The following is a 71934-nucleotide window of genomic DNA, read 5'->3' on the forward strand; positions in this document are numbered from 1 at the left end:
TCAACAAATATGGGCTCATTTTACGCAGAATGTCACGCTGAATCCAAAAACATGAGAATTTTCAATTTTTGTCAACAAGTAACCGAGTTATGGCCGTTTGAAATTTTGGGTTGTCGCCAGAGGGCCAAATTTTTGAAGGTTCAAATCAATTCGTGGTCGATATCTCGAAAACTATTTCAGATATTGGAATGCGGTTTGTGCCATCGTTTTTCTCGCGATTTTTTACATAAGAAAAAGTTCTTTGATTTTTCTACAGTCAAAATTTGCAAATTTTCGCAAAAATTTACGAGCAAAACTATGCCAAATTTCTGATATCGATATCTCGCTAATTTTTTAAAATAAACTTAAGTTATTACAGTTATTAAGTTATGTATTAAGTTTCGGAAAGTTGATTTTCATTTTTCCTCATTTTTCGAAATTTTTAAAGTTAAATATCTCGGAAACTAAATCAATTATTACGCATAAAATGTAAAAATTTGCTTTTAATTTGTGTATTTTTTGTATTTTAAAAATTCACAAATCCAGCTGTCACTTTGAACACCGGCTTATTCCACCTCTGAACCTGGCTTAGATTAACACCATGCTAAGTATTTGAACATCAAAAATGTTTGTGCAACGCAAAAATCATTTAAGCCTGGGTTAAATCAGATTTAAACCGTGTTTCTGCAACCGGCCCTAAGACTTCTAGATAGTTAAATGAATGAAAACGACAGAAATTTATATCTAGTGTCGGAAATTTTACCATAAAATCTTTATTTTTCAAGAACGGTTTTACCGATTTTCATAACATTTTGCAAACACTATCTTGAAATGATTTTAGATGCTTTTGCACTCAAATTAGCAGTATTTTTATATCTCAAAAACTAGACATCCTGGAAAAATTTCAAGGCCACTAATTTACTATTACACTCATTTTTATCAAGACGACATGTTTTAACTTAATTTAACGTAATTTGATGAATTTCTTTTTTTAGTTCGTAATTACCATGGCGTGTCTTTTTTTCACATGGTTGCACCTCCTGGCGCAAAGCTTGCCGTGACGTCAGGAGACGTGGACCAATCACGCCTCGCCAACGAAAAGCCCACAACATCCCCCGATTTGTGCAACAAATTTAATGTGCTGTCAACGTGTAAAATAAAGTAATTTATAACAAATATTTTTGATAAGAACTTGAGTGAATCGTCGCTTAAACTTTACACAAAACCTCAGGTAAAGTCTCTCTATCAAATCGCCAAATATTCAATTCATTTTTTTTTCTTTTTAACCGGTGAGTCGATATAACCTCACTTTTTTTCCAGCTGAACGAAATGGAATTCCAGCTAGTTTTCTCGGTGCTCTTCTTCACAATCGTCAGTGTTAGCGGTCTAAAACAGGGCGAATGCGAAGTCTGTATAAAAGTCTTAGATAAATTCGCGTCTTCGTTGTCGGACGCCACGAAAAAAGACCCCAAACTCATAGAAACCGAATTTAAAAAGTTCTGCAAGAGTACGAGGAACAAAGAGAATCGATTTGTAAGTATTCCGGTGAGCCCCCACGTATTCAGATGAGTTTTTCAGTGCTACTATCTCGGGGGGCTGGAGGAGAGCGCCACGGGGATCCTCGTCGAGATGTCCAAGCCTGTGTCGTGGTCGATGCCTTCCGACAAAATCTGTGAGAAACTAAAGAAGAAAGATGCTCAAATTTGTGAATTGAGATACGACGTGGAGATTGATTTGAAAACGGTGGATTTAAAGAAACTCAAAGTTAGGGATTTGAAGAAGATTATTAATGACTGGGGTGAGGATTGCCAAGGGTGTATTGAAAAAAGTGAATACATACAAAGAATAGAAGAGTTGAAGCCAAGACACACTGAACTATAAAGTGTGTGTTTAGATACTTATTGGACTGATTTATTTATTTTTCGAACCGTAAACGCACTGCTGACAGGAGTTTTATCCCAGTTTTCGTTTGCATGATTTGTAACAGTTCTTTGTTTCTACTTGTTATAAGTTAGAAATGTATTTATATTTATAATAAATATTAATTAACATGTACAATTATTACTAGTGGCGTCTTTCATTGTCTTCTTCCATTATGTAATCACGTCAACTAGAAAATAAGGAAAGAGTTCAAAGGGTGGACCAAAAATGTACAATTTAACCGGCGCATCCACCATCATAATTAAATTAGTCTGTAATTGTTCACTATTTTTTTGTTTTTTTTACTTTCTTATAATTTAAACTGAAAAACGGTGAGTTTTTGAGTCTGTAGGGGAAGAGCACCGAATATCGGATACTTTTTAAAAAAACATTAAAAATAGTTGTAAATAAAATCAATTTATATTGAGTTTTAAATATTTACTTTACGATCTATACGTTTAAATTACAAATAATACACGATTTTTATTGTATCGGCAAATCTGTATTTTGTCATAAGTTTGATGCTCTTAAAAACGTTTTCTAATACTGGATATCCAATAATGGGTATCAAAGACCCGAATATGAGATATTTAATAATAGGAGCCAAAAATAAAAATACTGTTTTTATTTATTTATTTCTAAGGTTTAATTGTATTCTAATGAACAAGTAATTGAAAATTAGTCGAATTAATTAATTAATACAAATCTAGTCAACGACGTTCTTCAATACATATAACATTTAATTAGTTAATTACATGGTTACTTAATATTGGTTATCTGATATTGAGGGCACCAAAGTATCCCATCTTAGGGATTTAGCATAGTTTGTTTTGGAAAGAAAAATTCGGTATTCATTATGCTAGATTAGGGGAAGAGCACCGAATATTGGATACTTAAAAAATATATATAAAAAATACTTGCTTTTAAATTGAATCAATTAAGTTATTTATATTGAGTTTAAAATGTTTACTTTACGATCTATACGTTTAAATTACAAAAAAATACACGATTTTTATTTTATCGGCAAATACGTATTTTGTCATAAATTTGATACCCTAAAAAAAGGTTTCCTAATACTGGATATTAGTTTCAGTTACGGTTTTGTGTTCAAATTTTTGATTTTCTGGTTTCAAACCACAACTAAAACAGTTTTCTTCTCAAAACTTACTTTGTTCTACGATTGAGGTTAACTACAAACGTCAGTTGAAACATCTAAACCCACATTTATAATGATCGGCAAATTTCTTTGGCATTTTACAGCCATCCTTGATGCTAGAAACATTTATAAACACCTTGTATAACATTTAATTACATGATTACTTAATATTGGATATCTAATATTGATACTAAAGTATCCCATATTAGGAATTTAGCATAGTTTATTTTGGAGAGAAAAATTCGGTATTCATTTTGCCAGATTATTAATTTTTATTGATTTTTCCTATAAAACAAACATTAAATATGATTTACTTACCCAATAACTCCAATTTTATAACAAATAAACGTATCTAACCCGCGCTAACAAAATATTCAATATTTAAATCCAATATTCAAAGTGTTTTTAGTAACTTTTACTTATAAAATTTGAACTAATTGCGTGAAAACGAGTTAAATCGACCGGAAATTGCAGTTTGCATGGCTGCCAACGGTAAAAGTATTTTTTCTTGGCTCGAATTAGTTCTAGGGCTTGATTTGTCGAATTTGTGTTTGAATTTCCCGCGCCGCGTAGGTGTCGCCCTCTGGAGTGTGCGCGTTGGTCCGCGTTGAAGGGAGGGGAGGCAGTCAATGAAAACCCAGCCGTCCATGACGACATAATTTAGTGCATCGCTATGAAAATCGAGTGTTTATTATAAAAAAAAGTTGGGTCGTGTGTGTGTCCCGTGCGCGTTGAACTTTCCAGCCGCCCACGAACAGTACCATGATGTTACATTTGAGCATCGGCGCCCTGCTCCTGGCAGCTTTGGTGTCTACGGAACCTTTCGAGTACACAGGTGAGAACCATGTCGCCGCCACCGACGCCCACGACGCGTCCCATGAAAGCCCCATGCACCGAAACGCAGTTCCGCCACTGCACCGCCCCACGGCGATGCAGGTGCGAGACGACAAAATGGCGAAAGGGAACAAACGAGTTTCACCTGTCGTCGCCGCCTTGACACGGGCGAGGTTGGCGTCTTAACCCTTCAGACGGTCGATTTGATTTATCGATTGGGGGGTTTACGGGACGATCGAATTTCGGGGGGGTTGTAAACATGGCGGGGGAGGTGAAGGCGACGCCGATTTTTGATGGGGCGAAAAAGCGACTTTCAGGGGCTGTTTTCGGGTAATTGCTAATCAATTGGAAGAAGGGGTGACTGAAAAGGGGTAATCGATGCGCTCTGGAGGAATTCATGGGGATTTCACGATAGAGTTGTTTATTTTGTTGGGGTCACGTGGCCCAAGGTGGGGGCGGACAGTCCGGATACATTTTTTTACCTGAGACGATCGAGTAGACTGCGATTGTAAACAAATAAAGATCTCTTATGATGTCACTTTCAGACAAATGACTTCATTTCAGAACTCTCCAAAAATTGCGAAACAGTTGTTTGTTCCACTAATGCAAAAACATTTGTTTTCGGCACGAGTAAAATTTCCCATAAATCACATATTTATACGGCTGAGCGGACCATTTTTTATACGAGAATTTCATTCATGATATATCGACCAATAACAGAATTCTGTTTCACCCAAATATCAGATTACAGGGTTCCATCGACAAGGGCGAATAAATGCGCCGAGAAAACCCCTGAAAACAAGTCATATTTTATGCTCACAAACTGTTACAAAGTGGACTATCCGAGTGAAGTCAGACCTGTCAAATTGACGTTTATTCTCTTGAATTCTTCTTTGTCGTTCGATTTCCGATTTATAACTTACTTAAATGATCGTTCTGTACGTTTTTGTACAGTTGGCAATCATTACAAACGAAAAATTACTACAATTCATGTAATTGCCAGTTATGTGTGACAATTACGTCAAAATAATGACAACTTTAGTGAAATTACAGAAGTTGTTTACAACAGGTGTTCAAATGATACCTTATGCAAGCGGCACAGGGAAAAGTTTTACAACACATGTCAATTATTACATCTTTTTGTATAATAAGTTGAGTTTTGTTGGTAGTCCTGTCTCTCCTGACAGTTTTGAGGCTAGATTATTCAGTTGTCAATCCGCCATTTTGCAGTCACTAAGTATATTTCTAGGTGTAACCACAATCGACCGGTTGATTTTTCTCTCTTTCAATTGTCAAACGCGTTGTCAAGAACAGGACTAAAAAACTGAGCGACTTTACCATAGCAACGATTATACTACCTTCAAAATGGCGGACGTTTTATATCTCGGATGCTCATTTCTAAACCGTTTTTTTATTTGAATTATGTTGGTAGTCCTGCCCACTCTTTTTGCTGACAGTTTGAGGTTATACTCATTGATAAACAGTTGTAGTGTCACTTTCCATCTGCCATTTTGCAGTCTCTGGTATATTTGTAAAGATAACTACAATCGACCAGTTTATTTTTTATGTTTTTCAACTGCCAACGGGATTCACGAACAGGACTAAAGAACTGTACGACTGCTAATTACCATGGCAACGGTTATACTGTCTTCAAAATGGCGAACATTTCATATCTCGACTGCTCATTCTTTCTTCCCACAGTTTGAGGGTATACTCAATAATCAACATTTGCAGTGTCAGTTTCCATCCGCTATTTTGCAGTCACTGGTATAATTTTTAAGATTACTACAGTCGACAAGTTTATTTTTCATCTTTTTCAACTGCTAACGAGATATCACGAATATCTATTATGAATGAGCTGAACAAATGTTAATCTAATTACCATGGCAACGGTTACACTGCCTTCAAAATGGCGGACGTTTCATATTTCGGATGCTCATTCTTAAACAGTTTATTATTTGAATTATGTTGGTAGCCTTGCCCACTCTTTCTGCTGACAGTTTGAGGTTATACTCATTGATAAACAGTTGTAGTGTCACTTTCCATCTGCCATTTTGCGGTCACTGGTATAATTGTAAACACAACTACAGTCGACCAGTTTATTTTTCATCTTCTTCAACTCCCAACGAGATATTACGAACGAGCTGAACGACTGGTGATCTTAGCGCAGTTACCATGGCAACGGTGACACTGCCTTCAAAATGGCGGACATTTGCATGAAAATAGTTAATTAGCCGACAAAAACTATCAACAAAACGCGTATTTGTCCCAAAACAGCATTAATCCGATTGGTTGTAAAAATCCCATCATTCAAAATTGATGAAATCTCGTTCGTTGACAGTGCAATTTTGTGATTAGTTATAACTGAATTAAATTCAAACCAGAAAGTATTAATTCGGATTTTGATGTATGCAAACAGCCAATCGTGTTATAATAAATCAAAATATCGTGTGATTAAATTTTCATTCTAGGCAGGCCATGCATTTTAAACGTGTGTCGTCTTCTTACTCGAAAACTGTCACATAAGTAAAATATGAGGTTTTTATTGGACGAGACTGGTGTGGTGGTATTAGCTACGACATGAATTTTTTTTCAAAGCCTACTGTGGATTACACGATATAAAACTTATCAAACTAAATCAGTGCCGCCAATACTCAGACGAAAAAGAACTGTTTGTTATTTTGTTAGAAATGTATACAGACGAAGTTTTAAAGTGGTGTTTTCAGTTTCTTTATATACTTCAAATGAGTTTATTTGGGAATATAAAGAAAGTTTGTAATCCCCATGTAGCCGTAAACACTTGCAAATTTTCACCAAGTTGAGTTGTCCGTGTTTTGGAATTATAATTTACGAGAAGTATAAAACCTAACTACTTTCTTTGATGAACGAAACCGAGGCCGCAATCCCGAAAGTTTTACCGTGAATTTAAATTAATTCGCGAGTTTTGACAGATGCCGTAACCGTTTGTTTACGACTCAAAGTTTACCGCTCGCTATTGTAGTAGCACTGATAAGAAAATTTGTGATCGGAGTGAGCACTGGACCCATGTCATGTGTCAAAAGAGTAAGGTTATGTCATCTTTATTGTCAGATTCCAACACCCACTCGATGTTCGGAGATATTTCATAGCCTCCTCGATGACAAATTCCGTTTAACCCCGATGATTATGAGAATTTCTTACCAATTTATTGGATCATAAATCAGAGAAATTCGCCGACTTCCTCTCGCTTTCGTTCCAAACAGTTGGCTTACACCGATAATCAATCCAGATGGCTCTGTAATCGTTTAATTAAGGTCACTAGATTTGCTATTGGTGACGATCACACTTTTCACAGTGACGCCCCTAAAATTTTGTGCGATGTTATCGAAATTGCGTCTTCTCTGACAAATCTCAGGAGCTTGGACAAACTTCAACTCAATCAAATGGATATAAAGATCGAATTTCTCGTGTGTAAAGATTGACATTTTCGACGTAGATGCAAATGTGTAATTATATATTCGTGTTCTAATAAGAATGTAAAACCGGTTTCTCCGGCTTCCTCCTTTGAGAAAAACCTAATACAGTGTGACCTAAATTCGATGCACACGCTCAAAGAATTGAAATAAGGGCATTCGGTGCAATATTTCACCAGGCTTATCTGTATCGATTTGATATTTCTTGACTGTTTTGGGGTTATGCAATTGGCCTACTTTGTTTATTACTTGCTTGCATCTTGTTTACCAAAAAAGGATAAGCTTGCTAAGACAGAAGAGATTAATTGTAACACCTTTGTTCAACCGTTCTTGGTTATATGAGCGGATGATGGTGACAGATTTTTTTAACGAATGATTGATGAATTTGGTTTTTGGCTTGTTAAAAAATGTAGGTGAAATGTTGACATTATATACAGGATGATCTGTAATTTAATCAGAGGTTGCTCCAATTCTGTAGATGAAGTTGGTATAGCCGTTCAAATGTTTTTGTTATTGTACGGTATTTGGGCCAAGGGGAGATTATAGGGACTTTGAGGCTCTAAGGGAACGTTGGCAGACTTGATAACTGGGGAATTTAAGAGAAATCTAGGTTAATCTATGGAATTTTTCAAATCCTCTGGAGTCAGGAATTTGGATAGAGATTGTACGAAATTTGGAAGAATTTACAGAATCTGTGTGCATAAAAGGGATTTTAAGCAATTATTAGGAGTCCTACTAATTCTAAGAATTGTAAGGATTTTGGAAACATAGGCAAATCTTGAAAATTTAAAAGAATTTCGGAAATAAAGAGGAACGTAGGATATTATTACCAATTTAAGGAAGCTATAAGAATCTAAAAAATATATAAAATTTCTGGAATCTAGGAAACTTTGGAAGTAACGTGGTACTCTCCTGAGAAGCTCAGAAAGACAGGGAATCTAGTTATTTTGGGGAATTTAGTGAATTCAAGGAAATACTGCGAATCATTAGAGTTCTGCTAAGTTTTTAAGTACAAAATCTAGGACTATTCGAGAATACATATGAGAAAAATTCGAGGATTCTGGAGATTTTATCATATCTGGAAATAAACTCTATGACTTTATGACCAATTTTCCAGAATTTAATAGTAGGTATAATAAAATTTAGAAAAATCTGGAGAACCTCGGAAATTCAGGAGAATGTTGAAGAAAGAAAATCGTAAAAAAAGCTGGATTTTGGACAACCTCAAAAAAAATTAATAGAATCTAAGGAATTTTGTTAATTTCTGAAATTTTGTCAAAAACCTCTGAAATTCTTAGAAGTAGTAGGGTAATATGGATAGAGAATCCAGAGAATATCTGGAATCTGAACAAACTTAGAAATTTTTCTAGGAGAAGTGAGAGAATCTAGGGAATATCGTTAATTTCTGGAATTAGTGAATTTAGGAAAAGGTCAGGAATACTGCGAATCTTGGGATTCTATGAGTTTACAGGTACAAAATCTATGACTATTCAAGTCAAGTTCTGGATTATAGCGAACACTTTCGAGAATGCTGAGAATTTAAGGGATTTATAGAATCTAAGGAATCTCGGAGATCTTGAGAATTTAGGAGAATTTAGGAAATTAAGAGGAATCTTGGAGAAATTTAAAGATTCTAGAACCTAAGAAATGTATAAAAATCCTGGAATCTACGGAACTTTGGAGGTAATCTCTGGAGAACATCAGGAATACGGGGTTTCTGTAAAAAGTACAGGAATCTAGGAGGATCTAGGGAATTTGATTATTTTCGAAAATTTAGTTAATTCAGAGAAATACCGCGAATCTCTCGGGAATTTTGTTGAGTTTTTAGGTACAAAATCTAGGATTATTGAAGTTTAGTTTAATTTATTGGGAAGAATTATTAGAAGAATCCAGGAAATTTTAAGAAATGAAAAATATCTATTAAATCTAGAAATAACTTTATGATCAATTACCTCAAATTTAAAAATTTAGGAAGGCTGGCAAATAAAATCTAGAAAAATCTACAGAAAAGTCTGAAGACCTCTTGCAGAAAAAATCCTGGGAATATCTGGAAGTTTGACATTCTCAGAAATTTACCGAATTTATGAGAAGAATCTACGAGTATCTAGGGAATTTCAAAATTTAGTAAATTCAGGTAAATATCAGGAATACAGTAAATTTTGGGATTCTATAGATACAAAATTTGAAAATTCCTGAAGAATTCGGTTTTTGATTTTTTTTTGGATTCTTCTAAATTTGTTTTTTTCTGTTTAAATTATTTCTTTAATATATTTTCGATCTTTTTGATTCACTCTATTCTTGGGTTGTTTCATTGTATTCTTCTAGGAAATTTTATTAATTCTAGAAGCCGGTAGATACAAAATCTAGAAAATCTAAAAAGTTTTGTATCCAATTTGGATATTTAGTAAAATGCAGAATATCTATCACATTTTAAAAAATTAGTAATTACGTTTTTTAGTGAACTTTAGGGCCAAATTCCTGGAATTTAAAAATTTAGGAATTCAGGCATATTTAATAAAATCTAGAAAAATCCTACAGAAATTCGGAGAATCTACCGAGAATAGACGGAATCTAGAGACTGAATCTCTAGAATATCTGGAATCTTGACAATTTTAGAAATTACTCTAGGAGAAGTAAGAAAAAATAGGAAATATCGTTTCGGAATCTTGGGATTCTAGGAGTCTCCAGGTACAAAATCTAGAAAATCTACCAAGTTTTGTAGGGAATTTGGAGATTCTAGAAAATGTTGAGAGATCTATAGAATCCAGGGAATATCAAAAATCCTCTGGGAACTTTTTAGATAATTTATGGGGACAGTCTCGATCACTACAGAAATTCACCGATTTGTGGAAAAAGGGGAATAGTCAGGAGAATAGTGAATCCTGGAAAATGTCAGGAATACTGAGTATCTTGGGATTCTAGAAGTTTATAGGGATGAAATCAAGGAAATTTATAAGATTTTGTAGGGGAATTTGGAGATTCTAGAATTTATAGAATTTGGTTGGTAACAATCGTTCTATAGAATCTAGGAAATTCTGAATGATAATAAATGTAGAGCATCTATGAAACCTAGAAGAATCTATAGAATCTAGAACTCTAGGGACAATCTACTGGAGTTGAAGTGACTTAATTTAATGACTCTGGATAATTAACAAAATCTAGAAAATTTTGTTCTGGGAGTCCTGGGAATCTGGATCTACGGTGTTCTAGATATAAATTTACGTGTCCTAGAATCACCGAACCACAAAACCTGTACTAAATCTCCGCAATAACATGCAGAGTTCCACAAAAACTTTAATTAAAACCTTAATTTACCCTAATAGCGAGGGCCCAGACCAATTTACAAATTGTCAATGCACTAGTAGCATTCAATTAAAAATAAACGTTCCCAAATTACTCTAAAATTAAACTCCTTATAATTCCCAAGCTTGGATTTCGCCCAAGTTGATTTAGACGATTTCAATTAATTTTTTCCTGCGAATAAGTATAAAAACCCATTTTTTGTTTTCTGAAACTGAATATTTCTTTTATATCTAATTGTAAAGTCTAAATTGATTCAGACGACGGCGAGCAAGGTCTGGAATTTTTACGCGTCTTTATGCAAATAAGTGCAGATAGTAGTCAGACGGATTAATATAGAAATTCTCGGTGTTTGGACTGTCAATTAGACGTGTCCACGGTCATGCAAGTATCTGAGAAAAAGACCAACAAACCATAAATCCAGTTACCTTTTTACGCAACGCTTTATCGTGCAATAAAATCGAAATATGTTGTTTTCTTCGAAGACTTGACTCAGCGATACTGTTCCATAGAAATTGATACAGAAATGCATTCTATTTCAGCGTAAACATTTCCAAGGTTTTCAGTTATCGATTTCCGTTCATCAATGTTTCATATGTAAATTGTTTCGGTTGACCTTTTTTTATCACTGAAAAATTAACGTCCATCGATTGATGAGGTGTGAGTGGCCCGCCGACAGAACTCATTTATCTCCTGAGAGAAGTTATTAGGTTACGTTTAGACGAAGCGAGTATGTAAATATTTCCAGAAGTTCGGAGACACGTTTATGTCTCTTTGATGGATCGTAGGACTTCGATGTGGGTTCGTCTGGACTCAAGAGACTTGTCAGAAGAGATAAAATAGTTGGGTGGTGGGAGAGGACGTAGCAACTCAAACATACATAAAGAAGGATCAGTTTTAAAGTAAACGGTGCAAAATCGCGGGATTCTAATTGCAGAGGGTTAGAGAGGAATTTCCGGGATTTATGGAAGATGCGGAGAATTTGCATTTTTACAATTACGCTCTTCATGATTCGGGGCAAAAGTTCGTGGATTGTATTTGCACGGGCGGTGGCTAATTAGTTCATTTGCGCGGGTTCGGTCACAGCTAAATCTAAATAGTAATTATACACCAAAAGAGAAAAGACACTTTTCTATATTTTAACCTAATATAGGCAACCCAAATCACGCTTTTCTATCCTCTTGTAGGAGGAGAAATTTAATTTCTCAGTTTGTGCTCAAGCTATTATGAAAAGACTCATTTAGCCAGGAAGGAATAACATAAAAATTAACATTAGATTTCCCTATCGGTGCGATCTGAAGCAGTAAACGACGAAGTAAGAAAATTTACTGTTGCGTTTACGTGCAAACTTACTATCCAAATAATTGAGAAATTGTGGCGACAGTTCTGTTTATTCGATAATTTCCTTTGTCGTGCGGTGGCAAGTCAACTATTTTTGAACGCCCTGTAGGTTCAAGATTGCCTGGTTCTTGTAAAGGTGCGTTTACACATTCAGTTCATTTGAATAGAAAATTTAAAGAAATCTTGGAAATCGAGAGAAATCTAGGAAGAATTGCCATCAATTTAAGGAATCTAGAAGAATTTACAAAATTGTACAAAATTCCTGGAATCTAGGAAATTGGAAGTAACGTGGGACTCTCTTGAGAAGCTCAGAAAGACGGGGAATCTGTAAGAAATACAGGAATCTAGGAGAATTTAGGGAATCTGGTTATTTTGAGGAATTTAGTGAATTCAGGGAAATACCGCAATCTCTAGGGTTCTGTTGAGTTTTTAAGTACAAAGTCTAGGACTATCACATTTGAAAATAACTTTATGGCCAATTTTCCAGAGTTTGATATAGTATAATAAAATTAAGAAAAATCTGGAGAACCTCGGAAATTTAGGAAAATCTTGGGAAAATTTGGAATCTGGACAATCTCAAAAAAATTATTCCAATTTAGGAAATTTCGTTAATTTCTTTGTGAAAACTTTCGAAATTCTTGTGGAGGAATTAAGGGTAATGTGGACAAAAAAATCCAGAGAATATCTGGAATCTGGACAAACTTAGAAATTACTCTAAGAGATGTGGGAGAATCTAGGGAATATCGTTAATTTCTGGAATTTGTGAATCCAGGAAAATGTCAGGAATACAGGGAATCTTGAGATTGTAGCAGTTTATAGGTACAAAATCTATAACTGTTTAAGTCAAATTCTGGATTATAGGGAATACTTTCGAGAATCATGAAAATTTAAGGGATTTCTAGAATCTAAGGAATCTCGAAAATCCTGGAGAATTTTTAAAATGTCTCACTTCTATTAAATTTAAAAGAATGTGGAAATATGTTTTTAGAGAATTTTATAACTTATATCCTGGAATTTAAAAATTTTGGAATTTAATAAAATATTAAAAAGACTATTTTCAATTTATGAAGTGTCTGGAGAGCTTCGGGAAGGTAGGAGAATTTTCGGGATAGAAAATCCTGGAAATTCTGGAAGCTTGGCATTCTCAGAAATTCACCGGATCTAGGAGAAGTGGGGAAACATCTAGGGAATCTCGTTAATTTCTGAAATTTAGTAAATCCAGGTAAAAGGAAAATGTAAGGAATACGGAGAATACGGAATTTAGAAGAATTTAGGAAAGCGAAATGAATCTTGGAGATTTTATAGATTCTATAGAATCTAGGAATCTCAGAAATTCTGGAAAATTTACAACATGCAGAATACCTACCAAATTTTAAAAAATCTAGAATTTACGTTTTTTAGGGTTAATTTCCTGGAATTTAAAAATTTAGGGATTCTGTCAAATTTTATAATATCTAGAACCTACAGAATTTGGGTGAATCTAAAAGACTTCCAAAGTTCCCAGAATCGAGGTGATTTCAAGGGTAATTTGGTGATAATAGAATCCCTAGAATATCTGGAAACTTGACAATCTCAAAAATTAGTCTAGGAATCGTGGGAGAATTTTAATTTTGAGTTTCTAGGAGTCTCTAGGGAGAAAATCTAGGAAATCTACCAAGATTTGTATGCAATTTGGGGATTTTAGGGAATGTTTTTAGCATCTAGGTATAGAATCTAGGCCAATTTAGGGAATGTCAGAAATTCTTTTAAATTCTTTCTTTCAAGGACAAGTTTTTGAGCGTTTTTTGTATAAAAATTGTGTACTGATAAACTATAATGCCACTAATCAATCACGAATTATCATAATTATCAGTAATGGGCGGATTTCTTACTGTAATTGCGCGCTAGTTGCCGGTAATAAACAATCTGATTGGCTATTAATTTATCTTATCTTATCTTATCTTATCTTATCGTATATCTTACACATTCCCGAAACTTTTGATTGGGACGTGCTAATTCTTTTTATAAATTTTTAGATTTTTTGGATTTAAGAATTTTTGAAGAAGGTTATGGCTTTTTAATTCTACAACATTTTATGACTCTTTTTTAGGACTCCGAGATTTTCTTGAATTCTCTAAATTGTTCAATATTTTTGGATTTTTTTGGATTTTCCTAAATTTCGTCTTTTCTGTTTTGGTTCTTTCATTGGAGTGTCTGATATTTTTTTGATTCGTTGTATTTTTTTTGACAGCTTTTAAGGTTCTTATTTATTTTTCCGATTCTTGCTTTGGTTTCTTTCATTATTTCTTTGTTTTTTATTTTAAATCTCTCAAGATTTGTCTTTTAAATGTTTTTTTATTCTAAAATATGCTTCTCTAGTTTTTCTATTTTTTTTTCTTTTATTTCTTTTTTAGTTTTCCTTTTTTAGTCTATAGTACGTCAAAAACAGTGCTGATATTACCATAAAAGTAAAAAAAACATCGAATCAGAGTTGCCAACTGTAAAATTAGCAAACTCATGGTGAAACGATAAATTTGCTTTGAAAACATTCGTGGTGTACTTTTAACGTAATCATTGTTTTCCAATACAAACAACAAATTTCCCAGTATTGATTAGTTACAATAATACCCGTACAACAATGATCATAAACGAAAAAATTGCTAAATTACACACCTGATTTTTTCACCCCTAAACTACCCCATTAATCGTATCGTTTTCATCAATCCCTTGTTTACTACCACTTATTCGCCTCTCATTTCCTCTCTTTATAGACTTTTGTTAATATCGACTCGCAACTCCCCTTCGAATCTCCACTAAACCATTTCAGTGTGAGAATTACCCTCAACATCTTTATTCTTTCTAGTCAATAACAAACCCTCTCAAAATATCGAGCTTTATTTGCCCGGGTGTAACTTAAAACCTGTTTTATGTTATTGACAGATTAAATAAAAAAGTCCGGAAATAACAGAATTATATACAAAAAACAAATTACGAATAACTGGGAAAGTTTCCCTCGATTTTCTAGATAAGTTTAGTATTGGCTTCTGAACAATGAGAAAAGTATGAATTAATAATGTGTAGCGAGTTATGCTAAGGAAGTGGAAAAAGCGACCGATTTAATTAAAGAATAAAAGAAAGATAACAAAGGAACGGTTTAAGGCGGACAAAGAAAAGACGGAAACCGAAACTCGCGCTGGAAATCCGAATCGTTACAAAGCGGGAAAATGAAGAAAAAATCAATGAGGAATTTTGACCGGGGGAAAATGGGATTTCGGCCCATTTCCGAATGTTAATTATTGAATATCGAATTTGAAAGGAAATGGGTTTATCGAGTTGCTTTGATGCCCTCCAGGAGATGGAACTCTGTTTATCTGACAGGTCTTGAAGAATGAAGGAGATAGCGGGGCATAAATATCGCAGATAAACGGCTACTATGTCGGAATCGAAGTGTGCGAGGCTCGCTGCGCTCGCGCCGCCATGAAACACGCTATAATGCGACAAATACGCGCTCATTATTAGTTTGGCGGCGTTTGCTGGAGAGCGTTTGCCCGTTTTCTCTAATCAATCTTTGACAATTAGTCTTGGGTACCACATAGGGGCTATTCCATACCAAATCGACCACTTTTAACCCCGACTTTTTTTGATTTAGCTAAAAGTTTTTTATTTTTTTCTACTCTATAAAAAAGATTCCCAGAATTTTTTCAAATTTTTGTTTCTAACCCAAAAAAAGTTATGAATTTTCCAAAAAATGGCTTTTATATTTTTAAATAGCTATAACTTTTTCAAAAATTTACTTATTGGGACGTTTTTTTTTTCGAAATTTTTGTTTTAAAATGTACTTTTCAGCCGAAAATACAAAAAAAATTAAGATGATAAATTTAATAGGAGTAATGTTTTCGTTTTTTTTTGAGAAAAAAACGTCATTTTCTCGAAGTTCTCCATTTATTATTTTTATTTTATTTTCTCAAAAAAAACTTCAATTAATTCTGCGATCATTTCCGCATATCCCAGAATGGGCCGATTTTTTGTCTATTTTTTTTATTTAATTGAAAAAAATATTTTTGAAATTTGTATTTATTTTTTTACGTTATATAATAAAATTATTGCAATTAAACGATTTTACAGATTTGTTAATTTATAATTTCATTCTACAACTATAACAACTAGGATTCAAATTAAATATATTAATTAGATCGATAAGGCTAGGGCATGACAAAATATGTAAAATATTTAAACGCCAGAAAAAAAAATGATTTGGTGCATTAATTTTAAAATTATTGAAATGTTAATTAGTAATTACATATATCCAACATAAATTGTAGTCATTATATTTGTATATTGAAACTATAAATTAAAAAATTAATGTAAAATCGTTTGATTGCATTTATTTTATAGTATAAACAAATTTTTTACAAAAAAATTAGAATTAAAAAACAAAATTATAATTTTTTTCTCAATTAATTAAAAAAATTAGAAAAAAAATCGGCCCATTCTCGGATATGCGGGAATAATCGCAGAATTATTTGAAGTTTTTCTTGATAAAGTAAAATAAAAAATAGAAAATGGCGAACTTTAAGAAAAAGAGAAAATTTCATTGAAATTATCATTTTTTTTTTAAATTTTATTCTGAAAAGTACATTTCAAATCAAAAATGTTGAAGTCTAAATAAGTCAACTTTTTTTGGGTTCAGAATAAAAATTTGAAAAAATTTCTGCGACTTGTTTTTTATAGGGTAGAAAAAGGTGAAATTTTTTCAGCCAAATCGAAAGTAGTCGGGGTCAAAAGTGGTCGATTTGGTATGGAATATCCCATAGATACTGAAAATAGAAGTCCTGCGCGCTCCCGCTATCTATTTTCCCGTTTTATGGCGCAAAACCGCACGGCAAATCTCGCCTTTTATCCACTACAGAATTATTGTCACGCCTGGAAAACGTATGTAACCTACATCTTGAAAATCCGCCACTCTACAAAGCGTTTATTATTAAGCCGCGCGTTATTGTGTGCGAATGCAGCGCCGTATCAGCGTTTCAAAAACACAATGAACTGTCTCTCTATTCAGACCTAACAATAATGAAAAAAGAAAACATGTCCGCAGCACTTTATCAATAAATCCCCGAAAATCGATTGCAGAGGTCATGTGGAACGTCCCTTATTCCTTGTTAAGCTCCGCTCCAGAGGGACCGCTGCACGAAAAGACAGAAGACGAGGGTCCTCGTGTCTACAATATAACTTTGACAAAAAAAAACGTTATCTTGGAATAACGTGAGGTCTCAAGTGCTTAAATGCTTAAAAATGCTGCAATTCTGCGATATCAAAAGCTGGAGATCGCTTTGTTCGGGGTTATGGATTTTTCGCGAGGGATTCGGTGACTGATGATAATTAAGATGAGAGGTAGAGAAGGGTTGTTGGAGGGTATTGTTTTATGGCATGAAGAGTCAAAGTAAGGTGGTAATACAGAGCGATCAAATTGGAGTGAAGGGAATCAACCGCAAGGCTTTGTTTAGGAGTGCCAATTTCAATTTTTTAGTTTGCGAGGGCTAAAGTTGCACGGGGACCACTCCATCTCGGAACCGCGGAGCGGGGAAAATGTGGGGCTTTTGAAGCTAAACTCGTAAGAAAAAAATAGCGAAAATTTTGAACGTTTTTAGAAATTTTCATTTTGGAAACGACGCAAAAATTTTCTACATCTTGAAATTTAGAGAAGTTACTATCTTTGAATCGTGTATTGGGTCTAACAAATTTCAAAATTGTAGAGCAAAGAACACAAGTTTTAGAAAACTAAAATTTTTCGATATCCTTAATTAAAATACGTAATTTTGGTAATTTTAGTGCTAACGCCATGAATTTTGGAGAACTTATTATTTTTCAGTCGGATATTAACTTTACCAAATTTTAAATTGTGGAGCAAAGGACGCGACTTTTAGAAATTTTCGTTTTGAAAACCAACCAAACATTTCCGATATTTTTTACTAGAATTCATAATTTTTGTAATTTTAATGCTAAAGTTATGAGATTTTGAGAATTTACTATTTTTGGGTCGTATATTAACTCTACAGAATTTCAAAATTGTAGAGCAAAGGACACGAGTTTTAGAAATTTTTATTTTGAAAAAGAACCAAACATTTCATATATTCTTCACTAAAATTCGTAATTTCTATAATTTTGGTGCTAGAGGTATGAAGTTTGGAAAAGTTACTATTTGCGAGTGGTGTAATAACTCCACCAAATTGCAAAATTGTAGAGCGAAAGATACAGATTTTAGAAATTTTCGCTTTGAAGAGGAAGCAAAAATTTTCGACTTTCTTCATTATAATTCGTAATTTTTGTAATTTTAGTACTACATAGAGCTATGAAATTTATAGAAGTTACTACTGCTTACTCGTGTAAAGACTCCACTAAATTGCAAAATTGTGGAGTGAAGGATACACATTTTTGAAATTTTTGCTTTAAAGAGGAATCAAAAATTGACAACTTTCTCCATTAAAATTCGTAATTTTTCTAATTTTTGTACTAGAGCTATGAAATTTGGAAAAGTTACTATTTGTGAGTCGTGTAATAACTCCACCAAATTACAAAATTGTGGAGCGAAAGATACATTTTTTAGAAATTTTCGCTTTGAAGAGGAAGCAAAAGTTTTCGACTTTCTTCATTAAAATTCGTAATTTTTGTAATTTTAGTACTAGAGCTATGAAATTTGAAGAAGTTACTACTGCTAAGCCGTGTAATAACTTCGCCGAATTGCAAAATTGTGGAGGGAAGGATAAAATTTTAAAAAATTTCGCTTTGAAGAGGAAGCAAAAATTGTCGATTTTCTTCAATAAAATTTGTAATTTTTGTACCAGAGCTATGAAATTTGGAGAAGTTACTACTGCTTAGTCGTGTAAAAACTCCACTAAATTGCAAAATTGTGGAGCGAAGGATACAAATTTTTGAAATTTTCGCTTTGAAGAGGAAGCAAAAATTGCCGACTTTCTCCATTAAAATTCGTAATTTTTCTAATTTTTGTAGTAGAGCTATGAAATTTGGAGAAGTTACTATTTGCGAGTCGTGTAATAACTCCACCAAGTTGCAAGTTTGTGGAGCGAAAGATACAAATTTTAGTAATTTTCGTTTTGAAGATGAAAAATTTCCAAATAAAATTCTTTACAAAATTTTCTAACATTGCCCTGGGACCGAAGCTATTAAGGTATCCGATGCGGAAATAGTCTATTAACAAACGATTTATTAGTCACAAAACACAAATCGAAAAAATCTACTGTAAAATAGAAAAATATCTAACAATCTAAATTGAAGGATTATAAAGAACAAAAAATCGAAAGAATGGAAAGAATATGTAGATAACAGAAATTTTGAAGAAAAAGCGAAAAGACTGGAAATTAGCAAAGCTCGGCCTATTGGAAGTTGAAGGGTGTCATTCAATGCAGTAGTGCATATTAATGCAGCGACGTCATAGCGACAAATCAGTTTATTGACTTATCCGTAGCAGCCAACAAACTAATTCGTCGATATGACGTCGCTGCGTTCGTATCCACAACTGCACTGTCTGACCCCACAAGTTCCAAACGCTCCGTGCGTTAATTATTATTATGCACGGATTTCAAGGTCCACTTGAGTTGGTGTAACTGTCTTGTAATTATAACTTATTCACAGTAAAAATATCCTGAATATTTGAAAAAGAAAAGTAATGGTGGTGTAGTTTTAAAAATGCATACTTTTCTGCATGGCAAAACTTGTGTTCATATCCTCCAACCCGCGTCTTGGAATTTAGTGGATTTATTTATTTTTTAACACCACTTTGGCGTACCCTCGAAATTGTGATGTTCGTTCTTTAAAAATTCAACATATGATAAATCATAATCTTGAACACACCGATGTGGCCCAGCAACCTCTTTTATTGTCTAAACAGATGATTTATTACCCTCCGGTTATATCATTTTAATTATTTTTTGTGGTCATAACTGCACAGTTTATGGTGATGAAATAACGGAAACCCCATTATCTCTCCGTTTTTATTCCCCGTGTCTAATTTCCCTTTTTTCCAGCTCCTCGCTTGGACGTCGACAACCTAGAGAACGGCTACCACGGCTTGGTGAAAGAAAACGAGACCTTGGTGGAAGTAACGCCGGCGATACGTGCAATCGGCGAGCAAGTTTGTAGTTTTCGCATCGTCAACAAGCACCATGGCGAAGCCCCTTTTGAGATCGTCTCCAAAGAGGACGGCTACGCCGAGTTGAGAGCGCGACGAGTGCTCAATTGCGAGAAGAGGAGGAACTACAAGTTCGACATTGCTGCCGTAGGGTGCAACGGCAAGCAGAGTGTCAGGTGAGACAAAAGAATAAGAGGACAAACGGTTAATTGTGTGACTCAATCCCGAGTTTATTTATAGACGGCCTTGCAATCCTTAGAGAGTGTGGTAATGAAAAAATTTGTAATTGAATCGGGGAAGTGTTAGATACGGCGACGGGAACGGTAACGCTATGATTCAATTAAAACCTACCACTATACAGGGTGAGTCAAGCTTGCGTAGTCCTTCTGTGACGCTTTTATAAATAACTATTTTATATTTTTCAAAAGATGAATGTAGGTGTATGTCTGAATAAAATGCATATCTTAATAGTAAATTAAAACACCGAGTTTCATAAGGCTAATTTTAAGGCACTAATCTAAGTTTATAATGGATGAGTGCTTTAATGGCCTTATGAACGAGGTTTTTATACTATTTGTTCTTGTAACAGAGCTATTTTCGCTATTTCCACATTCGTTTTCAGTGCTATAATATCCCATTTCGACACGCGATGCTATGATAGCTTTGTTTTCATAGCAACATGGGAATCTTTAAAATACAAATTAGGAAATAGTATATTAAAGCATCGAGTTTCATAAGGCAAATTTTAAGGCACGAATCTAAGTTCATAATGGATGAGTGCCTTAATGGCTTTATGAACGAGGGTTTTATACTATTTTTTCTAATTTGTTCTTGTAACAGAGCTATTTTCACTATTTCCTCATTCGTTTTCAGTGCTTTAATATCCCATTTTGATACGCGATGCTATAATAGCTTTGTTTCCATAGCAACATGGGAATCTTTAAAATACAAATTAGGAAAAATTAATTTCAGTTGTCAGAAGTCCACCATTTTTGCAGGGCCGCATTCAATTTTATTTAATGCAATTTACCACTTTTAGTGGAGGATTTAAATGAGTTATTTAGTAAGCTATTCGAAACTATTACGTTTTAAATTTTTGGTCGTGGCGTTGTCAAGTTATGATTTTTTTTTCGAAAATTTTTGGAGTTGCAGTGTTTGACTTAAAAATTGAAAAAATCGCCTATTTTAGCCATGCAGAGATTAAGTCAAAAAATGATGAGAATATAAAACTGAATTCATTACACTAAAAATTTACAGGGGGTTCCATTTAAAAAATCAAGTTTTAGCCATTTGTAAATCCTGAAAATTGAAATCGTCTATTTTTTACATTTAAGCATAAAATTAATTTCTGGTCAAAACAAGAGAAAAAGCTTACTTTAGTTATTAAACGTGTCAAGTTTTATCTTCATATCTAGAAAGGCAATGGTGCTGTCAGTTTTTAAAACAGACACTGCAACTTCAAGAATTTTCGGAAAAAAAATCATAACTTGACAACGTCACGTCCAAAAATTAAAAAGTTGATAGTTTTGAATAGTTTAATAAATAACTCATCAAATTCCTTCCCTGAAAGTGGTAGGCTGCATTTAAAGAAAAAAAGTTGAATGCGGCCCTGCAAAAATGGTGCACTTTTGACAACTGAAATTAATTATAAGATATGCATTTTATTCAAACATATACATTCACTCACCCCCTGTATAGTTTTATAAAGGAAGAAGATGTAATTGGATCGTGAAATTACAAAGTTTCATTTAGATTAATCAAACATCAACACAACCGAACATAATAAACAAACTAAAACGCATTGAAAATATTTATTTAATTTAACGAGAAAATATTTCGCTGTCAAACAAACACAACTGTGCATCAAATGAGCCGCTTTACCGGCATCCTAAGCGTTAATATCTCACTCATACGAATCATCCAATAACCACTTAAAGAGCTGAGCCGCTAAAAACTCGACGCTCTGCGTGTAAAACGAAAGGTTGGCTCGAATTCTGGGGCATTTCCAAACTTTTTGTGTCGGGTAAATTCCCCGAAATGCAATTAGCTGCGTCAACAGTGCATTGAAAAAACAGGCAAATGCAATTTAACTTCATAGGGAACTTTTTACACAATTACCGTGTGACGGTATTATAAAGTACAATTAAAAATAACGAAAATACGATGTTAAATAATTGGGGGATGTCGCCGGGGGTTTACCCTATTTGAAAGTTTTTAGTTTAGAGTAGGCTTAATTAAATGTCAAGTTGTAATTCAACATGGAAGAAAGCGCAAAATTTCGCGTTTTATAAATGTTACGCGCCACCGCAAGCCAACTTGCAACAGTGAGAAAAGCAAAGGTCCTATTATTGTTCCTTGGGGCGCACCTCCTCCATATCGTGGATGATATACGCAGCCCCATTGTTTTCAAGCTCCTGTTATCTCTTTGAAAGACAAGTTTTAAATTAGAGATTTGTATCACTTCATACTTTTCGAAAGTCAGACAACTTGCCCTCCTCGATCCTGAATTGTAGATCGTAGATAGAAAATAAGGGTCTGAATTCGAGTAGTTCTAATGCTACAGTGAAGCCAAGATGACCAATTACAAACTGAGTCCAACCCCTTGGTCGTAGTAAAATGGAGAATGTAATTGCAAATCGGTTAAAACGTAAAAAAGGACTCATTCTATTGGTCTTTATTAAAGTAGGAGTAGTTTTTATGGCAAAAAACGCATCGAGCAATCATATCGATCGTAACTTGTCTTTGTCATTGGCTAAATGTCCAAACTTGTTCTTTATTGGATGCATTTCCTAGCTAATGATGTCATGCACTAAAAGAATCAGGTCATTGAGTGACAAAAAACAGACGAAACAAAAGATTTTATAATTGTTTCGATTCTTCGGATATTTGCGATGCTTTTAATTGTTTTCGTCCTGTTTCCTTAAATTTTTTCACTTCAATGGATTCCTTCTAGTTGGCAACTGGCTATTATCATCTCAACAATTCTTCTTCAATCAATAATTCAATGAACAATTATCAACAATACTTTTTCTCTTATTTTTATTGCTACATATCCCGGATTCAAAAATTCAATTTTTTCGAAAATTTTCGACTCAGACGGTGTAACTTTATTTCGGTCGATATCTTACTTATTTGTGGAGTAAACTTAAATTATTGGTGATCATTTTACGCAGAATTTCTCGTAGAATTCAAAACTGTTTTTATTTTTGAAATCCATTAACAAATTAGTGAACTAGAAGCAATTGGGAGTCTCGGATGCCGAATTTGAAGTTCCATTTCCAAAATTTTCTATAGTTTTATAGCTTCGTCAGAGTAAGACGAACAAATTTTGCACAAACGGTGCGCAATTACAAGATTTTTGAAAAAGAACGAAGGAATTTTTGAATTTTTCTTTAAGTCGGATTAAAAATCAACTCGATAATTAATCATAACTCAAAAATTATGCAATTTAGGTATTTTTTTATTTTACAATAGAGTTGCTTTTAAATTGTTCCAAATTTCAAAATTTTAGACCAAGAAAGACCGATTTTAGAAATTTTTATTTTGGGACGAACCAAAAATTAACAAATTTCATAGTTTCATACCTTGAGACTTCAGTATTTTTGACATTCCTGTAAACTGCGCTATTACAAGATTTTTAAAAGAGATCAAAGAAATTTTTGAATTTTTCGTTTTTAAATCGGACCAAGAATTCCCAACTGTCTAATCAACTCGATAATTTACTTTCTCATAACTCAAAAATTATGTAATTTGGGTGCTTTTCTGCTACAAAGTCGCTCTTAAATTGTGCCAAATTTCAAAATTTTAGATCAAAATAGACCGATTTTAGAACTTTTTATTTTGGAGGCAGACCAAAAATTTCTCAAATTTATTAAGTTCTATAGCTCCGGAACAACGAGATTTTTTTACCGCCACTCGTAAACCATTTGACCTACCGATCTGAGATTTGGCCAGTTGATAGATCTCGAGCTGCTCTTTTGAAAAATTTATAATTCAAGCTTATTAAACGTCATTTTCGCCCCGAAGAAATTCGTTAAAAATTATATGAAAAAGAGTCAATGAAAACCTATTTCGGTCAATATCTCGGTTACTTCTGAGACAAATTAAAGTTATTGGTGCTCAATTAACGCAGAATTTCAGGCAGAATCCAAAACTGTGTTAATTTTTTAGGTATCAAAAAATAACCGAACTTGAAGCGATTGAAGTTTTTCTTGCGCTTTTGTTCCTTAGAATCCACTCCAATTTTGTTAAAAATTACCCCGAAAAGACCCTCTGAAATCCTAATTCTGTCAATATCTCGTTTATTTGTTGCGCAAACTCAAAGTATTGGGGCTCATTTAACGCAGAATTTCACGCAGAATCCAAAACTGTGTTATTTTTTTACGTGCTTCAACAAATAACCGAACTACAATCGATTGAAGTTTCGAGTTGTCGCTAGAGGGCAAACATTTTGAATATTCCCCATATCTCCGGATAGAAAGATGCGGTTTTGACCACCGTTTTCTTCGCATTTTTATACTATTATTTTCTTATCCACCCTCTCTACTCTGAAAACTCATTCATTTTTAATTTTAGACATTGAGTAAACGGCATATTCAGGTTTCAATTACCGCCCGTAATATGGATTCTCTCCAATTCATGTAACCTGAGAATCTAAAGACTCCATTTATATAACTCTTGGAATCGGATGGTTTTCACCCCTTTGAACCTAATTTGTTCGGAATTCGACTTTTCAAGACGTCAATTATTTTCGGAACATGTTGTACCTACCACTTATTAATCACCTGGTTGAGTCACCACAACTTGTTATTGGCTTTCCTCTCCATCTACAGTACGGTTCTTGAAAGAAGAATCTCTTACCAATAATTAACAATTTAATAATTTTTTTATTATTAACTTGGCAGCAATGCGAGAAACTCCCTATACAGCGCCGCATTTTAATTTAAACCGTTGGTAATAAATTAAAGTATCCCGACAGCTAAATCCCTACAAAATGATGAACCACGTCACGTCATGTTCCCTTTTCAGTAGTGCCAATCCTCCGCTTGAAAAAGCCCGAATAATCCCAACCGCAAACTGCAAGTTCATCCACCATCAAAAAACGATAACACCAAACGTTTCTACGTCATATCCTCTCGGCCAGGTGCGGTTTACGGAAGGTCTTAAAGAAAATCACCGGTGACAGATGGAGATGGCCTCGCGCGGTTTAGTATGCTCAGACGGTCTAATCGTTGTCTTCTAGAAGTATCATTTAAGGTTGATCTGCTAAAATTATAACAGTAAATTTTAGTTTCCAAGCAACTATGCATCGGTCTTGCTTGTCTCACTTCTGGGTAGGTAAAGATCATAAAATAGTAAATAAACCATAAATATAACAGAGAAGAAATACTGCACCAGTGTGAAAGTTTTTTGCACAAATATTCCACAAACAAAAAGAGGAACATATTTTTGAAAACAAATGATGTCTTTTTTTATAAAAGTTTTGCCTACATAATAAAGAAAATGAGTTTCAGGTGTGTGATCAAAAAGAATTTGAATTAGTAATGAAAGTGATAAAAAACAAATAATATACTGTGCCAGAAAATTAACATATTTAATTCCCAAAATTCGTAACTTTGGTAATTGTAGTGCTACAACTATGAAATTTGGGGAAGTTACTAATTTAGAGTCGTGTATTGACTCTACCGAATTATAAAATTGTGGAGCAAGAGACACAAAAGTTAGAAATTTTTATTTTTGAGACCAAACAAAAAGTTCCCACAACCTCCAAAGAAATTCGTAATTTTGGTAATTGTAGTATTACAGCTATGATGCTATGAAAGTTACAAAAGTTACTAGTTTTATATTGTGTTTTGACTCTGTCAAATTGCAAAATTAAAGAGCAAAAGACAAAGATTTTAGGAATTTTTGTTTTGAGACCAAGCAAAAAGTTCCTAGATCCTTAGTAAAGTTTGTAATTTTGGTAATTTTAGGACTACTGGTATGACATTTGGGGAAATTACTAATTTAGAGTTGTATATTGACTCTATTAATTTACAAAATTGTGGAGCGAAAGGCACAAAAGTTAAAAAAAAATATTTTTGAGACCAAACAAAAAGTTCCCACAACCTCTAAAAAAATTCGTAATTTTTGTAATTTTAGTATTACAGCTATGATACTATGAAATTTAGAGAAGTTACTAGTTTTAAGTTGTGTTTCGACTGTCAAATTGCAAAATTGTAGAGCAAAAGACACAGATTTTAGGAATTTTTGTTTTGAGACCAAGCAAAAAGTTCCTAGATCCTTACTAAAATTCGTAATTTTGGTAATTTAAGGCTACTGGTATAAAATTTGAGGAAATTACTAATTTAGAGTTGTATATAAACTATATTAAATTACAAAAATGTGGAGCGAAAGACACAGAATTTAAGAATTTTTATTTTTGGGACCAAGCAAAAAGTTCCCGCATCCTCCAAAAAAAATTCGTAACTTTGTTAATTTTAGTACTACAACTATGAAATTTGGGGAAGTTACTAATTTAGAGTTGTATATTAACTCCACCAAATTGAAAAATTTTAGAACAAAAGACACGGATTTTAGGAATTTTTAGTTTTGAGACCAAGCAAAAAATTCTCAGATAGTTCACTAAAATTCTTAATTTTGGTAATTTTGGTGCTACGACTATCAAATTTGGGCAAGATACTATTTTTGAGTCGTGTGTTGACTCTACTAAATTACAAAATTGTAGAGCGAAAGAAACAAAAGTTAAAAAAAAATATTTTTGAGACCAAACAAAAAGTTCCCACAACCTCTAAAAAAATTCGTAATTTTTGTAATTTTAGTATTACAGCTATGATACTATGAAATTTAGAGAAGTTACTAGTTTTAGGTTGTGTTTGACTGTCAAATTGCAAAATTGTAGAGCAAAAGACGCAGATTTTATGAATTTTTGTTTTGAGACCAAGCAAAAAGTTCCTAGATCCTTACTAAAATTCGTAATTTTGGTAATTTTAGTTCTACTGGTATGAAATTTGAGGAAATTACTAATTTAGAGTTGTATATTAACTCTATTAAATTACAAAAATGTGGAGCGAAAGACACAGAATTTAAGAATTTTTATTTTTGGGACCAAGCAAAAAGTTCCCACATTCTTCGCTAAAATTCGTAACTTTGTTAATTTTCGTGCTACAATTATGAAATTTGGGGAAGTTACTAATTTAGAGTTGTATATTAACTCCACCAAATTGAAAAATTTTAGAACAAAAGACTTTTAGGAATTTTTAGTTTTGAGACCAAGCAAAAAATTCCCAGATAGTTCACTAAAATTCTTAATTTTGGTAATTTTGGTGCTACGACTATCAAATTTGGGCAAGTTACTATTTCTGAGTCGTGTATTGACTCTACTAAATTACAAAATTGTGGAGCAAAAGACACAAAAGTTAGAAATTTTTATTTTTGAGACTAAACAAAAAGTTCCCACAACCTCCAAAAAAATTCGTAGTTTTGGTAATTTTAGTGCCACAACTATGAAATTTGGGGAAGTTACTAATTTTGAGTTGTACATTAACTCCACCAAATTGCAAAATTTTAGAATAAAAGACACAGATTTTAGGAATTTTTAGTTTTGAGACCAAGCATAAAGTTCCCAGATCCTTCACTAAAATTCTTAATTTTAGTAATTTTGGTGCTACGGCTATCAAATTTGGGCAAGTTACTATTTCTGAGTCGTGTATTGACTCTACCAAATTACAAAATTGTGGAGCAAAAGACGCAGATTTTAAGAATTTTTAGTTTTAAGACCAAGCAAAAAGTTCCCAGATCCTTCACTAAAATTCTTAGTTTTAGTAATTTTGGTGCTACTGCTATCAAATTTGGGCAAGTTACTATTTTTGAGTTGTGTATTGACTCTACCAAATTACAAAATTGTGGAGCAAAAGACACAAAAGTTAGAAATTTTTATTTTTGAAACTAAACAAAAAGTTCCCACAACCTCCAAAAAAATTCGTAGTTTTGGTAATTTTAGTGCTACAACTATGAAATTTGGGGAAGTTACTAACTTAGAGTTGTATATTAACTCCACTAAATTGCAAAATTTTAGAATAAAAGACACAGATTTTAGGAATTTTTGGTTTTGAGAGAAAGCAAAAAGTTCCCAGATCCTTCACTAAAATTCTTAGTTTTAGTAATTTTGGTGCTACGGCTATCAAATTTGGGCAAGTTACTATTTTTGAGTCGTGTATTGACTCTACCAAATTACAAAATTGTGGAGCAAAAGACGCAGATTTTAAGAATTTTTAGTTTTAAGACCAAGCAAAAAGTTCCCACAACCTCCAAAAAAATTCGTAGTTTTGGTAATTTTAGTGCCACAACTATGAAATTTGGGGAAGTTACTAATTTTGAGTTGTACATTAACTCCACCAAATTGCAAAATTTTAGAATAAAAGACACAGATTTTAGGAATTTTTAGTTTTGAGACCAAGCATAAAGTTCCCAGATCCTTCACTAAAATTCTTAATTTTAGTAATTTTGGTGCTACGGCTATCAAATTTGGGCAAGTTACTATTTCTGAGTCGTGTATTGACTCTACCAAATTACAAAATTGTGGAGCAAAAGACGCAGATTTTAAGAATTTTTAGTTTTAAGACCAAGCAAAAAGTTCCCAGATCCTTCACTAAAATTCTTAGTTTTAGTAATTTTGGTGCTACTGCTATCAAATTTGGGCAAGTTACTATTTTTGAGTTGTGTATTGACTCTACCAAATTACAAAATTGTGGAGCAAAAGACACAAAAGTTAGAAATTTTTATTTTTGAAACTAAACAAAAAGTTCCCACAACCTCCAAAAAAATTCGTAGTTTTGGTAATTTTAGTGCTACAACTATGAAATTTGGGGAAGTTACTAACTTAGAGTTGTATATTAACTCCACTAAATTGCAAAATTTTAGAATAAAAGACACAGATTTTAGGAATTTTTGGTTTTGAGAGAAAGCAAAAAGTTCCCAGATCCTTCACTAAAATTCTTAGTTTTAGTAATTTTGGTGCTACGGCTATCAAATTTGGGCAAGTTACTATTTTTGAGTCGTGTATTGACTCTACCAAATTACAAAATTGTGGAGCAAAAGACGCAGATTTTAAGAATTTTTAGTTTTAAGACCAAGCAAAAAGTTCCCACAACCTCCAAAAAAATTCGTAGTTTTGGTAATTTTAGTGCCACAACTATGAAATTTGGGGAAGTTACTAATTTTGAGTTGTACATTAACTCCACCAAATTGCAAAATTTTAGAATAAAAGACACAGATTTTAGGAATTTTTAGTTTTGAGACCAAGCATAAAGTTCCCAGATCCTTCACTAAAATTCTTAATTTTAGTAATTTTGGTGCTACGGCTATCAAATTTGGGCAAGTTACTATTTCTGAGTCGTGTATTGACTCTACCAAATTACAAAATTGTGGAGCAAAAGACGCAGATTTTAAGAATTTTTAGTTTTAAGACCAAGCAAAAAGTTCCCAGATCCTTCACTAAAATTCTTAGTTTTAGTAATTTTGGTGCTACTGCTATCAAATTTGGGCAAGTTACTATTTTTGAGTTGTGTATTGACTCTACCAAATTACAAAATTGTGGAGCAAAAGACACAAAAGTTAGAAATTTTTATTTTTGAAACTAAACAAAAAGTTCCCACAACCTCCAAAAAAATTCGTAGTTTTGGTAATTTTAGTGCTACAACTATGAAATTTGGGGAAGTTACTAACTTAGAGTTGTATATTAACTCCACTAAATTGCAAAATTTTAGAATAAAAGACACAGATTTTAGGAATTTTTGGTTTTGAGAGAAAGCAAAAAGTTCCCAGATCCTTCACTAAAATTCTTAGTTTTAGTAATTTTGGTGCTACGGCTATCAAATTTGGGCAAGTTACTATTTTTGAGTCGTGTATTGACTCTACCAAATTACAAAATTGTGGAGCAAAAGACGCAGATTTTAAGAATTTTTAGTTTTAAGACCAAGCAAAAAGTTCCCACAACCTCCAAAAAAATTCGTAGTTTTGGTAATTTTAGTGCCACAACTATGAAATTTGGGGAAGTTACTAATTTTGAGTTGTACATTAACTCCACCAAATTGCAAAATTTTAGAATAAAAGACACAGATTTTAGGAATTTTTAGTTTTGAGACCAAGCATAAAGTTCCCAGATCCTTCACTAAAATTCTTAATTTTAGTAATTTTGGTGCTACGGCTATCAAATTTGGGCAAGTTACTATTTCTGAGTCGTGTATTGACTCTACCAAATTACAAAATTGTGGAGCAAAAGACGCAGATTTTAAGAATTTTTAGTTTTAAGACCAAGCAAAAAGTTCCCAGATCCTTCACTAAAATTCTTAGTTTTAGTAATTTTGGTGCTACTGCTATCAAATTTGGGCAAGTTACTATTTTTGAGTTGTGTATTGACTCTACCAAATTACAAAATTGTGGAGCAAAAGACACAAAAGTTAGAAATTTTTATTTTTGAAACTAAACAAAAAGTTCCCACAACCTCCAAAAAAATTCGTAGTTTTGGTAATTTTAGTGCTACAACTATGAAATTTGGGGAAGTTACTAACTTAGAGTTGTATATTAACTCCACTAAATTGCAAAATTTTAGAATAAAAGACACAGATTTTAGGAATTTTTGGTTTTGAGAGAAAGCAAAAAGTTCCCAGATCCTTCACTAAAATTCTTAGTTTTAGTAATTTTGGTGCTACGGCTATCAAATTTGGGCAAGTTACTATTTTTGAGTCGTGTATTGACTCTACCAAATTACAAAATTGTGGAGCAAAAGACGCAGATTTTAAGAATTTTTAGTTTTAAGACCAAGCAAAAAGTTCCCACAACCTCCAAAAAAATTCGTAGTTTTGGTAATTTTAGTGCCACAACTATGAAATTTGGGGAAGTTACTAATTTTGAGTTGTACATTAACTCCACCAAATTGCAAAATTTTAGAATAAAAGACACAGATTTTAGGAATTTTTAGTTTTGAGACCAAGCAAAAAGTTCCCAGATCCTCCTCTAAAATTCGTAATTTTGTTAATTTTAGTGCTGCAACTATGAAATTTCTAAAATGAGTAAGTCAATTTTGTACTGATTTTGGAAAGAATAGAATATCGAAAAAAAAATGTAAGAAAAATAAAGATATACAAAACAAAAAATACAGAGAAAAAAGATAAAATGTATACTAAAACAAAAACCAAAAAATCTCACTAAAGCCATTTCTTCACCAATTTGGGTAACATAAATGGCATATGTCTTTCAGTTGTATTAATATCGCATCAAAATTCTTCATCTTTGAAAAAAACTAGTTACTAGTTTTGAGTCGTGTATTAACTCTGCCAAATTGCAAAATTTTAGAGTAGAAGACACAGATTTTAGAATTTTTTTTTGGGACCAAGCAAAAAGTTCCCAAAAATATTTATAAAACCAAGATAATATATCTCTTTTCGTTTTCGTGCTATTTTGAACGAACTTTTACATTGAAACGCTTTATCTTCAAATACGGATAGTTCAACCAGAGTTATTCTAATTTTGTGTCTTCATTTTCCTTCTAATATTAATTCGTCGCAGACGCTGAAACGACTGAACTTTTGCCGGTGGTTATGTTCAAGGCCCAACTTAACTATAAGCAGTATTTTACGATTATCGTCTAAAAATTAGCACGCACGCACAAAGTTTTTTTTTTTTTGTTTTGAATTTTTCTTATCTCCGGAGTTCGTGTCCACCAACGAACATCATTAATTATTTCACAATGTTTCAGGGTCGGCATCTGAAAAATCCATAACGATGGAACAAAGCGACATTCTTTTAATCATTAATTATGACGAAACGGAATGGTGTAAATGCGAGTTTTATAGCGCGATAACTTTATCGATTTTCGCGCTAATGACAAGGGAGAAATTTTAATGGGTGTTTTGGTGACAAGTGGGACGGTTTAGGTTTATTATGTTGGTAGTGTGGCTTAATGGGGTGAGATTTGGGGAATTGATTGCGTCACGACACGGACGATTGCGATATTATAATCGAATTTTCGAGCGAAAAATGCCAAAGTCGAGCGCGAAGCGCGGTTTCATTTGCATTAATCTAATCTGATTTTCAAGGAGGATTTTTTTTATTGTCGGGCCCAATCGAGCTTAATCCGTCTCTGACCACCTGTCCACCCACATTCGGTGATTCCCATCTGTTTTGGTCCATTAACTCAACTTTCCTGTAATTCTCTATTAAGTTTCTCATCCTTCTAGTGTATTTTAGCGCTCGCATTGTTCCTTTTTTTTAGTAAAAAGTTTCAATAGCCAGAGCGATGTTTTTATTCCCAGCGAGTAGATAAAGCAATCCTCCCAAAGTGGTTAAATAATCGCCCTTTCATTTTCCGAACTCCGCAAATCGATAACCACTGTTTACCGCACGCCACTGACCTCGTTGCTGTTTAAAAACCGATTTCCAAAGTGACTCATTTGGCTGAATTTCAGCTCTTGACAGTGATGTTAAAGCTGTCCACAACGAAGGAATTTTTGAATTTTTCGTTTTTAAGTCCGACCAAAAATTCTCAACTGTCTAAATAACTCAATAATTTAAATAATCATGGCTCTAAAATTATGTAATTTAGAGATTTTCCTGCTACGGAATCGATCTTCAATTGTGCAAAATTTCAAAATTTTAGACCTATTTTAGAATTTTTGATTTTGGAGGCGAACCAAAAAATTTCCAAAATTTTCTATAGTTTCATAGCTTCGTCAGATTTAATAGTAAGACGATGAATTTTTGAGGCTTTACTATTTTTGACGATTCTGCAAATTACAAATTACAAGATTTTTGAAAAAAAACCTATGGAACAACTCAATAATTAAACCAATGGCTCTAAAATTATGCAATTTAGCGATTTTACTGCTTCAGACTTGCTCTTAAATTATGCCAAGTTTTAAAATTTTAGATCAAGACAGATCGATTTTAGAAATTTTTATTTTGGGGGCAAGTCCAAAAATTTCCAAAATTTTGTATTTCATGGTTTTGTCAGATTGAATAGTAAGACGATGAAATTTTGAGCTTTTACTATTTTTGGTGATCCTGCAAGCTATGCGCAATTACAAGATTTTTGAATAAAAAAACAAAGGAATTTTTGAATTTTTTTTAAATCAGACCAATAATTCTCAACTGTCTAAAAAAACTCAATAATTTAAATAATCATGGCTCTAAAATTATGCAATTTAGCGATTTTACTACTTCAGCTTCGCTCTTAAATTGTGCTAAATTTCAAAATTTTAGATCAAGACAGATCGATTTTAGAAATTTTTATTTTAAAGGCGAACCAAAAAAATTTCAAACTTTTTTATAGTTTCATAGCTTCGTCAGATTTAATAGTAAGACGATGAAATTTTGAGGCTTTACTATTTGTGACGATGCTGCAAACTATGCGCAATTACAAGATTTTTGAATAAAAAAACAAAGGAATTTTTAAATTTTTATTAAGTCGGACCAAAAATTCTCAACTGCCTAAACAACTCAATATTTTAAATAATCATGGCTGTAAAATTATGTAATTTAGGGATTTTACTGCTACGGAATCGATCTTCAATTGTGCAAAATTTCAAAATTTTAGACCAAGAAAGACCGATTTTAGAAATTTTTATTTTGGAAGCGAACTATAAAATTTCGAAAATTCCATAGCTTCGTCAAATTCAATGCTTCTAGTGTATTTTAGTGTTCTCATTGTCCCTTTTTTTAATAAAAAGTTTCACTAGCCCCAGTATTCTCCTCCCAATCGGAGTGATGTTTTTATCCCCAGCGAGTAGATAAAACAATCCTCCCAAAGTGGTTAAATAATTGCCCTTTCATTTTCCGAACTCCGCAAATCGATAACCACTGTTTACCGCACGCCACTGACCTCATTGTTGTTTAAAACCGATTTCCAAGTGTGACTCATTTGGCTGAATTTCAGATCTTGACAGTGAGGCTAAAGGTGTCCACACCCGTCGCCCCCAAAAAATAGAACGCTCGGTATTTTGGGAAATTAATGACCGTTAACCAGGCTCTCTAATTTCGTTCGGCGTTCGTTAAAACTTTCTCTGCGAGGAAAAATAAAGAAAGGTGGGAAAAGCGTCGCGACGCCGACGCCCACGTATCGGGATATTAGAGTAATGGATGTAGCACTGCTGCTGTACATAAACGAGATCACTTTCTTGTCATACGTATTATTAAATTCCTGGGGAAGGGATTTTTGAAATAAGTCTGCGACGCTGACGTCGCGACGGTGCATGTACAGGCTTTATGTTAAAACGAAATTCGGGGGGAAAGAATTATTAAAAATTTATTAGATGATATAAAAAAACGGGGAAAATTGGTTGGGATTTTATGAGGGAAAAACAAAACTTTGTCGGGACGGAGAAAATATGTCTTTATCTTCCTTTCTATTATTTTGTATAAATACGAATCAAGTGGAAAATTTTTCAACAGAATTCAATGCACGGTTGCGGTTGTAAAAATAGAAGTTGTATTTACAAATCAAGGTTGAAAACACGTTTTTTAGTCCATAGACAGTGTGTACTACTTTGTCTGGTGTTGGGAATTGACAAGCTTCCATTCATCATTCCGATCAAGATGTCAGATTTGATAAAAAGCGTTCCTGCAGTCGTATTTATAAATGGTTAGTCAAATGACAAATGTCCTGATTACATGTTGCCAACATAAAACTGACCAGTCCAGAGTGGGTTTTTGTAGGTTACTTTTTAGCCGCGTTTTTCTCTCAAACTTGAAAAAATATGCTGTATATTCCACATTTTTAGAGCACGAAAGAACAATTTTTCAATTTTTTTTTTCGGAGATAAATCAAAAATTCCATAACTCCGTAAGGCTTTACTATTTTTGACATTCCTGAAAACGATGCGCAATAACAAGATTTAAAAAAAAATCGAAGGAATTTTTGAATTTTTTATTTTTAAGTCGAACCAAAAAATTCAAACTGTCTAATCAACTCGATAATTTAATTAATCATCAGTCAAAAATTATGCAATTTGGGGATTTTACTGCTACTTTTAGACCAAGAAAAACCGATGTTAGAATTTTTATTGTGGAGTCAGACTAAAAAGTTCCAAAATTTTCTATAAATTTTCATAGCTCCGTCAGATTTAATAGTAAAACGATTAATGTTTTGAGGATTTTCTATTTTTGACATTCCGGAAATCAATGCCCAATTTCAAACTTTTTGAAAAAGATGGATTTTAGAAATTTTTGTTTTGACGGCGAACCAAAAAATTTTCAAATTTTTTTATAGTTTCATAACTTTGTCAGATTTAACAGTAAGACGATGAAATTTTAAGGTTTTACTTTTTTTGACATTTCTGAAAACTGAGCGCAATTTCAAGATTTTTCAATAAGAACGATGGAATTTTTGAATTTTTCTTTTTTAGGTCGGACTAAAAATTTCAAACTGTTTAAACAACTCAATAATTAAAATAATCATGGCTCTAAAATTTCCGGAATTGTGCGAAATGTAAAAATTTTAGATCAAGAAAGACCGATTTTAGAACTTTTTATTTTGGAAACGGACCAAAAATTTCTCAAATTTTCTATAAAGTTCTATAACTTTGTCAGATTTAATGGTAAGATGATAATATTTTGAGACTTTCCTATTTTTGACATTCCTGAAAATTTTTGAAAAAGAGCGAAAGAATTTTTGAATTTGTCTTTTATAAGTCGGACCGAAAATTCCCAACTGTCTAATTAATTCGATAATTTAATTAATCATAACTCAAAAATTATGCAATTTGGAGATTTTACTGCTACAGAGTCGCTCTTAAATTGAGCTAAATTTCAACATTTTAGACCAAGAAAGACCGATTTTAGAAATTTTTATTTTGGAGACAAACTAAAATTTTCCAAAATCTTCTATAGTTTCATAGGTTCCTCAAATTTAATAGTAAGACAATGAAATTTAGAAGCTATACTATTTTTGACTTTCCTGCAAACTGTGCGCATTTACAAGATTTTTTAAAAAGAATGAAGAAATTTTTGAATTTTTCTTTTCATGATCTTACCAAAAATTCTCAACTGTCTAAACAACTCGATAATTTAAATAATCATGGCTCTAAAATTATGCAACTTGGATATTTTACTCCGTAGTCGATCTTCAATTGTGCAAAATTTCAAAATCGATTTTAAATTTATTTTTTGGACCTAAAAATTTCCAAAATGTTCTATAAAGTTCCAAAGCTCCTTCAGATTTAATAGTAAGACGATAGTATTTTTAGGCTTTACTATTTTTAATATTCTTGAGAACTGTATGCAATTACGAGATTTTTTAAAAAGAACGAAGGAATTTTTCAAATTTTTTTTTAGATACGGCCAAAAATTCACAACTTTCTAATCAACTCAATAATTTAAATAATTATGGCTCTAGACTTATGCAATTTGGGGATTTGAATACAATGGAGTTGCTCTTAAATTGTGCCAAATTTCAAAATTTTAGACCAAGAAAGAAAATTTTAGAAATTTCCAAAATTTTCTAGTTTCATAGCTTCGTCAAATTTAATAGTAAGACGATGAAATTTTGATAATCCTGAAAACTGTGCGAAATTACAAGATTTTTGAAAAAGAACGAAGGAATTTTGGAATTTTTGGTTTTTTAAGTCGGACCAAGAATTCTCAACTGTCTAAACAACTCAATAATTTAAATAATCATGGTTCAAAAATTATGCAAATTGGGGGTTTTACTGCTACAGAGTCGCTCTTAAATTGAGCTAAATTTCAACATTTTAGACCAAGAAAGACCGATTTTAGAAATTTTTATTTTGGAGACAAACTAAAATTTTTCAAAATCTTCTATAGTTTCATAGGTTCCTCAAATTTAATAGTAAGACAATGAAATTTAGAAGCTATACTATTTTTGACTTTCCTGCAAACTGTGCGCATTTACAAGATTTTTTAAAAAGAATGAAGAAATTTTTGAATTTTTCTTTTCAAGATCTTACCAAAAATTCTCAACTGTCTAAACAACTCAATAATTTAAATAATCATGGTTCTAAACTTATGCAATTCAGGAATTTTACTGCTTTGGAATCGCTCTTAAATTGTGCAATTCAAAATTTTGGACCCAGAAAGACCGATTTTAGAACTTTTTATTTTGGAGACGAATCAAAATTAATCAAAATTTTCTATAAAGTTTCTTCACATTCATTAGCAAGTCGATGAAATTGTGAGGCTTTACTATTTTTGACATTCCTCCAAATTATGAGCCGCAAGCTCAGGCGGCATTTGCTGAAGAGCCGTAAAATCAAGCAAATAACTATTGAAATGGTAGCGACTTTAGGAGGATTTACTTGAAACTTCATCCCAGAGAGCGTCTTTAATTGGAGCATGAGCGCCTTTTTCAAGATTTTCCGCCTCTAAAAAGCTAGTTTTCGGTCGTTCAAAGGCCCGTCGCCTTTTGATTCATTTCCGGTGCAGCGTTGAAAATCACGATTTATCACATTAATCCGTGTAAGAGTTTAAGCCACCTGGAGCTAGTTAAGCCGGGCTACCATCGGAGTGGCTCCTTTTAAGTCCTCGGCAGTTTGTTCATGCCTAGAAATAATCTCATTACCGATGGAGTTCACTGGAAAGTGCGAATTTTGGCACTTCAAGCTTTTCACTGAAGCAATAAGAACGGGGCCTGACAGTTATTTGATTGCCACCTTTCTCAATGAATATTTTACGAGAACGGGGAGAAGTTTTATTAAAATTCAAAGCAAATTTGAGGGTAATTGTTTATATTTTTATTAGATCCTAGTTTTAGATGAGCGTCTATCAATTTTTTATGAGGATCCATAAGTATTGGAGGACCCTCAAGCTGTACAATAAAATATACAACTTAATTGTGGAGGATAAATTTTTGATACGTAAGTGGATTTTATTTGAAATCGATTTCTACGTGGAGAACGTGAAAGAAATTTGCTGACTTTGTGGGCTCGTACTTTTAAGGTTATTCACTATTTATAAGTATAAAAGGAAAAGAGCGGATTTTGCATGGTGTTGCGTGCATATTTTATAAATAAACTGCATACTTTGCAAATTATGTGCGCTACAGTTTTGATTGAAAGATAAGGAAAAATTTACAATGAGAAAAATTATTTCAGTTTTACAAAGGGTCTTAAGAAAAGGTTGAACGTTGCAAAAACCATTTGAGGAATAAAACAACTAACTGAAAACTAGAAAATTAGAAGTACATATTAGGGGAGTACTATTTAAAAGTTTTAAAATTTTAAATATTATTCTTTTCTTGGTCTAAAATTTTGGAATTTGGCACAATTTAAGAGCGATTCCAAAACAGTAAAATTCCTGAATTGCAGAACCATGATTATTTAAATTATTGAGTTGATTAGAAAGTTGTGAATTTTTGGCCGTATCTAAAAAAAAATTTGAAAAATTCCTTCGTTCTTTTTAAAAAATCTCGTAATTGCGTACAGTTCTCAAGAATATTAAAAATAGTAAAGCCTAAAAATACTATCGTCTTACTATTAAATCTGAAGGAGCTTTGTAACTTTATAGAACATTTTGGAAATTTTTAGGTCCAAAAAATAAATTTAAAATCGATTTTGAAATTTTGCACAATTGAAGATCGACTACGGAGTAAAATATCCAAGTTGCATAATTTTAGAGCCATGATTATTTAAATTATCGAGTTGTTTAGACAGTTGAGAATTTTTGGTAAGATCTTGAAAACAAAAATTCAAAAATTTCTTCATTCTTTTTAAAAAATCTTGTAAATGCGCACAGTTTGCAGGAAAGTCAAAAATAGTATAGCTTCTAAATTTCATTGTCTTACTATTAAATTTGAGGAACCTATGAAACTATAGAAGATTTTGTAAAATTTTAGTTTGTCTCCAAAATAAAAATTTCTAAAATCGGTCTTTCTTGGTCTAAAATGTTGAAATTTAGCTCAATTTAAGAGCGACTCTGTAGCAGTAAAACCCCCAATTTGCATAATTTTTGAACCATGATTATTTAAATTATTGAGTTGTTTACACAGTTGAGAATTCTTGGTCCGACTTAAAAAACCAAAAATTCCAAAATTCCTTCGTTCTTTTTCAAAAATCGTGTAATTTTGCACAGTTTTCAGGATTGTCAAAATTTCATCGTCTTACTATTAAATTTGACGAAGCTATGAAACTAGAAAATTTTGGAAATTTCTAAAATTTTCTTTCTTGGTTTAAAATTTTGAAATTTGGCACAATTTAAGAGCAACTCCATTGTATTCAAATCCCCAAATTGCATAAGTCTAGAGCCATAATTATTTAAATTATTGAGTTGTTTAGACAGTTGGGAATTTTTAGTCCGACTTAAAAGAGAAAAATTTTAAAAGACCTTCGTTCTTTTTCAAAAATCTTGTAATTGCTCACAGTTTACAGGATCGTCAAAAATAGTAAAGCCTCAAAATTTTATCATCTTACTATTAAATTTGACGGAGCTATGGAATTTTATAGAAAATTTTGGAAAATTTTTGGTTAGCCTCGAAAATAAAAATTTCTTAAATCGGTCTATTTTGGTCTAAAATTGTGAAATTTGGCACAATTTAAGAGCAACTCCATGGTAGTAAAATTCCCAAATTGCATAAGTCTAGAACCATGATTATTTAAATTATCGAGTTGTTTAGACAGTTGAGAATTTTTGGTCCGACTTAAAAAAAGAAATCAAAAAATTTCTTTTTTTTTTCAAAAATCTAGTAATTGCGCAGTTTTTAGGATCGGCAAAAATAGTAAATCCTCAAAATTTCATCATCTTACTGTTAAATTTGACGGAGCTATGGAACCTTATAGCAAATTTTGGCGATTCATGGTTTGCCTCCAATATAAAACTTTCTAAAATCGGTCTTTCTGGGTCCAAAATTTTGAAATTTTGCACAATTGAAGATCGACTCCGTGGGAGTAAAATATCCAAATTTAATAGTTCTAGGGACATGATTATTTAAATTATTGAGTTTAGACAGTGCGGAATTTTTGGTCAAGCGTAAAAAAGAAAAATTAATTATTCTTTTGCAAAAATTTTGTAATTGCGCAGTTTGCAGAAATGTCAAAAATAGTATAGGCCTCAAAATGTCATCGTCTTAGTATTAAATCTGACGAAGCTATAAAACTATAGAAAATTTTGGAAATCTTTTGGTCGCCTCCACAATAAAAATATCTAAAATCGGTCTTTTTTTGATCCAAAATTTTGAAAATTGACACAATTTAGGAGCAACTCTATTGTAACAAAATTTCCAAATTTAGAGCCATGTTTATTTAAATTATCGAATTGATTAGACAGTTGGAAATTTTTGATCCACCTTAAATACGAAAAATTCAAAAATTCCTTCTTTCTTTTTTAAAAATCTTGTAATTGAGTAGAGTTTTTACGATCGCCAAAAATAGTAAATCCTCAAAATTTCATCGTCTTACTATTAAATTTGACGAAGCTATGAGACTATAAAAAATTTTGGAAAATTGTTGGTTCGCTTCCAAAATACAAAGTTCTAAAATCGGTCTTTCTTGGTCTAAAATTTTGAAATTTGGCTTTGAAGTTCATTGTAGTAAAATACCTAAATTCTAGAACAGTTGTGAATTTTTGCTTCGATTTAATAAGACGAAACTCTTCGTACTTTTTCAAAAACCTTGACGGCACTTGCTGGAGAGCCGTCAAATCTTTCCAGCGCGATTCAAGAGGCCAATTCTCTTAAAATTTCCTTCGCGGCCCCCTTTCAATTAAAAGTCACCTCCGCCTTCCCCGAAGCCCAAAAAACCCGTCGCCACAGAATTTATTTACTCGTCACGCTTGCTCAAGATCGTTACATAATTCCGTAATAACAACATAAACAAGCATAATAATACAGTTCATTTTTTAACACTCTGTCTTCCCGTCTACGTCACTCTCTGTGGTTTTCCTCGAAATCTAACAATTTTTTCCTTCCAGCGCCACCGTTCATATCACAGTCTCCGATGTGAACGAATACGCTCCGACTTTCTCAGAGCCGAGCTACGTCAGACAGGTGGACGAAGGGAGGATCTACAGCGAGATAGTCCGGGTTGAAGCTACGGATCGAGATTGCACCCCGAAATTCGGCGACGTCTGCAAATATGAGATTCTTACATCCGATCAGCCGTTTGTCATCGATATGGATGGAGTCATCCGGAACACGGAGCCTCTGGATTACGAGCGATCGCATAATCATATCCTCAGCGTCGTCGCCTATGATTGCGGTAGGTACAGGAAGTCGCCGCGACTTCCGGGCAAAAATGTGATGTGCAGGCGCACCATCATGTGGGAAAATAATTCAATTCGGTGCTAAAACTGAGCTATTATCGTGTCGTTTCGTACAAAATTCATGAGATGATAAGGTTCTTATAAAGCGCATCGTATTTTATACGGCCGGTTATGAATTACGCGCCATTTGTATGCCGAGACAGTCTTGCAGGAACAACCGTGTAGAATTTTTATCTCCGCACTTAAATTTTGCTGCTATGAAAATTATATTAATAAACAAACTGTTGTGTTATTATTGGAGGAAACTGTGTCACAATTTACGAAGCGATGTAAATAAACACAAGGCGATGGTAATAAACATCTACTTTTTAGTTTATTACAAAATTTAGCTCGTTATTATTAAAATGTCATAGACGCGATCAAATAATAGCGCTTTTTGTCATCACTATTGGAAAAAGATCAACAAAAATCGTTGTGTTTTTTTTAGATCAAAGTTAATTAAAAATCAACAATGCATGGGCTGCTTGTAAAATGTAGGGCGACGTTTTATTTTTATTTCCGGAAGCCAGACAATAGTTTAATAAAACAAATGTTTTTTTGGTGTTAAAAAGAATTAAATTATTTTGCTCCAATGTGATTCGAACTCAATCTGAATTAGTCGGACTTAGGGCTGGTTTACAGAAGCTAAATTAAATCTTTAATTTCGACTAAATACTAAAAGTTCGCTTTTCCGCCAATCAAATGTCAGCAATCGTCAAAATAGTTGCGACATTGTCTTAACTGCAATTAAATATAAGGCCTACTTTTCTGTTTTAGTATCATTTCGGTTCAAGCTAACTCCGATTAGTTCAATTTAGTATCTTTAATCTGTTTAGTTCAGTGCAGTTCAATTATATTTCATATAATCCAGATTAGTCTTATTTAATCCGACTAATCCAATCCTATATGTTATTTTTCCTGTAGAGAATTTACTAATTTACAAAATCTGCAGCAGTTGAAAGGAATAAGTTACATACCTGTCAATTTGATTACACAAGCAACTGATCAAAAACGTGAAGTTGTAATGAAAAATATCTGCAAATCTGCACTGAAAATAACAGAAACAAGTTTATTTCTGATACTCCTATAATTTGGTGACAATTTCACAAATATGACAGTTCTTGTTTGACATTCTAATTGTAGGAGTTTAAAAAAATCAGTATGGTGTAACGCGCTCTGCTGAACGACCAATCACAAATTTGGCGCCTACAAAAATTCTCTTCTAGAAAAATTGGTTTAGGCAATTTTTTTTTTTTTGGTTCACTGAGTCCATATATTTGACCCATCTCAGTTCAAATTTTCTGTTTTGGTATCATTCTAGTCCAAGCTAATCCTGATTAGTCCAATTACTCCGCTTTGATCTGCTTAGTTCAGTGTAGTCCAATCTATTCCTTATAATCCAGATTAGTCTTATTTAATCCGAGTAGCTACATTTAGCCCTTCTAGTCCAACAAAAACTAGTTTGGCTAATCTTATTTAGAGACGTTTAGGCCAATATTTGTATAATCTGATTTAGTCTAATTAATCTGACTAATCCATTTAGTCCGATTTGATCTAATTTCTTTTGTTCAGTCTAGTCCAAAGATTTGGCCCATCTCATCCAACAAAAATTTGTTTGACTACTTCAATTTATCGAAGTTTAATACGTTTAATCGACTAATATAAACTGATTTAGTATATTTAATCCGACTAATCTAGTCCAATTTAGTCCTTCCAGTGAGATTTGATCTAGTCTGTTTAGTTTAGTGTAGCCCAATTTATTCCTTATAATCCAGATTAATCCTATTACACCGAGCTAGTCGAATTTGGCTCATCTAGTCCAACAAAAATTAGTTCGGCTAGTTTTATCCAGACACGTTTAGTCAAATTTTTTATAATCGGATTTAGTTTTTTTAATCCAACTAATCTATGTAGCTTGACTTTAGTCTTTCTAGTGAGATTAATTAGACCAATCCTATTTCGTTCAATTTAACTCCAACTTTTTTAGTCCAATTTAGTTTTAGTCTGACTAGTCTGTTTATTTCAGTATTGTCAAATTTATTTTTTATAATCTAGATTAGTCCTATTTAATCTGAGCTAGTGAGTCCATCTACTCTAACCAAAAATAGTTTGATTAATCTAATTTAGAGGCATTTAGTCAAATATTTATACAGGGTCCGGCAACACTTGTGTCCACCCCCAAAATCGTTTTTAATTTTAAAGATAAAATTTTGAAAATTTGCATACACTCATAGTTGACAAAGCTCTAGAAGCCGACGCAAAAATTTATTTTTTATCACTTATAGTTTAGGCGTCGCGACGCCTTAAAAGTGTATTTTTTAGCTAATTGTGAAGTTTTATGAAATGAACCTCTAATTTAATTTTTTTTCAATATAAATGTGTTAAAAATATCTCAGTTGACATTTTAGATTTAATGTAAATTGTATTCAAAATTTGAGGAAAAAATGCTGTTTTATCAAGTTAGTTTTCAATTTTATTACATCAAAATTGGGAACTACGTTTACACCCATCTGTCAACATCTTGTGTCACAAAAGACATCTATTCTTTGGTTCGTTTTAGAAGGTAACAAAAGTCTTACTTGGCGAAATTGTCGCTTTGTCGATGTTAATTAACGATTTCTAGTGTCCAGAACGTGGAACATACCCGAGCTAATCAAAATTCACCTTCATATGAGTGAATGAAGTGACTTGTGAAATTTTGGTGTAAACGTAGTTTATCACTGCACCGTCAAAATGTTGAAAACTAACTTGATAAAACAGCGTTTTTTTCGCAAATTTTAAACACCATTTGAAGTAGATTTAAAATAAAAACTCAAATATTTGTATTACAGTTATGTTGAAAAAAAATTGAATTCGCTAATATTACCGCAAAAAGCCAAAAATCGCTAAAAATTAAACTTTTTAGGCGTCGCGACGCCAAAGAATCCGTGATATAAAAACAAATTTTTGTGTCAGCTTCTAGAGCCTTGTCAACTATAAGCGTATGCAAATTTTCAAAATTTTATCTTTAAAATTAAAGACGATTTTAGGGGTGGACACAAGTGTTGCCGGACCCTGTATAATCCGATTTACACTATTTAATCCAACTAATCCACCTAGTTCAATTTAGTCCTTCCAGTGTGATTAATCCGTCCAATTTATGTCCAACTTTCTAAATCCAATTTTATTGTAGTCCAATTTTAGTTCGATTCTATCTAATCTGCATAGTTCAGTGTAGTCCAATTTATTCCCTCTAATTCAGATTAGTCCTATTTAATCCAAGCTAGTCAGATTTGGCCCTAGTTTGGCTGGTCTAATTTAGAGGTGTTTAGTCAAACGTTTGTATATCCTGATTTAGTCTAGTCTAATTTAACTCCGATTTTCTTAGTCCAATTTTGTTTTAGTCTGACCAGCCTTGTTTAATTTAGTCTGTTTAGTTCAGTGTAGTCCAATTTATTCCATATAACCCAGATTAGTCCTATTTATTCCGTGCTAGTCAGATTTAGCCCATTTAGTCCAACAAAAACTAATTTGACTAGTCTAATTTAGAGCCGTTTAGTCAAATTTTTGCATAATCTGATTTAGTACATTTAATCAGACTAATAAATCTAGTCCAACTTTTTAAATCCCATTTAGTTTTAGTCCAACCAGTCCTACTTGATCTAGTCTATTTAGTTCAGTGTGGTCAAATTTTATTCCTCATAATTCAGATTAGGCCTACGTAATCCGATTTAGTCCATCTAGTGCGACTTAACACTAATCCTAATCCTCCTAATCCACACCCTAAACCCGAGATATAGTCCTAATTAATTTCTAAAACACTTGACATTTCGAGATTTGGACTAAATTTAGCCTTCTAATTATAAGACAAAACCCCATAAAAATTACCGTAAAATAGTTTCATAGACCGGAGGAATTGACAAGAATGACAAGTAGCCAAAGCCACCTTAAAACGCCCATAAAACGTAACGACGCCAGTGAACGAAATTCTGACAATGTTGCATGCTATTACCCAATTTCGTCTTAATTTAATATACAGAGTGCTCATAAACACGATGGTGTTTATTAACACACTTTTATTCCACCAGGAATGCGCCAAAGTTTGCCGGTTATGGTCACCATCAAAGTCAACCGAGTATGTCGCTTGGGCTGGCGGGGCCTTCCGGAGAGAGTTGACTACGCTCCCACCACTGGAAAACAGGAGTTGTTCCCATCGGCGAGTCTGGAATTGTGCGACGTTCCTTGCAACGTTCGGGAATTGAGGACGAGAGTTGATTTGGCGACGAGGTATTAACCAATTTATTGTTTTCTTTTTTTGTTAATTTTTCTTTGTTTAGACATATTGGGAAAGGTTGCGACCGCGACACCTACAGCGTCCAATCTCAACGGAAACTCTGCGGGGCTTCGCCCTCCGCCATCGACCTCCTCCCGAGTCCAGGAGTTGGGGCCGAATGGACCAAACCTCTCATTTCCGACGAGGGCCATGAATCAGATCAAATGTTCGAATTTGACGGGTCTAGCACTGCCGTGTCCATTCCCAATTCCGTTCTGGACCACAATTTACCTGCCACTTTTACGATAGCCACGTGGATGAGGCACGGCCAACATTCCGAGCAAGACAAGCGGATTAAAGAACACATTTTGTGCTCAGCTGATGATCACAGTGAGAAAAACGCGATACGCCACTGGAATTACTGTCACTTTCAGTAGTTTGACACTAATTCCAGAGGCGTAACAAAGACATTTAACCAACGAAATTACAGAAATGAACCGACATCATTACGCGTTGTTCGTCCGCAACTGCCGTCTTATTCTCCTCCTCCGTCGCGACTTCTCCGAAGGCGACTTGAACATCTTCAGACCTGCAGAATGGCGCTGGAAGATCCCGCAAGTTTGCGACGACCAATGGCATCATTACGCGGTCAATGTGCGATTCCCGGATATTGAACTCTTTGTCGATGGACAGGTGTTCCGGTCGGAGAAGAAGAATCCGGAAGTGATCGATGATTGGCCGTTGCATCCCACCAAAGGGATTAACACGACGTTGACAGTTGGGGCCTGCTGGCAGGGGTCTGACAACAAAATGAAGCACCATCTTAAGGGGTACTTGGCCGGGTTGAGCGTTTTGGTCGGGGAGACCGAGAAACCGGAAGTCTTGAGCTGTTTGCATCAGTGCAAGGAAAGCCTGCAGGTGAGGGGTAAACAGTACTGCCAACCTGCTGATATAAACAAAGTCTCTGGTGTGACACTAAATTTTACAAAAGTCATATTTATCTGATTTTTTTTGTTAATATAGTTGTAATTTGGCTTTCTTAAGAATATAAAATCAATTTGTGTAAGTTGCCTACAAGAAAAATAATAAATTCATTTGTTTCTCGCTTTTGAAAATTAACAATTATATTCATAAAATAAAACAAAAGTGTTAAAAAAACAATAAACTATGAAAATAAAATAAACCCTTGACATGGCCGATTTGGAGATTTTAATGCCAAAATAGAATTTCGTCGCGGAAATTATTTTGATTTTCACTTATTTAATTGTTATACAGGGTGATTTTAAAAAACGACAGGCGTAGAATTTTTATTTATAAACCGATTTTAAATTTTATTAGCTGATGATTTTAGAATTTTTCTAAATGTCTGTATATTCAACTGTCTTATTTTAAATTGGGACCCATATTTTTTTTTCATAATTTGGAAGATATTAATTTTTTTAATTCAGAAAAGTGTAATATGCTACTTTTTGCTACTTTTACAAAAAAACATTTAGTTCACAAGAGGAAAAAAAATGTTATTTTTCATTTTACAAAAAAGTAACAAAGGAATAATATTTTTTGCTTAATTTAAAATAAATAAATCTTTAATTAAAACTTTAATATTATCAAGCGGTGTTCTTAAAATCGAAAAAAACAAAAAATAACGAAGAACTTTCTTATTTTTAATTTTGTAAAAAATGTCAAAGAAATGAAATTTGTTCCTTAACTTAAACCAATTTCCACTATTTGATTGACCCATTACCTGTTTTAGCACATAGTTCAATTCTAACTCGTAATTCTTTAAGACTGTTTCGAATTTTCTCAATTATTGTTAAGGATGCAATTGCATTTCTTTTCCAATTTTTTAATACTTACACATTATTTGGTAAATTTTTCTTTAATCTTTAACGCACTATTTGATATTGTGAATCCACAGCCTGCTATTATTTAAATACGATTACAAAACTTAATAAATAAAAATAATGAAAAAATTAATTTTAAAAGTACAAACTAATAATTTTAAAATTTTAATTGCAGATTTATCTGTTTTGAAATAAGCAAAAAATGTTATTTCTTTGTAATTTTTTTGTAAAATGAAATATAAACTTTTTTCCCTATTATGAACTCAAGCCGGGAACATACTGTAGATGCGTGGTGTCAAATATGACAATCCGGTTATTGTAATGTCAAAAAGTAGCAAATAGCAGAAAGAACAAGTTTTCTTTCAACAAGATGGGGCTACACCTCACAATGCACGAATTAATACGCAATATCTCTATTTTTTTTTAATTTTGATAATTTGTTTTTAAATATTTTTTGTAAAAGTAGAACCTATTACACATTTCTGAATCAAGAAAATTATATTTTCCAAATTATGAAAAAAAAATAATAAAAACCTGCCGTGTTTTTTTTTTTAAATCACCCTATGTAAAACCTTCCTACGTAATTAAATAGATCCGCAAATAATTTACATTGTCATCTTATGTTCACTTTTTAGCGAAACAGAAATTTTTTAAAAAATTTTTTTCTTTTAATATCGTTATATGTCGTTACATTTCGACAAAGCCAATGACGACATATCAAAAAGTACGTCAGTCTCTAACGATAAATATAAAAAAAAAACATAATTATTTCTGTTGTTACTGAGTGTAATTGTTATATTATTTTCGCCAGGTTGGCACTAGAATTTTAAATGAGGTGTTGCCAACATAACTAAATGTAATTTTATTCCAAAGGTGCCTGCGATGGAGCTGCTGCAGCCCGGCATGGAGTTGCTGACCAATTCCGACTTGACGGAAGTGACAGTTGAAGGCGACAATCGTACCAACTTGGAGGTTTTGGTCCGAAAAATCGGCTACGCCAACAGCCGAGAGTTCCCGACTCCCGGTCGTAGAAATTTGCGCTTGACGACAACAGTGACGTGCGATAATGGGAAAACTGTCAAAGTTCCGGACGCGCAAACTTACGTCATGGTCCTGCGGCCACAGACGCCCTCTATTAACTTGAACGGAACCGGAAACATGGCGCGCAAATATGAGGACTTTCGAATGGGGGTGAGGGTGCTAGCTGATATTCACATCTCCGGCGAACAGAAATTGGATAAGTGCTCGTTGACGATTTATCCCAATCTGAATCCGGACCATGAGAATCTCAGCGTGCCCGAAGAGATGTTGAAGAGGTTAGGAATGGCGGCGAGGGTGTCTAAAGATGGCGTCACCATCACTGGCTCGGATATGGTTTTCAACTATCAACAAGTCTTACGTCAGATCGTTTACACCAATAGGAAACCAGCGTACTACCTTAACCGTGTGTTCAAACTCACCTGTTCCGAGCTTAACGGGAGATTCACGTCAAATGAATACGTACAAACTGTAAGTTACGCCACTGGAATCCATAGCCGTGCTAGTCTAGTCACAACAGACATTTCAAATAACAAAAATTCCGATAGAGCTCAATTTTAGTATAGACATTGGGTGTCAAAAGTGTCAAAAGCCTCATTAGATCTCATGTGTGCTAAAAAAGTTATTCAATGTCAAAGGTCAAAATTTTCGGTTTTTTGGCTTTTTCTTGAAAACGGTAAGTTTTATTAAAAATATAGCTCAGATAAAAATTGTAGATGATGACATTATCTACAAAAATGGTCTTTATGAGGTATTCCATACCAAATCGACCACTTTTGACAGAAATTTTTTCAATTTTTTGTTCCTGACTCAAAAAAAGTTGTGAATTTTTCCAAAAAATGGCTTTTATACTTTCAAATAGCTGTAACTTTTTCAAAAATTGACTTATTGGGACTTTTTTTCAATTTTTTTTTTTGAAATATGTTTTCAGAAAAGAATACAAAAAAAAATTAAATAATAATTTTAAGAAATTTTTTACCTTTTTTGAGGAAGTTATTTTCTCGAAGTTCGCCATTTTTAATTTTTTTTCTCAAAAAAAAACCATCAATTAATTCTGCGATCATTCCTGCATATCCCAGAGTGGGCCGATTTTTTTCTATTTGTTTTAATTAATTGAAAAAAATGTATTTTTAAAATTTTTATTTAATTTTTTTAAGTTATACAATAAATTAGAAATCTTTTTAAAATCATTGAATGTTAATTACATACATCCAACATAAATCCTAATCATTATATTTTTAAAATGAAATTAAGTATAATTATAACCGTGCAAAATCGTTTAATTGCATTTATTTTATTGAAGAAACAAAGCTTTTAGAAAAAAATACAAATTTTAAATAGAATTAATTGAAGTTTTTCTTGATAAAATAAAATAAAAATTTAAAAATGGCGAACTTTGAGAAAATAACTGTTTTTTTCAAAAAAGAGACAATTTCATCGAGTTTATAATCTTGATTTTTTTTTAAATTTTTTATAAAAAGTACATTTCAAAAAGTCCCAATAAGTTAATTTTTGAAAAAGTTATAGCTATTTGAAAATATAAAAGCGTGTTTTTTTTAAATTCATAACTTTTTTTGAGTTCAGAACAAAAATTTGAAAAAATTCTGAAAACTGTTTTTCATAAGGTAGAAAAAGATAAAAAATTCAGCCAAGAAAACACCTAGAAGTAGTAATCATATTTTGATGAAATTTGCACAAAAGCTTTATTTCACCATAATATTGAAATAATGAAAATTTCAAGAAGATATTTCAACTGGTTATGTTTTTTTTTTTGCTCCTTGATAGAGTACTACAAGGTGTTTATAAATGTTTGTGGCTATGAAATGTCAAAGAAATTTGCCACTCATTATAAATGTGGGTTTAGACATAAGTAACATTATAAATAAATTTCAAGATAGTTATATTAACTATGAAAACAAAGCGGCAAAGCAGTGCACGACAGGAATTCCAGAGCCACTCTTGATGTTAGAAATATTTATAAACACCTTGTACTTTTAAGTGTGTTCTTAATAATTTAAATTAAATCGATTTTTAACAGTTGTATTGACACATTTTCTTTCAATTAACAAATACAAGGTGTTTATAAATGTTTCCAGCAACAAGGGTAGCTCTGGAATTCCTGCCATGCACTATTTTGCCGCTTTGTTTTCATCGTGAATATAACTATCTTGAAAATTATTTGTTACTTAGGTCAACGACGTTTCAGTTACAGTTTTGTGTCCAAGTTTTTGATTTTCAGGTTTTAAACCACAACTAGAACAGTTTATTTCTCAAAATTTATTTTGCTCCATGTTTGAGGTTAACTGAAAATGTCAGTTGAAAAATCGAAACCCACATTTGTAATGAGCGGCAAATTTCTTTGACATTTCATGGCCACCCTTGATGCTAGAAACATTTATAAACACCTTGTAGAACCTTTGTATAAATTTCACCACAATCGTCTCACCCCATTCCTTTTTATGAAAATCAGTATTTACATGTAGAATGTCAATCCTTCAATTTTAGAACGGCGATGTCTTAAGAATGGTAATTCTGAAGAAAAAAAGTATAAAAACAATTTTTGTAGGCAATCTTATGATCTACAATTTTTCTCTGGGCTATTATTTTTGATAAAACTTACCGTTTTTAAGTAAAATCTAAAACGAATATTCTGACACATTATTTCTACTGGTGTACCCACCTCTGTCGGAGTTTTTGCTATTTGATCACTATTTTTGTCTATTTTGACCGATTTTGCCTCTACTTTTCGTTTCAGCTTACTGTGATCCATCCTCAACCCAAAGAGCCAATCGTCGCCCACGCCACTGTTAACAAACACAACGTCGAGCTCCGCCCCGCCTCTGTGGTGTCACGTGACTACATTCCATCGGAACATCTGAACCTCGTGGCGAGCGGTGGTTCCCACGCCGTCACTATCATAGTCGTGGTGTGCGTCGGATTTCTTTTGTTCATGATCGTTTTGGGCGTGATCAGGATCAGAGCGGCGCACCACCGGAACGCGTCTGAAGAGGCTCAGGACAGCGAGATGACGTGGGACGACTCAGCTCTGACAATCACCGTCAATCCCATGGAGGTACGATCACCTTGCGCTGGCGCAACTCAACTTGAAACTTTTTTTTTTTATTTTTTTTTTTTGTAGAATGCAGAGAGGAAGCTGGAGGGCCACCCGGCGGAGTACAGCGAGAGCGAGCAATCGGACTCCGACAGTTCCTCGGATGACGACAACATCGACGGTCCGTGCAGAATCCCCGACTCTTCAGACGACGAGGAGGAGCAGCCCGCGCGCAGTCGTAAACACGACTACCAGAATATCAGCCAACTAGAATGGGACCATTCTACCATGTAAAAAATTCCATCAAAGTAAAAAAGAAAAATTTTCAAAAAAAAAAAACAACCAACAGCAGGGCTGAGGCGTTCTTCTAACGTCGTGTTTACAACATTTGTAAATTTCTCTTCGGTGGTTTTAGCGCGGTAAAAATCTACGCAAAGGTTTGAGCTACAACGCGAAGCCTTTTCGTAAAAACTAATTTCGCTGGGCGGTCGTAAAATCGCTAAAGGGGGTTTTGCGAACGCGCCGCGATTGATATCAATAATAATCGTCCATAATGTTAGAGTTATACAAGTTGTATATCCCTTTCACTTAGCTATTAGTAAGGAAAAGAGAGCTGCGGCCGTTTCCGGTGTCTTGGGAATTTTCTCCAGATATCGGAGACACCCGGTATAATAAAAATAGCTATTTCCTTCACCCTTGCTTAGAGCGCCTGTTTGTTTCGGTTATTTAAGGGCAGCCATATTATTTTTACTAATGTAAGTTTACGTAAGATTTTTTCTACAGGGAAGTCTTTCGTTCTTCTATTTGAGAAGCTTCGACAATAATTCAGCTTGTTTCAGTTTTTATTACTCAGTAGAGGTGGCAGCGGCGTTTATACAAAACTGAAAGACTTTCCTTAAGTGGTGTTTAAATTATTCGACTCGTTTATTATTTTTTTATTTTAGCCTAATTTTAGGGCCTATGTTTTATCAAGTATTTTTCTTTATTAACCAGACGCTTAATTTTGTACTTAGTAGTTTTAACTCACTTTCTCGACTATTCCTCGTGTTGTCATATCAAATTTTTACACTGTCGCTGGGTATAGATTTTTCGTTATTAAAAAACATTTTTTTATTGATGTTTGTGGACTCTCTCGCACAAGTTTCATGTCTCTAAAATAGTGGATAAATTGAAGTAAAAATACAAAAAGGTGTACATAAAGTTTTGCAGCTAAATAGTATTTTTTTGTATCGTAGATGATGGGTACTTAAATAACGAATAAATAAAATGGTTTATTTGTTACAAGACGCGATGATTAAAATGCAATAGTAGTGATGTGTAAAAAAGATAAACAAATCTATATCATATTTGCAATAAGTGTTTTATTGTTTTTCGTCGCCATTTTATTTATACCTGTTGGCATATTAGAATAGTAGCTGTGATGTTGATGAAAACTGAGGATGTTTTAGTAAAAAAAAGCACTTTATACTTTGTTTTGTTCTATTAGTGCAGCTGTTCGACGTTTGAAACTGTGCGATTTTCTCGAATTTTTATTAACAAAAGTTGTATATTTGAAATATGTAGAAAGTGTAATTATTATAAGTAGGCGGTGTGATGGAAGTCGCGTTTGTTTTTCTCCAGTCGAACTCTGTCAGATGACTATTAAAAGAAGTAATAACACTATTTTTGACAAGTACGTAACAAAAAACGTTACATTCCATGCATATATTTGTAATCTTTGTATCTTTAAACAGTTACGAGCTTTGTTGTGTGTTTACAAATCAGAAATCAAATAATCCGAATATCTTTAGGTGTCATACCACAATAATTATGTAATACATAAATGTATAATAAATAATAAATATAATCTCGGGCTCTCAATCAATCAAACCACCTCTGACTCTCTTAAACTTTTATTTCATGTATCACATCAAAGCAACCCGTGCCAGTCCGACATTGTTTCCCCACCATCAAACAACTCGACGGATTGGTCAGATTGTCGCGCTTTCCACCAATCGTAGCGTTCCTAAGGAAAGTCAGTGACGACTCGAACGACATCTGTTGAAGGGGCGCCGCGCTACTCTCCATCCCCTTGCGACTCAGCGGCTCGAACGTCCCGTTAAACGTCATATAATCCGCGATTACCGATAAATGACGGGGATCAACCTTAATCCCGTACACGTTAAACACGTCCTTGACCTCTTTCACGATGATTTTCATCGCCGCCTCGATTCCGTACGTCTCCGCCATTTTGTGGATGTCGTTGCAACACAAACGATTCAAATCCAAGAGGGCGTGGTGTTTCGACATTTCCTGCAATCAAATTGATGGAAAAAAGTCACGTGATTGTGGCAACCAACCAGGATGTTGATTCCGTCAGTGCGGAGCATCAATTCGTTGTTTTTTGTGTAGGTGATCGCACGCTTGATGTTGTGAGTTTGCCACAGGACCGACTTTGCCGCGACGTCCTTGAGAATCGCTGTCAAGTCCAATTTTTTTATGCTCAGGGGTAGCTGCAAACAAATTTTACCAATAAAGTGGTGAGAAAACTAAATTCCCTACCCCGAAGGTGATTTCGCACCACAAATGCTTCTTCTTGTCGTAAACGTAGTTTTGGGCAAAACTGTAACTCTCGACGACGATATTACCTTCTTCGGTTACCTCTGTCGTGGGTTGGGGTTCTTCGATTTCTTCTTCGGAATCTTCCTGTTCTTCCTCTTCCGGTTCTTGGTCGTCATGGACTTGTTGGAATTTTTGCCCGGACTTCGCGTCCTCCACATCTTCAGGTTCTTCGTCTGAACTATCTTCGTTTGCGGGCCCGTCGTTGTCACCATCGTCGTCTTCATTTCCGGTGGTCTGGCGTTTGGCCTCCTCCATCATCACTCTAAAAACAAAACTTTAGACAAGATCAAGAGGAAGTTGACCACTCACAAGTTCGAAGTGACTTTGGCCGACTTCCTGATGGCCGCGAACATCTCCCCGAAGAACTTCTTCGTCATGTGCTTTAGTATGTACTTGGGGCCCACGTAGTAGTCGTTTTTGTACAACTTCCTGGGGAGAAACTGGAATTTGAGCGTGTATTGATACTGCCGGAGCGGCTCCACTTGGAGTTCGACCGTCACATCGACTTTCTCGAGGACGTCGGCCACTACGACCCTCGTCAACAATTTCCGGAGATCCTCCGCCTTCTCCTCCAAGCCCAGGACTGGTAAAAACGGGATTTCCATCGACGGAGTCTTGATGTTCTTGGACGCCATCATCAGAATCTCCCGGAGACGCGGGATTCCCAACGTCACGTTCATCTCACCTCTTCCGGCGAAATGGAACGTGTTCAGCGTCATCTGAGTTGAAGGCTCTCCGATGGACTGCGCCGCCAGCAACCCCACGGGTTCACCAGCTGCACAGAGCGCCCTCATCGCCTTTAATTTCAACGTGTTCTTGAACTGTTTCGCGTGTTTCTTGTGGGCGCACCGGTAGGTGTTCATCAGGGCTTCAACTTTTTCGTTGAGAGAGCCGAAGTAGTGGTCGGATTGGAAGACGGAGTTCACGGGGTCTGGACAGGGTGCGCACTGCTTGGTGAAGGTGTCTTTGATGTCTTCGTCGGCTTTCTTCCAGACTTTGATGATCTGTTTACGGTCGAAACTCCGGTCTTGGACTTTTTGGCGGACGACGGTGGAGAAGAGGGAAAATGGACTCCTTCGCTCGCGTTGGAGAGGATCGCCGAAGTTTTCACGCCACTCGGTGATTTGGTTTTTGTGGGCTTTGACGGCGTCATCGTCGGGGTTCTTCAACATCTTCAGGACCTCCTTATCGACCATAGCCTTACTGTTATCCGCCAAGAACTGCAACTGTTTTTCGTTGAGGAACTGCACCTTGGAGATGTCCATGCCGTCCTCCCCGTACAAGAACTACAAAGAAGTTAGTACTCCAGGTCGTACGGAAGTCGAGGACCGTACCTGAATGACACTCTTATCACTGTCTCTGACTGTGAGATCGTACCCAACTGTTAAACCCTCCAGGTGCTTAATTAGGCACCTTTGGAGGTAACCACTCCGACTGGTTTTAACAGCGGTGTCGATGAGGCCTTCACGCCCGGCCATACAATGGAAGAAGAACTCCTGGGGTTGGATGCCCGTCATGAAGCGACCGTCGATGAACCCCCCGGCACGTGGTGCAAACTCGAAGATGGGGAAGCTCGGGAGGGATTTCCCACTGATCATGACTGGGGGACGTTTGCCTTCGAGTTCGATCTGCCCCAGGAGGCAGGAGATCTGCATGGTGTTGACGGTGGTACCTTTGGCGCCGGACTGAACCATCAGCTGGAGGTTGTTTTCGGGGAATTTGCACACCAACCCCGCGGGGAGGCAGATTCTAAAAGAAGAATTTTAGACCTGGGGGTGGGTTTGGGGGAGCACTACTTGTTAATATCGTTGGTGTAGGAGTCCAACGCCGTCTTGTACTGTCTGTCGACGTTCGCCCGGAACTTCGGGTTCTTCACGCTGGCCTCCCTGATCTTCTCCACGACCTCCTCGGTGGGGGTGTCATGGGGAAGATCCAAAACCGTCGTCATGACTTCCCTCCCGATCCGTCGCGACCTTTCAATGATCATCCTCCGTTTGACATCTGCGGTTTCCACGGTTAAAATGTCGTGCACCCCCAAAGTGAACCCTTCCTTCTGGAGGAACCTGGTGAACAGCTTGGCGAAGGCGCTCAGTAACCTGGTGGCGTAAACCGCCCCGTACAACTCGTAAAAACAATGAATGAGACCATAGGGGGTGGCGCCATAATGCGTCTTGTCCAACACCCCCACTAGCAACTCCCCCCCTCTGATGACCACCTCCGTTTCAGTCATCGTGTTCGCATCTCGAAAAGGAGTACCACCAGCACTCCACCTCCGTGGAGGGAATCGTGACCACGCCTACAACCACGTGATTTGATTGAACGGTTATAATTGGTTGTTCTTACTTTGGTGCCGATTTTGGCCGTCGCTGATAGGTTGATGAGTTCGCGGCCGTCTGGGATTGTGTTGATGATAATGGTGGAGAGGATTTGTTTCCCCGACCATAGCAGCTGTGGCTTGATTATACTTGGGGGGAGTAAATTGATCCTCCCCATTTTGGTGGAGAGAGCTTGGAAGACGAATTGGCGGTAGTCGCTTTCGTTGAAGAAACGACCACGGAGGGAGAGTTTCACCCCGGCGATCATGTGATCCTGGATTAAACCACTCAGAGGGGTGCCGTCTTTGGGGACGAGGTACTGGTTGCAGACATTCACTGCAAGAAATTGTGTCAAGTTGCTCATGAAAACGGAAACCAACAATGTATTCCAGGGCATTTCCTTTTTCAAAAAAAGGCAAATTTTAAATCATAGGTGAAATTACTTTTATTTCGAAAAATTATGAAAATTTATGTAAAGTGCAGCTCATTGCTATCAGTCCACTCTCTAGTGTAAATTTTCGAAAATTTTTGGGTGTAAATCAGATTTTCAATTCGTTAGGGAGAAAATTAGGGGAAAATTGAATGTAGCGATTTTTGAGGTTAACACGTTGTCAAAGTTGAGTGTATTAATCAATAACTAATTAAAAATTTGTTGCAAAAGAATGATTTTAATAGAGATTTAACAAGTTTTGGCAATGTTGTGAAAAACGATTAAATTCTACGCATGCCACAGTTGCGTCAAGGTCAAACACATTTGCCGCCAATTGTTACCGATTAAAATCACTAAGACCTGCTGACAACTTAACTTTTTATTGAGTGGAGCGATAGTAATGAGCTCTGGTATATCAATATTTGAATTTTCCTTATTTTTTAAACTTTTGTTGGCTTAGCGGTTTAAAATTCTATAATTGACAACAGTGTGTTTGCTGTGAAAAGCAGAAATGAGAAATGAAAACCAGTTGTCTTGGTTTTAGACTTGTACAAGGTGTTTATAAATGTTTCTAGCATCAAGGGTGGCTATGAAATGTCAAAGAAATTTGCCGCTCATTACAAATGTAGGTTTAGATTTTTCAACTGACATTTTCAGTTAACATGAAACAAACTTAATTTTGAGAAATAAACTGTTCTAGTTGTGGTTTAAAACCAGAAAATCAAAAACTTGGACACAAAACTGTAAGTGAAACATCATGAATGTAAGTTTCATTATAAATAATTTTCAAGATAGTTATATTCACTATGAAAACAAAGCGGCAAAATAGTGCACGGCAGGAATTCCAGAGCCACCCTTTATGTTAGAAACATTTATAAACACCTTGTATGACATAAATGCTTTAAATATTCTGTTCTCCATTATACAAGTTGTTTATAAATGTTTCTAGCATCAAGGGTGACTGGAATTCTTGACATGAACTATCTTGCCGCTTTGTTTTCATAGTGAATATAACTATCTAGAAAATTATTGATAGTCATTTGCGTCAACGACTTTTAAGTTACGGTTTTGTGTTAATAAGTCAATAATTTTGAGGTTTTAAACCACAACTAGAACAGTTTTTTTTTTCAAAACTTACTTTGCTACATGATTGAGGTTAACTACAAATGTCAGTTGAAAAATCTAAACCCGCATTTGTAATGAGCGGCAAATTTCTTTGACATTTCATAGCCACCCTTGATGCTAGAAACATTTATAAACACCTTGTAGAATTTTAACCAGTTAAACCATAAACAATTTAAAAAATAAAAAAATGGAATTATTGATAAACACGTTGCTTTTCGTTTTCATGACCGATTTTCTTCGAATAAAATTCTCTTTCGACAAACCGTGGGAGTGACTCACCTAAATTGTAGCCCTCGCTGCGCGCCACCTCGTCCTGGGGGAAGTGCGCGTTCATTTCATCCCCATCAAAATCGGCGTTGTACGCTTTACAATTAGCGTAGTGCAACCGGAAGGTCTTCTCCCCTTTTAACACCCTCGCGGTGTGCGCCATGATACTCGGTCTATGCAGCGTCGGCTGGCGGTTCAACAACAAAACATCCCCGTTCTGTAAGTGTCTGTGCACGCGTTTCACCCCCCGGAACCCCACAATCTTATCCGGAGTCAACAGCCGCTTCAAAATCGCCTCTTGTTGCGTGGTGTTCTTCGTGTTTATTCTTTTAACAGTTCCGTCTTCGTACTCCACCATTACGGCTCCTGGGTGGACATCAGGTCCGTTCATTATCATTTTTCTTAATTCCTCCACGTTCCACGATGTTACAGGAACCGGATACGTCAAATGCTTCGCGAAGACTTCCGGAATGCCAATTTCGTCAATGTTGAGATTCGGATCCGGAGTGATGACGGTACGAGCGGAGAAATTCACTCTTTTCCCCATCATGTGCATGCGGATGATCCCCGCTTTCTTCTCAATGATCTGTTTGATGCCCTTCGCGGGGTTGTTGCGGAGGTTGGTGCTGTCGGCGACGGCGTCGATGTCGTGCTGGAGCGCCTCCCACGCGTGGTTGAGCTTCTCGATTGGGGTTTTACCTTGCGCCACACTGTACGCGCCCTGGAAGACTCCTTCAGTGTTAGTCTATGCGCGGAACGACTTACTTTGGCTTCAGGGGGGAGCGAACTCAAATCGCCTTTGTTTTTGACGACTTCGATGACCAACTTGAGGAGGATGGTGTTGTGGATGATCGACTTATAGAGGTGGGATTGGGGGTGCTCGTTGACTCGACCGGCAACGATGTTCACCTAAAAAAAAAAGTGGTGGCCATTTTGAAGGTGCCGACAAAATGGCGGGCAAATAGATACAAAAATTTCAAAAGCTCGAAATAATTCCCATAAGGCTGATTTTTTGTATGGACGTTCATTTTATTGAATTCACAAAAAATCACCCTTATGCGAATTATTCCGAAATTCATGTTTATTTTGCCTGAACTAATACTAACCGGCCTCATATTAGGGGGAGTCACAGGAATGACGTCCCAATAGAAGATGTCGGTGGGGAATTCCGTGCTTATCCCACTCAAAACCGCGATGATCTCCTTCATCAAGTCCTTTTCCTCCTCCCAAATGTGTCTCATGAAGTTCCTGGATTCGTCCGGAGTCAAGTATTTAGCCTCAAATCCTTGCACTTTCGCAATCATTTGGTCGTGTCCGCCTCTTTTCCTGCTGCTTAATATAATTCTGTTTCTAAGGACTTGAATCCTCTCCATTCCTGCCTTACAATGCATGCACCTCTTCCTCGGTTTTAGCTCTTTTAGCATGCCGTTGATAAACTGATTTCGGAGAGTTTCCGTGTTTTTTGATAAAACGTACTTCCCGCGCAACTTCTTCAAGGATTTTTTAGCTATTGATTCGTATTTCTTCAGGGGTTGGACGGCCTCCTCGGGGATGTTCTCCAAGGAGTCGTAACACGCAATCAACTCTGAGATTGTGTTCGCGATTTCTAGAGCCTCAGTGACAAGCCCGCAGTTCAGGAGCTTGATTTGAAGAGAAATTGAGTATTTCATGTGCTCAGGAATTTGAAAACGGAAACAACTGAGACAGCTCATTCGAATTATAACCCCAATAATCTTGTAAAAAATTGGGTTTACCACAGGAAGAGGCAACTCGATGTAGCCGAAGTGCCCTGGACAGAAATGGAAGTTTTTCCGGCACGTGCCACACGGCTCGCTTTTCTCAGTCAAGGGGCCTAAAATCAACACATTGCAGGGTTAAAAAAATTAAAAGGGGTGTCTAAAGACGTACCCATTGTTTTGTCGTACAGCCCCCCTGGTAAGGGGTGCCCCAAGGCATCCAAAGTCAAAGGAGTGCGGATTTTGGTAACGCACAGCTTCAGGATGTCCTCTTTCGTGAACATGGAGAACACGAGGGAGTCTAGAGCCACATGTTTGGGTGTCGTGTCCGTTTTCCGGATATTTCGCGACATTTTCGAGGGAGCGCACACCGCACATTTACACACAACCTCAACTCGAGAGAATTTGACAGCACGTGCTTGCGGAGAAACCTGTAATACCGACCGGGGAAGTTGGTGCGATTAGTTTTGATAACTTTAATTTTAATTTTAATTAATTAATTTTAATTTTCTGGCAATGCAACTTTTTTTTCTGCCAGTGCTACTTTAAAAAGAAGTATGTTGGCCCCTCTGCGCTTCCGTATTATTTTATTAAATGAATAATAATTCAAACGAAATTGAAATGATTTGAGTCTTTGTAGGGCGCATGCGCTCTTGAAAAAACCGTTGAAATGTTGAGCGCAAAGTTTGAGGTTATGTGACCAAACAAGAGGGAAGTGTAACGTGCAATTGCTGGCCTGAATGAATAAGTAAGAAAAAACAAACAATTAACAAGTCTATTGGTTTATTAGAGTAAATGTTGAAAGTGGTTGCCGTTGGCTTCCAGACACATTAATAACACGCGAGTTTTGATATTCTCGAAAACATGGTTTAATTTAATTTGTGAAGTGATTCGTTCACATTCTTCCAGGATCCTGGTTTGATCTCTTGTCTAACGAGAGTGTTTTTGAGATGGGCGAAGAGAAATTAGTCCAGGGGTGTAATGTCCGGTGATCTTGGGGGCCACAAATCTTTGCTAACCAGTCTATCATCATAAAACTCTCGTAAGTATCGCAAAGTCTCTTGAGCAGGATGAGTGGTCAATAAAAACTTCCAATGTTTGGGCCAATTTTGCAGCCATCACCGTGTCCTCGAGGAAAATTGGCCCAAACAATCTTCTTTTAGACATGGCAACCCACACTCCAAGTTTCTGTGGATGCAGTGGAGCTTCTCGAAAAACAAGTGGATTTTATGCATTCTATGTCCTCATTGTTTGTGAGTTGACATAGCCAGGGAGACGAAACCACGTTTCATCAGAGAAAAAAGTAATGTCTAGAAGATTGTCAATATTCAGAACGTGGTTGAACCAGTTACAGTAAGATAGTCTTTTCTCATAATCTGGCGGTTGCAGTTCTTGATACACTTGAACTTTATAGGGTATTCAGCGACACTTTGTAAATTTTTTGTCTTTTAAATCCAATAACGTATACCCTTCAAGAAATGTTGATTATAATGTACTACTTGAACAACATACTTTAAATCACTAGCTGAACAAAGGAAATCATTAAATGCTCGTTTCTTGTCGAAACTGATACATAATCACGTTGACTCTTCGTCTTTTCTCTCCCTTAAGGGCCCTACAAACCTTGTTCTTGCACGACGGTTTCGACGGTTGGAACGAAACGGTCGGAAAAACCGAGGTCTGGGTAAAACTGTCGGTTCAACACGACGGATTTTGCCCACAGACCTCGGTTTTTTCGACCGTTTCGTTCCAACCGTCGAAACCGTCGTTCAAAACTGTCGTGCAAGAACGAGATTTGTGGGGCCCTTTATTATTGTGTTTCAAACGTTTCAACATTTTATCTATCTACACCCAAAACTAACTCATTATGGAAGGCACCGATGACCAACTTTATCCGTTGCGCTGAGGAGCACTATCTAGATATTTTTTTTGATAACTAATTCTTTTAATAATCTTCGTTTAAGAATTGTTTAATTGTTTCTGTTTTTTTAATGTTTTTTTTATTTTTTTATTTATTTATTTTTTCTCTACTTTACAACTTTTGCTATTTTTTTGTTTTTTTTTTTGCTTTCTGCCCTGCCCAATAAATGGCTTTGCTGTTGGGCAGTGCTACTACCACTAATATGCCCATGCTTTAGCTACCTGCGCAGTTTCTGTCGCAGCTATAAGGGTTTAGGAAGAAGTGGTAGTAGTAGTTTAATAATAATAAAGCCCAAGATCATCTTTCACAACACGACTGTATACTGTTCTTCGAACGTTTTTATGGCACACAGTCCTCATTACCGCAAAGATTATGAGGGTTCTCGAAAGTGCAAGCAACCCCATTGTAAATCATTTTCAGGTGCCCGAAAATGGTCAAGAACGAATTTGGGGCAGGGCCGGGTTGAGAATAAGAATTAAATCGGAATTAAAGTAAACACAATTACATGTTTGTTATTTTTAATTAATTAAAATGAAATCAATCGCTGTCGCTTTCAGTGAAATTTTCATCGCCGTCGCTTTCTTCCAAATCAGTCACAAATTTGGGAAATTTAGGCGACACATAACTGTCCTCAACTTGTTGAACATGTTTAATACAGTTTCTCCACAAATCGGGTCCAATTTTGGCGGCTTCTGGTCAAATCATGTCCACCACGTTCGAGCTTAAATTTGGAAACTTGTTCATCTTTCGAATCGATCTCTTCAGAGAGCTCCAAATTAATTTGATGGGGTTCAGAACACTAATAAGGAGGCAGTCGAAGCACTATGTGGCTCTGTTTCGTTGCCCATTCGACATTTTTAAATCTTTTTGGAACATCCAAATCTTTAATTCATTACTCAGGGGTCGTTTTCAAGTGCGACTTGCGTTACTGCAAATCCCATTTGCAGCATAGCAACGCCAATCAGATTGCTCATACCTTGGCAACGGTTGCAAATTTGCGTTAACGCAGTGACTTGAAATCGACCCGTCAGTAAGAATCAAATGTGTAAATGTAGGTATAAATCAATCATATAGGTATACTTTTCCAAGTTGAGACTCGTTATTATGGCCCTGCAATAACGATTACCGCAAACATTATCAGTGGTTTCAAGGTTGTAAAGAACCCTGCCATAAATTATTTCCTAGGTAGTCCGAGAGATCTCAAACTAGGAACGGCTGACATTTATTTTTTTTTTCTGATTTCTTTTTTAAAATGTAGCAAATAAAATAAATCCTAACACTACCTAGTAAAATTGGTATATATATTAAAAAAAATATATCATTTGTCGTAAAAAATCTATAGAGTAGGTGGTTTGTGGACAGCCCTGCTTCACCCCGGATTTTATTCTGATATCATCTGTTGGTCCGGTGCTGCTCCGGATAGTTGTGCTGGTTTCTTTGTACAGTCGACGTATCACGTCGATGGCGCACTCTTGGTGCGGTGTTACTACACCTGCTCAAACGATTCCATGCTTCTTCGGTGGTAAAATCTGGTTCAAACGGGTTTCTGTCTTCATCTGGATCGTATTCGAGAACTTCTTCTGGTAATTCAATTTCTGTCGGCACCTCATGACCGAACACGTGCGTAAAGTGTTCATGCAGCTGGTCTGCGGGGATTTCACAAAACGGGGAGGCCGCTTGCGTGATTTCCCGATATGCACGGGGTCGGTTGGTGCGATGAAGTTTACTTTCCTTGCATTTCCAAAAGACCATTTTCTAGCCTAGTAAAACAAAATTTAAATAACTATTAATAATTGTCGGCGCACAAAATTTCGTGTTTGACACTGCTAGAAAATGTTTTGGAAATGCTCGGATTTCAATACTTTCCTTGCATTTCCAAAAGACCATTTTCTAGCCTAGTGAAACAAATAACTATGAATACGCGATGCCGCCTCGGCGTCGTACTGTGGCTGTTGTTGGCGTCTTCTTGTCTTGGGCGACTTGGCCTTGCCTCGCTGGTTTGGCGGGTCGCTTTTTTGACCGTTTCAATGTATTCGGCCAGGGTTTCTTCCAGTTCTGCGACTTCCTGAATCGCGTTAAACCGCTCAGCCCAATTATCTTGTATTTGTCGGGCTGTGGGCGGCCTGAGGGTTGCGATAGCTGAATGTTGACATCATCGGCTACTTTTTCACATGGTTGCGATCGTTTCTGATGTGTCTTGCATGCCTTCACGGTTTCGAATACTTCCTCGCACGCTCTGCATTTAAAAACCAACTTGTGCAGGTGATACCTCCGGATGTGTTTGCTCAGGTCGCCGTGCCTCTTGTAGTTTTTCGGGTTTGGGACTCATATTTGGCACGAGAATTCCTTATCTAGGGGGTAGTTCAGTTCGTAGTCGGTGAGGGCCTCTTCTTCCTCTTGAGTTGTCATGTTTTGATCGCTTCTTTGTTCTTTTTTTCAATTATTGCACGTATAAAGGGCGTATCTGATGAGCTTCTTAGGGACACATATAAGCTGATAAGGACAGATTAATCTTTATTAAGAAAATGCTTAAATACATAAATCGGTATACATAAAATTAACAATTGTTATTTAACAAACAATGTAGTTGTAGAGAACTCTGAATATCAACGTAATATAAAAATATATATGAATATTTATATATACAAGAAAATATAAAAACGTTTAGTCTTCGTATTGCCTCTTCCCAGAGCCAACTATAGCTTACGAGCCGGAGGCTCGATGTGACGTCAGCTGAGTGGCCGAACGGTTAGCATTGCGGCTTATGGAGATATGGGATCGAGATCTTTTTATTCTTTATTTTAACAAACTATATATTGCAAATTGCGTTTTGCCTACAATGGCAATTTTTGAGAGGTTTTCTGCATCTGATTATTAAATATTCTTCTCAAAATATTACTGAATTACTTCTTTTCATTGTGACTTTTGGTGGGGTAGTAAAGGTGCTTTATTTTTGTCAGAACTTTATAAATCGATAAATAAATAATAAAAATTCACATTTTATAGTAGTCTAACCATTCTTTCTTCAAGGAAGAGTAAACGGGGACACCAGACACCCGTATTTTATAGATACTGTTACTTTTACCCTTTCAATTATTGAATGCAGAGTCGATTGTATTTTTGGTAAAAAGCCATTGACCATCGACTCAAAGCTTTTTATAACTTTTTAAGAATTGTATTTCCTAGTCCCTATACATACAATGCAAAAAATTGACAAAATTTTTCTCTATTTCTGGAAACGTATTCAGCATTAATGTTATGTCAAATATTTTATTAAATAATTATAGCTGTTACGCGCTTTCACGGAAAGAAACCACACACGTAACTTAATAAACTATTTATTGTAAAACTAATAGATTCTAAAACACACGGGTTGGCTACCCAGAAGCCTTCTCTCACAATAACGGCCTATTGGCGACGTTGTTTCGGAGGGGGAAACACCATGGATGTGGTGCCATCTCGCGTATCGCGTTACATAGCAAAATTAAAACATATAAATAATGTACTTATGAAACTAGTAAAAACTAAAGACAAATTAATTAACCCGTCTTCCTCGAATCGTTACCGGATGTGGTCGTATTTGGTCCTCTTTTACCTTCCGGCCTGCTCAAGCGCTTCGTACCTAAGAACCAGGTCCGGCCTGAGCCCATCTTCAAAACCGGGAACTGTCCGGTTTACCCTTTTCTCGGTCCCGCCTGGCTGTCTGATGGCATTCACCAGCCTGTTGTGGATGGCGTCGTGACGCTTCGAGATCGTTGCTAGATGTTGGTGGCAGTGGTTTAGCACGTGAGGGAGGGCTTCATTTCCATGATCGCAGAGACGGCATCGTTTATCCCCATTTCCAAACCTACGTGTATCGTTTAGCCTGGCTCGATGGATGAATCGCCAGTCTGCGAACCTGGTGAAGTTGCCCCCTCTCATGAAGTGGTTTGCAGGGGCTCTCGCTGACGTCACATGGAACACTTTGCCCTGGTCAGGTTTGGCGAGTAGTTTTTGTCTGAAGAATGCTTCCTTATCCCTTTTAGTAGATGTGGTGAGTCAAAGATTGGAAATATTTTAAAATACCCTTCTTCAGAATAATTGTTGCCATGTCGAAGCAGCTCTTCCTTTGTCTCAAGCAATAACGTGTTTATTATTTTAACATTAGTACGACTTGCTTGGTCGCAAACTGTGCAAATTGGCTTCAGCCCAATTTCAATTAATGCAGCCAAAACTTCTTTCAAGGCCTTTTTAAGTTGATGGCCTTTTGCTCCCCCTCTTGAAGAAAATGCATAATAAATTGGTTGTTTCAATCTCCCTTTTATTCCTCTTATGATGAACACTAACACATGGTCTGCAATTTCGTTCGTCCTTTTATTTTCTCCAAAATCTTCAAATCCTTCAATGTAACCCTTCCTTTCGTTGAAGCTAACATGTGGTTGAATTGCCATTTCATCCCACATGAGGCTAACATACCGATCATTTTCGTTTAGTGTATGAACTTTTTCATTCAGAAAATTTTGGAGCGTAGTCCTACTCGGTAATATAAAAATCTATAGTATTTTGGACTTTGTTTATACAACGTGAGAGCTAATATTTTGTCTTCGAGAGTGAAGCGCCGTTGCTTAATGGATTTTGTAGCTTCCCGAAATTGACTATTCACAAACCGATCAGCGACTTTGTTTAAAACATTCAAATTGTTGTTGAGAAAATTCTCCTTAGCAAACTTTTCTGCTTCAAATAAGTATTTCTTAAAATTGTTTTTTGAAGCTTGCACTTATTTCACCTTTTTCGCACATTTCTTCACCAAAGCATAGAGTTTGTTTTTTCTTGGAGTCATATTTTTGCGAACATTTATTCCAACACTCTTCAGCATTTGATGGGGAGTTGGCATTGTTTCTGAAAACTACAAATTAATATGAATATTTCAACAGTCAAACACTAACAGAACAATAACGCGCAAAATATATTAACCTAAATACGTTTTTGTACGATAGAATAAAAAAATAAACAACTAAAAGAAATTCAAATAAATGTCAAATTTTAAATCCAATTTAAAAATCAAGTGGCAAGTCGTGGTTACAAAACCATTACCAATCGTGTAACACGAAAACTCTTAGAATTGGAAAATTTATAGCTATTTATTTGGGATGGATATTAAGTAATTCATAATGAACGAGGACGTTACTTGTTAACGTCCGAGTTTTTTATGAATTAGTTAATATCCGTAGTAAATACAAAGCTTTATCGAAACATGTACGAATGAGGCAATGCTACCACCCAACAGTTCTGCAAATTTCCAATTTTTGACTTAATTTTTGAACGCATTGAAACAGCAAGAAAAGCATTTCCCAAGATATTTTATGTTACAATTAATATAAATAAATGGAAATCTTCAGATTTTGGTCTTCGGAGTTGCTTTAATTTTCGAATATACATTGAATATTATGGATTAAGGACCACTATGCTATTATGAAACGGTAACTATGCTATTATGAAACAGTAACTATGTTATTATGAATTATTTCTATCATCTCTATTATGAAGTACTTTACATGTAAGCATAGAAACGTATTAGATACATCTTAATGTTCATGTTTCGATAAAATTTTTTATTAAAAAAAAGGTGCAAATTCGAAAAAAATAGGATAAAGGACTTGTTTTATAAGGACATTGGTGCACTCATCCCATACAAAACTCGCCTACTGCTCGTTTTGTACCCCGGGAGCTCGTGCACCCATTGGTGCACTCATCCCATACAAAACTCGCCTACCGCTCGTTTTGTACACCGGGAGCTCGTGCACCAATTGGCCATTATAAAACACGTTCTTTAATATACTATAATAATTTCAGGTGTTCTTAATAATACATATAGATAATAACCTCGTAAAAACGTCCTTGAAAGTGCGTATTTCCCAATTTTTCCTCTTGAATGTTGATTTTCACTTCTTCATCCAGAATCAAAGGTACATCACTTTTTACCATTTCGACGGGCGATGATTGACTGCAGTACGAAGTTGTGCTCCGCGCACCCGTCTGCTGGCATAAAGTCCTTTTGGTTATCGCTGATTCGATCGTTTCTTGCTGCCCAGTTTCCCAATCTCATAGCTAACACTGACGAGTAGATTTTGGCTATTTTTGGCCAGTTCGTGACGTCGTTACGGTCGTCTTTTTTGTAAATGAGAATCGTTGCAGAGGTGTTCCAGGATTTTGGGATGTATTTGAGGCGTTTTACGCAGTTAAGGATCGATGGCGCCGAAATCCGCCCTTTTCCAGACCGCGTAGCGAATGCCATCCGGCCCTGGTGCGGTGTTACTGCACCTGCTCAAACGATTCCATACTTCTTCGGTGGTAAAATCTGGTTTAAACGGGTTTCCCTGTCATCTGGGATTGGATTGTATTCGGGAACTTCTTCTGGTAATTCAATTTCTGTCGGCACCTCATGACCGAACACCTGCGTGAAGTGTTCATGCAGCTGATCTGCGGGAATTTCGCAAAACGGGGAGGGCGCTTGCGTGATTTCCCGAAATGACGGGGTCGGTTGGTGCGATAGACTTTACTTCCTTCTTTTCCAAAATACCATTTTCTAGCCTAGTGAAACAAATAACTATGAATACGCGATGCCGCCTCGGCGTCGTACTGTGGCTGTTGTTGGCGTCTTCTTGAGTTCTGTGGTCGTTGCTGATGTTGTCTTGGGCGATTCGGCCTCGCCTGGGTGATTTGGCGGGTTGCTTTTTTGATCGTTTCAATGTATTCGGCCAGGGTTTCTTCCAGAATCGCGTTAAACTGATCAGCCCAATTATCTTGCATTTGGCGGCCTGAGGGTTGAAGGGTTTCCTCAGCAGGTGGTGTTGATGTTTCGACTTCGGTGTTGTTGTCAACATTTTCAGGCCCGAGTGAACGGTTTAGCGCGCGGGCTTAAGGGTTCTAGCGACGGTTGGGACGGCTGAATAATTGGCTGTCGCGGCATTCGGGATCTTTGAACTCGTTGAAGTCATCAGCTACTCTTTCGCACGGTTGCGAGCGCTTTTGATGCGTCTTACATGCCTTTAGTCTCAAGCACTTCTTCGCATACTCTACATTTAAAAACTAACTTGTGCAGATGAGACCTCCGGATATGCTTGCTCAGGTCGCCATGCCTCTTGTAGTATTCCTTTCGGGATTGGGGTAAATATTTGGCACGAGAATTTTTAAAAACAAATTTAATTATTAACTGTTTTGTCGTGAGGTAAGGGATGGATCTCCCTAAAAACTTCCCCAAACTATACCCTTATTAATTAACTTAAGTCTTCTTTCTACATGAAAATGCTACAATACATCTCAGTGGCGCACACACTGCGTTTTAGACTGCCCTTGGTGCGCAGTCTCCTGTCCAGAGTCGTACCCTGGACAGGACCGTACTCGCTTACAAACATAACATTAACTATTTTGCAAACTACAAAGAACCATTTTTAAAGCCACAAAAATATCCACGTGGATACAAATTTGTTGTTACTGGAGATAGCAGCAATTCGGGCTGAACCGCAAACTCTGGAGTTAGCAGGTATTCGTATCAACATTTTTCTATTTAGAGTCAAATATTTAGTAATAGTACATTATAATACAAGTTTATAAGCAAGCCTTTAAAACACGCACGACGGACTTTTAACGTCGTTAAGTGTTTTAAAGGCGCTTATAAACGAGTGTTATACGCTATTTTTTATTATAGCTATCCATTTACAATCCTTTAGGAGCATTGAAAAAATGTGAATTTACACAATAAAATTATCAAAGGTTGTTTGTGAATCGTTTTCGTAGAGACGGTTAGCAATTGTTTGTTTACGTTATTAAGCACGTTTTTTCACGTTTGTAAAAATCCGTTGAGAAAATGAGTGAAGATATTAAAAGGCTAGCAGAACATGCAGAACTGCAATTAATTCTGAATCTATCCGAACGCTGAGAAATATACTGGTCATACTTTCCGACGAACTTCATACGATTATGGCAAACAGTGGTATGAGCATCGATGAGTTGAAACGTCAGGTGGGATGGAAATCTTCGAGTGTGGCTAGTGGCTATAGTGAAGAATCTACTTCAAAGAAAATAGTTGTTTCCAAACGCATTGCTGGTGTTCTGAACACATCGGTTGCTAAATCAACTTCATCAAGAGCTATAGACGTCCAACAGAAGAATGAAGTAAAAAAAGCTTCTACTACTTATAAATTAGAAGCAACAAACATAGTAACCAGCTTAAAGCGGCGGTTTTAAAATTTCAAACAATAGTAATTGTAATTTTCATGTTTATCTATATTATAAATAAAAATTGATCCTAAAATTTCACTATTTCTTGTTACCTAGACAACTTTAAAGCTTTAGTGTTTTAAAGACCCCTTTTTGAACGCTTTTGCGTGTTTTAATTTAGGATTATGATGCAGGTATAATAAAAAAAAATGTACAGAGGATTTGCACCCGTATTGTGATTGACACGAGTCAGGTCGACTGCAAGTTGGGGTGCATCGTTACGAAATCTGAAATTTTGATTTACTTCCACCCTTAGGTATATGCTAAAAGATCGTGAATGGATTATATTATAATGCGAATGTTATGTTTAAATTATTTTAGGTGGGCCGTTCCCGACTGTACTGCAATGCCGGGCCAACCCGCGACGGAGGTGGAGCAAGCCCCTAGCCTCCGTCAATTTCCAAAAATCAGTTTAATATACTGGCCCCGCATGCGGGGCGTATCAGATATTAAGCTGATAAGAACAGATACTACACTTTGATCTTAGCCATAAGGCCGAGAAGCGATAACAAATCAATTTCCAGCGAACCTTTTTATCCAAAATGAATCAATTCAACAGTCGGAAAGTGTAGACTGCAGCGCCATCGATCGAATAGACTTGGTACTACGCGACCACCCGTACATTACTGCTTTGCGTGTTGCTTTCGCAGCTTTTCTTTTTTTGGTGAATTTTTCTATATTCGATTACCGGAAAAGTTCTAATGGTTAATGGGCGATTAATAATCTCGCTTATTAACGGCACTCACTACGTTCGTGCCGGTTAAAATCGCTCAATTATTACAATCATCGCTTTCATTAACCAACTTGTTTGTTAAATAGCTATTAATGTTATATTGTTATGTTTATTGTTTATCTTTAATGTTTAATTAATATGTAATATTTAATGATTTACACAAAAAAGAATTTATGTACTTGTCTTTCTTTAATCTTTTAATGTTAATAAATTATTGGTTTGAAGAAATTTCGCTTTAATTTATTAAAAAAAATTAAGTGAAGATTTTTATTATAAAAACATTTTTGAAAATTTGTATATTTTTTATTAAGCGGACAAAATCTTCTGTTCTCTTTAGGGAAGTTCCACTGTATACGATATTAAAAACATACCAGTAATTTTTGAATTAGACTAAATAAATAAAGAAACCTGAATAAGACTGAAGTACCTAAAACAACAAAATTTAATAATGTTGACAAAAAATGTACTAGTAACGTTTAAAGCCGATCAAGTAAATTTACAAGAACCATTAATTTGTTATTAGTTCAACAGGTTGGAAGAAGATATATAGTGAAAAGGAAGAAACGAAGAAAAGGGACCAAATGCAAAACGAAGAGCGGAAAGTACCAAGAATAAAAAAAAAATCAGGATTTTGAAGAAAGAAATTAAGAACAAATAAAATAAGAAAGTGAAGAAAGAAAATAAGAAAACCACAGCTAAAAAGACCGCTAAATAAATCTCTATTTAAATACTTGTTTTTCTTCATAGTATATATAGGATTTTTCGCTTTACTCCCATAAATTATTTATCTAAATTTTATGTGCGTCTTAAAAATAAGTATTACCACTTTTTAGTGGAGGATTGTGATTTGACATAAAAAACAAAGCGTACTAAACATAATATATTTTTTAATAATAATAATAATCACAGATTTTCCCTCTTTGCGATTTTGCAGCATTCAAAATTTTCCTTCACCAACAGCGCACCCCCGAACCTCGCCTTCATCCCCTCTTGCAGCATCCTGACAATCTC

The 71934-nt window shown here is 35.2% G+C and overlaps 4 protein-coding genes, 1 long non-coding RNA gene and 1 other non-coding gene across 6 annotated transcripts in view; 3 read left to right on the forward strand and 3 right to left on the reverse strand.

The window, feature by feature from the left end:
* The first annotated feature begins 1041 nt into the window (after positions 1 to 1041).
* Positions 1042 to 2046, forward strand: Manf (mesencephalic astrocyte-derived neurotrophic factor). The gene is made up of 3 exons (XM_088032187.1): positions 1042 to 1210; positions 1300 to 1512; positions 1558 to 2046. The coding sequence occupies exons 2-3, from the start codon at positions 1309 to 1311 to the stop codon at positions 1858 to 1860; spliced, it is 507 nt and encodes a 168-aa protein (XP_087888313.1). The 5' UTR covers positions 1042 to 1210; positions 1300 to 1308; the 3' UTR covers positions 1861 to 2046.
* A 1614-nt stretch (positions 2047 to 3660) lies between these two features.
* Positions 3661 to 51882, forward strand: Cals (calsyntenin 1). The gene is made up of 9 exons (XM_088033135.1): positions 3661 to 3890; positions 20004 to 20283; positions 41021 to 41307; positions 45418 to 45616; positions 45667 to 45992; positions 46093 to 46520; positions 48320 to 48955; positions 51240 to 51557; positions 51624 to 51882. Exons 1-9 carry the CDS (start codon positions 3818 to 3820, stop codon positions 51828 to 51830), a joined length of 2754 nt encoding a protein of 917 aa, XP_087889261.1. The 5' UTR covers positions 3661 to 3817; the 3' UTR covers positions 51831 to 51882.
* Positions 51883 to 53412: 1530 nt separating this feature from the next.
* On the reverse strand, positions 53413 to 60429 carry Polr1A (RNA polymerase I subunit RpI1). The gene is made up of 11 exons (XM_088033134.1): positions 60183 to 60429; positions 59381 to 60126; positions 59040 to 59183; positions 58287 to 58995; positions 56481 to 56788; positions 55934 to 56433; positions 55472 to 55886; positions 54447 to 55423; positions 54078 to 54399; positions 53876 to 54028; positions 53413 to 53828 (listed from the first exon to the last, which is right to left on the reverse strand). The coding sequence occupies exons 1-11, from the start codon at positions 60361 to 60363 to the stop codon at positions 53421 to 53423; spliced, it is 4863 nt and encodes a 1620-aa protein (XP_087889260.1). The 5' UTR covers positions 60364 to 60429; the 3' UTR covers positions 53413 to 53420.
* Positions 60430 to 60680: 251 nt separating this feature from the next.
* LOC148177647 (uncharacterized) lies at positions 60681 to 61205 on the forward strand. The gene is made up of 2 exons (XR_015769792.1): positions 60681 to 60758; positions 60920 to 61205. It is a non-coding gene; the product is annotated as an uncharacterized LOC148177647 (long non-coding RNA).
* A 9301-nt stretch (positions 61206 to 70506) lies between these two features.
* LOC148177648 (U2 spliceosomal RNA) lies at positions 70507 to 70697 on the reverse strand. The gene has a single exon (XR_015769873.1). It is a non-coding gene; the product is annotated as a U2 spliceosomal RNA (small nuclear RNA).
* A 1120-nt stretch (positions 70698 to 71817) lies between these two features.
* Rev1 (Rev1 DNA directed polymerase) overlaps positions 71818 to 71934 on the reverse strand; it is a 5079-nt gene continuing 4962 nt past the window's right edge. The window contains exon 4 of the mRNA XM_088031812.1: positions 71818 to 71934. This exon is cut by the window's right edge and continues 372 nt beyond it. Coding sequence (XP_087887938.1) covers positions 71827 to 71934 — 108 coding nt within the window. The 3' untranslated portion in view covers positions 71818 to 71826.

The sequence above is a fragment of the Gnatocerus cornutus genome, chromosome 3 (genome assembly GCF_029298725.1).
Source record: "Gnatocerus cornutus isolate USDA-ARS CGAHR chromosome 3, icGnaCorn1.1, whole genome shotgun sequence".
Lineage (NCBI taxonomy): Eukaryota > Metazoa > Arthropoda > Insecta > Coleoptera > Tenebrionidae > Gnatocerus > Gnatocerus cornutus.

Excerpts from the sequence above, each read along its gene's own strand:
- Cals (XM_088033135.1), top strand. The coding sequence starts at position 3,818 with ATGATGTTACATTTGAGCATCGGCGCCCTGCTCCTGGCAGCTTTGGTG. Across the intron at positions 41,308-45,417 it reads CGTCGTCGCCTATGATTGCG|GAATGCGCCAAAGTTTGCCG; the intron begins GTAGGTACAGGA and ends TTATTCCACCAG. Across the intron at positions 46,521-48,319 it reads AGTGCAAGGAAAGCCTGCAG|GTGCCTGCGATGGAGCTGCT; the intron begins GTGAGGGGTAAA and ends TTTATTCCAAAG.
- Polr1A (XM_088033134.1), bottom strand. The coding sequence starts at position 60,363 with ATGTCGCGAAATATCCGGAAAACGGACACGACACCCAAACATGTGGCT. Across the intron at positions 55,424-55,471 it reads GTGATAAGAGTGTCATTCAG|TTCTTGTACGGGGAGGACGG; the intron begins GTACGGTCCTCG and ends ACTTCTTTGTAG. Across the intron at positions 53,829-53,875 it reads CTGACGGAATCAACATCCTG|GAAATGTCGAAACACCACGC; the intron begins GTTGGTTGCCAC and ends ATTTGATTGCAG.
- Manf (XM_088032187.1), top strand. The coding sequence starts at position 1,309 with ATGGAATTCCAGCTAGTTTTCTCGGTGCTCTTCTTCACAATCGTCAGT. Across the intron at positions 1,513-1,557 it reads GGAACAAAGAGAATCGATTT|TGCTACTATCTCGGGGGGCT; the intron begins GTAAGTATTCCG and ends TGAGTTTTTCAG.